This window comes from Mustela lutreola, chromosome 12 (assembly GCF_030435805.1).
Source record: "Mustela lutreola isolate mMusLut2 chromosome 12, mMusLut2.pri, whole genome shotgun sequence".
Taxonomy (NCBI): domain Eukaryota; kingdom Metazoa; phylum Chordata; class Mammalia; order Carnivora; family Mustelidae; genus Mustela; species Mustela lutreola.
In genome coordinates this window covers 1867335-1933614 of record NC_081301.1, presented here as the reverse complement: position 1 = coordinate 1933614, position 66280 = coordinate 1867335, and the positions used below count along the sequence as shown (strand labels likewise).

The 66280-nt window shown below is 60.5% G+C and overlaps 5 protein-coding genes across 11 annotated transcripts; 4 read left to right on the top strand and 1 right to left on the bottom strand.

Annotated features, from left to right (window-relative positions):
• Positions 1-2346: 2346 nt before the first annotated feature.
• Positions 2347-4888, bottom strand: PIERCE1 (piercer of microtubule wall 1). The gene is made up of 4 exons (XM_059143022.1): positions 4876-4888; positions 4689-4803; positions 3803-3881; positions 2347-2760 (listed from the first exon to the last, which is right to left on the bottom strand). The coding sequence occupies exons 1-4, from the start codon at positions 4886-4888 to the stop codon at positions 2560-2562; spliced, it is 408 nt and encodes a 135-aa protein (XP_058999005.1). The 3' UTR covers positions 2347-2559.
• Positions 4889-4988: 100 nt separating this feature from the next.
• Positions 4989-8029, top strand: MRPS2 (mitochondrial ribosomal protein S2). Its single transcript, XM_059142805.1, has 4 exons — positions 4989-5415; positions 5539-5664; positions 6206-6335; positions 6962-8029. Exons 1-4 carry the CDS (start codon positions 5382-5384, stop codon positions 7545-7547), a joined length of 876 nt encoding a protein of 291 aa, XP_058998788.1. The 5' UTR covers positions 4989-5381; the 3' UTR covers positions 7548-8029.
• An 18480-nt stretch (positions 8030-26509) lies between these two features.
• On the top strand, positions 26510-29763 carry LOC131812710 (major allergen Can f 1-like). Of its 2 annotated transcripts, none has more exons than XM_059142569.1 (7): positions 26510-26651; positions 26985-27115; positions 27463-27533; positions 28013-28123; positions 28612-28710; positions 28922-28948; positions 29591-29763. In XM_059142569.1, exons 1-6 carry the CDS (start codon positions 26562-26564, stop codon positions 28945-28947), a joined length of 528 nt encoding a protein of 175 aa, XP_058998552.1. In that variant the 5' UTR covers positions 26510-26561; the 3' UTR covers position 28948; positions 29591-29763. The 2 variants fall into 2 exon arrangements, with proteins under 2 accessions (XP_058998552.1, XP_058998551.1); XM_059142568.1 differs by having other exon boundaries at positions 29586-29763.
• An 8135-nt stretch (positions 29764-37898) lies between these two features.
• LOC131812711 (vomeronasal secretory protein 1-like) lies at positions 37899-40143 on the top strand. 2 transcript variants are annotated; one of them, XM_059142570.1, is made up of 7 exons: positions 37899-38014; positions 38371-38492; positions 38725-38795; positions 39063-39170; positions 39262-39363; positions 39567-39603; positions 40109-40143. In XM_059142570.1, exons 1-6 carry the CDS (start codon positions 37934-37936, stop codon positions 39596-39598), a joined length of 516 nt encoding a protein of 171 aa, XP_058998553.1. In that variant the 5' UTR covers positions 37899-37933; the 3' UTR covers positions 39599-39603; positions 40109-40143. The 2 variants fall into 2 exon arrangements, with proteins under 2 accessions (XP_058998553.1, XP_058998554.1); XM_059142571.1 differs by having other exon boundaries at positions 40104-40143.
• A 5038-nt stretch (positions 40144-45181) lies between these two features.
• Positions 45182-64214, top strand: PAEP (progestagen associated endometrial protein). Of its 5 annotated transcripts, none has more exons than XM_059141827.1 (7): positions 45182-45391; positions 45792-45931; positions 46264-46337; positions 47097-47207; positions 47702-47806; positions 63630-63675; positions 64059-64214. In XM_059141827.1, exons 1-6 carry the CDS (start codon positions 45296-45298, stop codon positions 63644-63646), a joined length of 543 nt encoding a protein of 180 aa, XP_058997810.1. In that variant the 5' UTR covers positions 45182-45295; the 3' UTR covers positions 63647-63675; positions 64059-64214. The 5 variants fall into 5 exon arrangements, with proteins under 5 accessions (XP_058997810.1, XP_058997809.1, XP_058997808.1 ...); XM_059141826.1 differs by having other exon boundaries at positions 45232-45391; positions 64097-64214; XM_059141825.1 differs by lacking the exon at positions 63630-63675 and adding an exon at positions 48060-48104 and having other exon boundaries at positions 45232-45391.
• Positions 64215-66280: the final 2066 nt, after the last annotated feature.

Here is a 66280-nt window from a genome sequence, read left to right as displayed (position 1 = left end):
CAGCGAATTAGCAGAGGCCGGGAGCTGCAGCTCCGGAACCCAGGGGTTCGCCCTCCCACGCAGTCGGAGGGATGCTGCGTTACCAAGTCCAACTGATCGTTAGGAAGCCACCCACTCCCGTCCCTGGGAAGGAGGAGTCTCCGAGTCCAGGGCTACAGGTTCCTTCATTTAATGTAAAGGGGAAAGGCCTGATCTTCCCGTAGGGCATCCTGGGACTCACTGCATCTTTCCAGAATGGGCACGGGTGTCTGGGAGGTGGGAGGGGAGGGGCCCTGGCGGTTAGGGAGGGACGCCCGCGCGCCCGCGCCTGCAGAGGGGGGGTTCTTCCACAGACAAGGTGCCGACTCTGACTTGTCAGCAGGTTTTCCCAAACTGAGACGCACCCGCACTGGGGAGCCAGGCATTTAAGTTGCTAGCCCCGTAGGCGCCCCTGTAAAGACAGGAAAGTCACTGCGCCTCGATTCCCCGTCCCTGTACAGTAACTGAAGGGCCTGCCGAAGGCCCCCACCGTCCACCACTGCAAACCACGGCCGCGGCTGCTCTGGGCGAGGCCGATCTGGAGCGGGGAACAGTTTATTTGCAGGATCTGTGGGGCTTCTGCTTCTCCGTGCTCTCGACAGAGAGGTGCTCCCCGGGGTTGACACATTTCCTATCTGTTTGGAACCGCTCATTCCGAGTGACTTTAACTGAAAGGCGGAAAGCCGCCGGGCACAAGTCCACAGCGTCCGTGCGAACACATGTCCCGTGTCCCGGGTCCCGTTTCCACCCACCCACGGCCGCACCGAGGGACCAGTCAGTGAGGCCTTCGGAAGCCCTGTTTCTCGGGGTTTCATCTCGTGGTGGGAAAAATCGGCCCCACGCGGCCCGGCCTCCTCGGGGGTGAAGACCGCCTCTCCTGGCCGCGCTGTTGGCAGATGCTGTGCGCCCCGCTCTGCTAACTGTTCTGACCGCAGCGAGAACTTCGAGAGACGTCAGGACCCACATCAGAGAGTGGAGGTGTCCCGCCCCCCACAGCACCCCCGCGGGGTCGAGCTGCCTGGGAACCCAGGGCGCCTTCCTGCCACCCTCCATGAGCCTGCCCACCCACACACCCTTCTCCCCACATCAAGATTCCAGGTGGAAAACATGCTAAAATGGCCAGGGTCCAAAGCCCGCAGCCCCACCTCCCTGGGCACATCCCAGGTGGGCTCCAACCCAGGGGCTGCAGAGCTGGGGCTCACCCCAGGGGATGAAGTCAAAATCCTCCAAAACCCTAGTGGGCAGACGGGAGCAGGGCCATTGCCCCGGCCGCAGGACCCAGAGGCCGGGAGTCCGAGCTGGAGACGCTCCTGGTCCTTCGGGAAGACGGGCATTTGTGTTCTATCAAAGGTACTGCTGTTTTCATACCCTTGTTCTATATAGAGGATCCCATTAAGGACACCAGAATCGGGCTTTACCTCCTTAGCAGGGTCCGGGGATTGAGTCCTGCATCGGGCTCCCTGCTCGGCCGGCGGGAAGCCTGCTTCTCCCTCTCCCACTCCCCCTGCTTGTGTTCCCTCTCTCGCTGTGTCGCTGTCAAAAAAAATAGATAAAATGTTTTTTAAAAAAAGAGTGTTTGACTTTCTGTGGACACCATTTCCATCCCAAAGTGGACGTTAAGAGTATTGCCGAAATGTTTACTTTTGCATATTAATAATAAAAAGGTTTTAATGAAAAAATAAGCAGGCATGAGGTTTAATCTCTCCCCACTTTCATGGGACAAAAATTTTCGTGGGATGGGCTGTCATCCATGGTAGGGAACAATGACGTCACAGGAGCCCGTGCTTCCCAGGCTTCCCACGACCCACACACCGTACTCTCGGGCAGGGAGGTGGGGCGCGGGGTCTGCAGAAGACACCAGCCCAGAGAAACCCTCCTCCTGGAGAACCCGCTCGCTACATCCTAGCAAATGTGGGTCAGGAACTACAGAGAGACGTGGGTCATTCCCTGCCTGCTGGTTTTTTAACTTGGTATGAAAAGGGAAAGTGAACCCCCAGAGAGAAGTCCCACGTACGCATCACCGCCTCCACGCATCTGGCCTCCCCCGCCTGCCCCTCAGTGGCTCCTGTGGGTCTTCCCCACACAGCCTCTGGCCTCACCCAAGGCCCCCAAGCAGGGCACCCAACCCTCCCACTGCGGCCTCCCAGAGTTGGTGCGGATTTCCGCCAGGGAGCTCTGGAACCGAAACCCACTCCATCACTTGTGATGAGTGTAAGACGGCTCCCGGGAGAGACACGAGGACGGCTACCCGGACATTCCCGGCTCAGGCCACGACGCGGGGCCCAGGACGCCGACGGTCCTGCTCCCTGATTCCCGGTGAGTCAGGAATTCAGAATGTAGCAACATTTTTAATGAAAAGTCGAGCCATTAGCATCTTTTCCATCTTAGACATAATATAGAACAAACAGGGCCTGACAGCCCCGTCTGCGTGTTTTTCTAATCTAAAGAGTAAAAACGTTTTCAGGGAAAGCAGTGAAGTCTGTCCTACAACTGGGCAGGTGATGAGAGAGCGGGGGTGACGCTTCAGACACCCCGCCGGGGTCAGGAGGCCGGCCAATCACAGATGGACGGCTTGCTGACGTTGTAACTGGGGTGGAAGTTGAACCGGTCGTAGGGGGTGATGTAGTTGTCGGGACCTGTCACAATGCTCTTCTCCATGGAGACGTTGAGGGTATTATTCCGGAACATTCCACCAGCTGCAAGTTGTCTGGAAAATTTACTCGAATTTGGATAAAATACTTTCTGGAAGTGAAAAGGAACACTCGGATTAATGGGGTGTTGGAACACACCTGAGTAGTCAGCCGACGGGCATTTCTGGAAGAAAAGAATCTGCAAGAAAATGTCATCTCTGTTCCTAGGAAGCAGAGAAGCCAGGGTGCGGGGGATGGCCTAGTTCGCCCAGACCATGCTGGTTTATACCCGAGGTCTGGGAATAATCATCGACAGTGCCTGCGTTCCCCGTGGGCGGACAGAAGGATGGCCTGTCCCACGTGACCCCCGGGGTCCTGCTCCTACCAACTGGAGAAGTGACCGGACCTCTCTGAACTTCAGTGTTTTCTTCTGTAAGAGCCATCCGTGAGTCTGAACCCTGACTGCAGGGTCGAATCCCTTTAGGGCTTTAAAACATCTCTGATGCCCCTACCCCGCCAGCCCAGGGGCGTGGGGAGGCACTGCCCTTGTGGAGTGAGGCCCCAAAATGAGAGTCGCTACTGTCTTGGGTATGCAGGGGATGCCCATGCCCGTCCACTGGCCCTCCACCTGGCCCAGGAGGGGCACCAGGAGGATTTTAGAAGGGGGTTCTAGACCGCCAGACTGTGAAGTCGACCTCAAAAAGGGAGGCGGGGAGTCCACAAAGGTGCACAGGTCCCCATGTCCACCTGTGTGCCTTGGGCTTGTGTAACCAGATACATGAGCCAGTACTGCCTCTTAAGGTCACAGGTTAATTAAAATCAAGTATTATTCCAGAAAGAAAGCAGCTGTTCTCTTCTTGACCTCAGAACTCACTGCCCTAAGGTGCCAGAGGTCATGGTGCCTGAGTGTGACGGGGGCCAGTCTCCCGGGATGGCTTCACCAGTCCGCAGGCACCTTTTTGATCCGTAAAAGCTTTCACTGCCGAAGTCGCTCCATCACTTATTTATCCCCTGCCCTGTTTGGGAAGGATCAGATGTGCCCCCTCCCACTCTGGGATGCTGGGACTTGGGGCCCCTCCCCACTACCCCTTCATGGTGTGTTGCCCTCCCCAGGAATGGGGAGAGGCTCCGGGATGCACAGGCTTCCCACCTACCGGCATCTCGTGCACCGTGGGGGCTCTGCTCCCGTAGGCGGCGTTACTGGTCCTGTACACCGAGACGGCCTTCTTGGTCCTGGCGGTAAGAAACAGCCTGTTTGCAGTTCCTCTAAGGACGCCCAGACCGCAGCCTCAGAACGTCTGGTTGCGGAGCTCTGCTGGGAAGGCCACAGGGTGGCCATGCGCCTGTGCACGTGCGCTCCGTGGGGCTCGGCTCAGCCTCCCCTGCTCGAGGCCACCCCAGCTCTTCCCCAAGGGGGACAAAGCCCCAAAGACCTCCCGGAAGGAAAACGCAGCCGCCGACCCTCCGGCCCTTCTCCTTCCGCCCTCCACTTCTGGGCGCCTGGGGGACACGTCCGCGGTCTCTCGTGCCGACAGACTTTAACGGAGCGGCTGCGAGTCCCAGGTCAGCTCTGCCTTAGGCCACCGGACCTTGGGGGAACGCTGTCCGTCCGCGCCCCAGCGGCCTCTCTCGGAACGCAAGGATGACGAGGGGCCCTCGCGCCCAGCGCTGCAGAGGGGACTGGGTGCGGGAGGGCCGGGCCGCTGCGGGTCTGAGGTTTGCAGGGGACAGCGGGGGGCGGGGGGTCGCCGATTCCCATTCCGCAGAGGCTCCCCGCGGCCCGGAGGACTGAGGCTTATCCCCCGCACAAAAGCGGGGGGCGGGGCTTCCCGGCCACCTTGCCCTTGGGAGCCCCCACCCCGACCCCGCTGGGACGCCCGCAGCATCCTCGCTCACTGGGTGCTAACGGCCGACCCCTCCTTGACTTGGGCTCCAGGACCGGCTGCGGACCTGGGGACGCCCGCGTCCGGGCCTGGCGAGCGGAGCCTCCGCCCGAGCCTCTGCGAGGTCAGGCGGCCCCTGACGCGACCCCGTCCTCACCCGTAGCCCCGAAACCACGCCGGGTTGTTGAACCTGGCCGGCAGGTCGTCGTCCACGCGGTAGCAGTCGCTGGTCTTCTGCGGGGGCGCGGGGGCGGGGGGGGCCGGGGCCGGGGGCGCCGGGGGGGTGGGGGGCGCCGGGGGCGCCGGGGCGGGGGGCTCGGCCGCCGCCGTGCACGCTCGCGGGCTCGCCTGGGCCATGCGCCTGCGCTCGGGCTGCGGCGGGAGACCGCGGGAGGCGGCGCGGCGTCCCGTTGCCAGGCGACGGCGGGGTCACGTGACGCTGGCGGCCCGGCCTTAAAGGCGCCGCGCCCGGGGGCGGCGGGCGGTGGGGGCGACGCCCGCGTTCCTCGCCGTCCCGTCCCCCCAGGGGGACCCCAGGCCTCGCGCTTCCCCCGCGGACGGCCCAGCGCCAGCTCCGCGCGGCCGCTCACTGCGTGCCTGGGCGCCGCGGGCCCGGACGTCGTGTCCCCGGCCGGCCGGAGTCTCCCTGCGGCTCCGGGCGCGCCCGTCCCACGGGACGGCCCCTGGGGCAGCGGCGGGCGGTGCCGGCCCGTCGCGCGGTGCGGAGGGCGCGGGGGCGGGCGCGCGGCCCAGCTGCAGCGGCTCCTCCGGGACGGCAGGCGGCGCCGCGCCGAGCAGCCCGGGAGCGGCGGCGGCGGGCGGCGTTCCGGCCCGTCCTGCCGTCCGCGCTATGGCGCCCGCCGTGCCCCGGCTGCTCGGCGCGGGTGAGTGCGCGCGGGCCCCGCGGGCGCGGGCGGGAGGCCGGACGGGCGTCCCCGCGGCAGGGGGGCGGCGGGCCCCGCGGGGACCCCGGCCGGGCGCGCGCCTCCAGCCCGCTCTCTCCGCAGGTGTCTGGTCCCGGCCGCTGCGGCCGCGCCTGCTGCCGAGCGCGACCCCGGGGCGACCCCGGCCGGGCGGCAGGACCCTGGCGAGCGCCGCGACCTCCGCCGTCAGCGCGCCCGAGGGCAGCACCGGTAAGGCCGGCCCCTCCCCGAGCTCGGGGTTGAATCCGTCGGCCAGCGGGAGGCCCGGGGCCCCGGCTTTCGTCCTGACGCCCTGGGCTGGGGTGCGGGCCGGAAGGAAGGGGCGGCCGGCTTCCCTCTCTTGGCCCCGCAGCCCCGCATGGTCCGCGCGGGGTCACCCGCACCGTAGCGGCGCTGCCCTGCCCCCCGCCCGCACCCTGATGGGTGGCACCCCTGGGGTGGGTGGGAGGAGGGAGACATTACCTCGTGGCTTGGCTCCTTGGGAGGTGACTCCTGATGGGGGGACCGTCCTCTGGTGGCTGGGGGGAGCCGGAAGGACCTCGGAAACCAGCCGGGCCCCTCCTTTCTGGGTGAAGACTGGACCGGGATTCCCCAGGAGCAAAGCGGGGGTCAGACCCGGGCCCCAGGCCGGTCTCCCGGAGAGGACCCATCTGCCGGGCTTCACTGCCCCTCTCCACCCCCATGTTGCTCCCCTCCGCCGTTGGGAGCTGCGGGGGGCCACAGGCCATGGCATCCTCTCCCCCCACCCCAGATGTGAGCGACAGGATCCTCAGTGAGCCCCTCAAGCACTCTGACTTCTTCAACCTCAAGGAGTTGTTTTCCGTGAGAAGTCTCTTCGACGCCCGCGTGCACCTGGGCCACAAAGCAGGCTGTCGGCACAGGTAGCGGACTCCCCGGGCGGGGTATGGCGGAGCCAGGGATCTGGGCAGGACAGTGAGCGGCACCGCAGGAGGCCCTCCTGCCTCGGGATCCTTGGGGTCCACAGCCCCTGTTCCGGTGGCATGGAGCGGGCTGAGTGTCATCCCATTGATGGGGCCACTGAGTCCCAGGGAGAAGCATTCATCCTCAGACTCCACTCTGGTCCCGGTGTCAGGCTTCATACCTCTGAGGCTCCCGGCCCTAGCAGGGCAGACCCATTGCTGGCAGCTCCTGGGAGCGGGGGGCAGGGGACGGGGGGCTCCAGGGTTGCAGAGAGGAGTCTCACTGGGATGGCCATGTTGAGGATGTTTTGGAGGGTCAGGGAGGCCAGGGAGGGAGGTGCTCGGAGACATCTAGGGGGACGGTGATGGGACCCAGCTCCCCCGGGGCAGAGGAGCTAGACCCAACCCCCATCCCACCCCCACTGCCTCATGGCGGGCTTGCAGATTGTGCCAGTTCCACGGTTAGCGAACCCCGGAGGGCACGGGCCTCGCGGCCCCAGGGTTGGCCACAGAGGGCCTCTGGGGCCACTGGCCAGGGTTGGCCGTGCACGCGTTGCCCACTCTTGCATGGGTGGGGTCTCCGGCAGGTTTATGGAGCCCTACGTCTTTGGGAGCCGCCTGGGCCAGGACATCATCGACCTGGAACAGACGGCCGTGCACCTGCAGCTGGCCTTGAACTTCACGGCCCACGTGGCCTATCGCAAGGGCATCATCTTGTTCGTGGGCCGCAACCGGCAGTTCTCGCACCTGATTGAGACCACGGCCCGGGACTGCGGTGAGTACGCGCACACGCGCTACTTCAAGGGCGGCCTGCTGACCAACGCCCCACTGCTCTTGGGCCCCGGGGTCCGCCTGCCGGACCTCATCATCTTCCTGCACACGCTCAACAACGTCTTTGAGCCGCACGTCGCTGTGAGAGACGCGGCCAAGATGCACATCCCCACGGTGGGCATCGTGGACACCAACTGTAACCCCTGCCTCATCACCTACCCCGTCCCCGGCAACGACGACTCGCCGCCGGCCGTCCAGCTCTTCTGCAGGCTCTTCCAGACCACGATCCACCGGGCCAAGGAGAAGCGGAGGCAGATGGAGGCCCTGTATCGTCTGCAGGGCCCAGTGGAGCAGGGGGCCGGGGGCCAGGGGCCGGCTGCTCCTCCTTCCCTGGGAGCCTAGGCCGAGCTGGACCTGGGTCCCTCCACACCCGCACGCCTCACCCGAGGGAGAGCGGCAGCCCAGCCTGCCGCTACACTGGGAGCCCCTTCCCTGGCTCTGGTCTCTAGCAGGTTCCCTATGGCTCAGGGCATCGCTTGGGTCCCTGCTGTTGGGAAACATTCCCGGCAGCTGCCCCCCACCCCCACCCCAGGGCCCCGCTGCAGACCTGCGGGGCCTGGCGGAGACACAGAGAGCAGGCAGCTGGTCCCGAGAAGACCCGTCAGGAAACATGCTTGTCCTGGAGTCTGAAAAGCCTCGCTCACACCTTGAATTCGGTCCTCTTCGCTTTCCGTTCCCCGCCAATGAATGCCGGGGCCGGGCTGCTTTGTCACTTTGTCACGTGAGGCCTCAGGGCAAGACCCCCAGAGAATCCCCTCTGGGCTGGGACAGGCCAGGCCCGGCGGGCCACAGAGTCACAGAAATAAAGCTGATGTTTGGACAAACGTGTCTCTGTAGCTTGTGGCTTCCACGGCGTGGCTTACGTGCTTTTGCTCGTGGATGTGGCATTTGTGACACCCCCACAGGTCCCACAAAGCCCACAGAACTCGAGCTTTGTGTGTACAGGCCGCTCAGCACTTGGCGATGCCCAGGGATTTCTGGGGCGTTCGCTGCACCACCTGCTGCTCCTGGAGTGAGGCGCTCGGCCCCGTCCCTCCGAGCTCCCGAGAGGCTGGTTCTAAAGAGCCAATACCCCTTGAAACCCAAACGTGATATGAAACCATCCTGTGAATGGCAGTTCTGGGGCCTGTGCGGGACCCCCGTGAGCCCAAGGGGACAGAGAGCCATGCCAGGCTTCAGAAGCAGGCTATGGAAGGAGGGGTGTCCCAGACTGGCCCCTGAGCAGCTCAGATCTGGGTAGGACAGTGAGCGACACAGAAGGAGGCAAAACACACATGGGACATGGAATCGGCCCCCATCCTGTCCTGGTTTAGAGGCTGGGGTCAGTGCGATGGTCCCTACCCCGTACCACCAGGGGAACATACTAATGGCTGGCCTGGCCGCAACCCTCCACTGTCCTCTGAGGGTCCCCAGAAGCTGCACGCTGAAGGCTGGTGGACACCAGCAGGGGAGACACCGATTGTTACTGGTCACCACTGTGTGCAGCTCCTGGGAGTACTGGGGGCGCAGCCAGGCAGGCAGGGGGGCCTCTGCTGAGTGAAGAGCTAACGGGACAGGGAGACACGAGTGAGCAAGACACCTTCAGGGCGTTGGGGACCCAAAGGCGTGGAGCAGGCTTCTGGGACAGACAGTGCGGCCACTCTAGGAAGATCAGGGAGGCCCCTGGGCCACTTCTAAACTGACCTAGAAGGGTGACCCTGGTGGCAGGGGACCTCCAATCTTGCTACCCTGGAAATGAACCCCAGGAGAGCCCAAAGGAGTCGGTGTGTGTGTGCAAGGCCTGGGCGAGGCAGGGGACTGGCCTCCCGGAAGCGGAGAAAGCGGCCTCCACCCTCCCCATCCCCAGGCTGCTGCAGTGTCTGACCCGCCCCTAGACTGGACGTCCCTGGGCCCCGGCAGGGCACCATCGCGACCAGCGGCTGTCTGGGTGCTGGTGGCAGCCACCAGAGCAAGGGCCTGGGAGAGCCAAGATCACGGATTCGTGACCACAGCGCAGTTGAGTGCCCCCAGTGAGGGTCAGGAGGCATGGGGAGTGTGGGTCCGGGGGGTCTCCAGGACCGGGCGTGGGGAGGCCTGGAGGGGCTCCTGCCCCTAAGCCATCCAGGAGCCTCACCACCTGGGCTTTCACAAGGGCTTTGCCCTGTAAGTGGCCATAATCTCAACCCTAGGAGTCTGGGCTGCTCCCCCACCCCCTGCCCCCGCTGCAGCCCTGGCCTCGGCAGGTGCACGATCATCCTTCACACACGTGTAGGACAACACGGCCGTCCGTCCTTCATACTCTGTGGCCCCTCAGGATGGGGACGGGAATATTCGTGCAATTTCTGTTGTGGGACCATCCCGCCTTTGTCCAAAGCTTAGCCCCGTTGTGAAAACGAGTGTGCCCTGACTGCGGACGGGAGCCCGAGATGCAGACGGCTGCGCTCACACCCCGAGGAAGCCGGTGGAGCCAGGGCGGCGCCCTCTCCTGTGTCCCCTCTCCGGGTGCACCTGCACCTCCCACGGGAGCGACCCCCGCGGCCGGTCCCACACCTGCTGCACCCAAAAGGTGAGCAGGGCCCCCCGCCCGGCACAGCGGCTCCCCCTCACCTGCAGGCTGTGTGTCTCGGGCGGGGCACTTCCCCTCTCTGAGCCTCAGGTGTCCCGTGGGGACCCCGTGTGCCCCGAGGCCCGACCCCGCCCATGAGGTTGCCGTCGGGCCTGTTGGGTCAGGTTCCCGATCCCGTGGCCAGCCTGTGGAGAGGGCTCATCTCCTCCACGAACACGCTCTCTGCCCCAATCCTCGGTATCCTGTGTCTCGGCGAAAGCCGCTTTCCCCGCTGTGAGGGGTTTCACATTCCATCTGGGGGTCCCATCCAGACTGTAGCCAGAGCGGGGGTCCCTGGGGGCTGGCAGAGGGGCCGCGGACCCACTCAGAGACCTGTAGATGCTGTGGGGCTTTGTTTTCTCCGCACATGGACAGGAAGCCCCGTCTAGACAGCCTGCCTAAGTCAGGGAACAGGGCGGACAAGTCTCCCTGCCCCGTGGGCCTCGGTTCCAGGTGGGGGTCCGCCGGGAACCCTGGACTAAAAAGCAGCGGTGGGGACAGGACACTCCGCGGGACGCACAGCTGGCCTTCTCTACATATGGACCTCTGCGCTCTTGACGTCCCAAGGATGAGAGACCCTAGGACGGAGGAGAGCCCCTGTCTCCCCAGTGGTGAGGGAACGCGGACAGGTCGGGTGCACCAGTGTGGGGTGGGTCATGGCGCAGGTGCTGTGCAGGTCCCTTGTGCACACCTGGCCCTCTTGGGAGGGAGGCCTGTGTGCCTGGTGCACCTGTCCTCCACCTCCCCTGGAGGAGCGGCCAAGTTCAAGCATTCCCATGCCCAACCCTCAGGGACAGTTGGGAACCTGGGGTCTAGAGAGGCAGGCACTGGCCCAGGACAAATGAGGGGTACAGAGTCCAAGGAGCGGGGGAGCTCTCCAGTCCTAGGCCAGCTCCAACCCTCCCATGAGGGTCACTTTGGGGGTGAGAGCCCCTCAGATCCTCAGGGTAGCTCCCCACCTTGTCCCATGTGGGGACATGACCTTGGGCATCCCCAGACATGTTCACCTGTGCACGCGTGCATATATGCGCTTACGGGCACACGCACGCGCGTGCACACACACGCACACACACACACACACACACTACTCTGACTGCCCAGCTGGGGGTCAAAAGTAGAGGACACCCTGCAGGGGGAAGGGTGACGAGGGGGAAAGAAGAAAGAGGTCAGAGACAGCTGGGCCATGGGGCAGGGGCATCAGGACCCCTGGCAAGAACCCAGATCCGTAGCGTAGAGGAGCACAGTCAGGCCAGGATGATGAAAGGGGCTCCCCAAGGGGCCCAGGGGGTTTGCCAGGGCACTGGGAGAGGACAGGGTCTGGGGTCTGGGGTCCATCCTGGGCACCTGGAAGTAGCAACAGACACCCCCAGTCCGGATGGGGCTGGCGCACAGAGGGATTCAGCTCACTCATCTGTCAAGTTGGCTGACGAGGTGGGATGTCCCTAGAGACCCACAGGCTTGTAGAAGAGACTGTTGGCCTTGGGTCTCCATCACGGACCCACTTGGTACTCCCTCAAGGTGCTTCTGACCAGAAGGCAGGCTGGGGGCTTGGGGGGCTGAGGACGTGGACTTCTGGAAAGTAGCAAAGCACTTAGCCACTGGTCTGGGAACCAACGTCAGCCCCTCGACGTTGCAGCCTCAGAGGCCCCATTTGGAAGGGGCTCCAGACTCTGCGGTCTGCTCAGGGTGAGGAGGGCTTGGAGGGAAACCAAACACCAGGACAGGAGAGGGAAACAGGGACAAGACAGGGACAAGGCAGGCGTCTGCGGTTTGCCACATCGCCCCAAGAAGTCCCCATTCTGCTCCTGGGAAAGACACAGAGACACACCAGGGGACAAGGTCAGAAAGTAAATGGCAGCCTTCCTACTGGGGCTGGGACACGGGCAGCAGGGGCGTGGCTTCGCCTGGACCCCAGAGCAGACCCGGGCCCCTCTGAGCTGTGTTGCGTGGCCCACCCAGCTCCCACTCCCCCTCGCATTGCCAAGCGTGTGCACCAGCCTCCTGTGACAGCAGGGATGGAGCGTCTGTAGAGTGCTTCCCCGGATGGCGTCCTGAGAAGTAGAAGCCAGAAGATCCCGTGGGGCAAATGGAGAGCCTGGGGAGACCCTGAGAGTCACAGGTCTGTCCGGGGTCACAGGGCTGGGCAGAAGCAGGAACCTGGATCAAACCCAACGCTGTCCTGAAAGCGAGGACAATGGTTGCATCAGGACTCACGGGGGACGTGGGTGGGCTGTGGGGGTGCCACTGTATGGACGGGGCATGGGGTGGAGGGTGAGCACTGGGCAGCTGGGGGAGGGGCCCTCGGGGGCTCTGCTGGAAGGAGGAAGTCGGGAAAGGGGTCCCCAGCAGCGGTGACCTCACTTCCCTGACCACGGAGCCCAACAGAATTGGAACCCCCATCACCAGGCCCCCACATTCCAGGGACGCCCCCCTGCGCAGCTCATTGCCTTGGACATCGTCCAACCAACAACATGTTCGCACGTTGCATCCCCAACGCGGGACACTAGAAGCAGAGGACTGCGCGCTCGGCAAACACTTCCCCTCGCTCTGGAGGTCGTTTCAGGGCTGCCCGACGCCTCTGGCCATTCGGCCGAAAGCAGAGAAAGGTGACACGGGGAGGCCAGAGCCGGTCACACAGCCCCACACGCTCTCATCGACGGGCACAGCCCCGGGTCCCCCATCCCCCTGTGTTTGTGTGTGTGTGCATGCGTGTGCGAGTGTGTCTCCGCCTGTCCCTCCCTGGGCCCCTGTTCCTGCCCCTGCTCCTGCCCCTTCTCCTGCCCCTGCCTGGGTCCCTCGTCCTGCTCCACACGCAGCCCCTGCCCCTTCCCCTGCCTCCGCAGGACCACTGCTCCTCCCTTGGCCCCTGGCAGGGCCACTGGCTCTTCCCCTGCCTCTGCCTGGGCCCCTGTTCCCGCCCCACACGCAGCTCCCGCCCCTGCTCCTGCCCTTTCCCGGCCCTGCCTGCGCTCCTCTTCCTGTGTCCCTGACCCAGCGCCAGCCCTGCGTCCCGCACCGGCCGCTCCTGCTGCCCCTGGCCCTCCCCTGGCTCCCGCTCCTGCCCCTGGCCCTGCTCTTGCATCTGGCCGTGCTCCTGGCCCGGCCCCTGGCCCAACCCCTGCCCCTACACCTGCTCCTGCGGGGCTCCCAGAGCCCCCTCCACAGCCCCCCCCCGCTCTGCAGGGAGAGCTCCCTGGACGGCTCCCCTCAGTCCCATGCCCCGACCCCGATGCCCCGCCACCGCCACCGTGTTTCATCCCCTCCCCCGTGCTCTTTCCCTCTCGTACAGTGTCACGGTCATTGTCGCTTTCCATGTCCTCTACGCTCTCTATTATCTCTTTTAAATAAAACGCGGCGTTTTCCATGGATCTCGTGCTGAGCGCTCAGCCCATCCCCGGCGCCCTCCCCCCACAGCCCAGAACGTCGTCGCTGGGGAACATCTCCTTCCCCAAAGGGGACCCTGAGCCCAAGCCCTCCCTGCCCGTGGCTCTCCCAGCCCGGCCCCTCGCCACGCCTCAGCTGCTTTCTCTCTCGCTTCCTTCACCTGTTCTGGAGGTTTCTGGGAGGGGAACCACCCAGCAGCTGCCCTGGTGTCTGCCCACCTCTGTCCAAAGGGGACTGGGTTTTGTCCTGAGTGTCTTGGACATAGAACTTCGATTCTGCCACACCGAAACCCCGGATGGATTCCCGAGGAGACGGGATCGTGGAGGCCCCTTGAGTGGATAGGGGCCCAATGTCGGGGCCGAGACCCCTGTTCCCGCGGGTACACCCCGGCCTGACCCCAAACACCACACGGCTGCTTCTTCCGGGGGCCCACACACCAGGGCAAGGCAGAGAGCTGGAAGACACACCACACGCGGCCAACACATCGCTCACCACCCAAGGCCAGAGAAAGCTTTCCCCGGCCTCCGGTCCCAACCAGGCTCCACGTCACCGGGTCCCACAACAACACAGACCGAAAACATGCAAGCCGGGGATGGGGGATGGCGGCAGATAGGCATGGGGGGAGCATGCGTCAGTGATGCAGGAGCTCCCGGGGGAGGCTTCTGGCCCAGGAAACCCTCTGGAGGGAGCGCGGGTCCTCCTACCCCCCAGACCGGCAGGTGTCTGGCCCGGGGACCAGCAGCCCTGGGGAGAACGGGAGGACATGGAGGTCCAGGGCAGGTCCCTGGAGAGAAGGGGACGGGCACCCTTGTCTGGGACAACAGTGGGCAGCGCCCTTCCCAGGCCGCAGGGGCACCCAGCACCTAGCAGTGCTCGACCTGGGACTCAGCCCGGAAACTCCGGCGCAGTGGCTCACGCCCGAAGGGAGAGAGCACGGAGAGACAGTGGGGCCAGCTGGGAATGGAACCGCGCTCATGCCCAAGGACATGGACGCCATCCTCGGTCCCATCCTCAGGAGAGCGCGTCCTGGAGCTCCTGCCCCACCGTCGTCTGGGGCACGGGACGTGGGAAGCCCCTCCTGAAACGCCCTCCTGCCCCCCTGCTCCTGGGAACACTCAGAATGGTGGGAGGCGGCGGCGGACAGGATCCAGGATGACAGAGGGCCCAGGAGAAGGAAGGGCAGGACGGGGAGGCACAGATGCACGTGCCCTGAGCCACCGTCCAGGGTCCGGGCTGGGACGCCCTCGGACCTCCCTCCAAGCAGGACTCCTGATGGATGCGCCGCACTTCTGTGCGTTCATGGCCTCCCTCCCAGATTCCGTCCGTCTGTCCGTCCGGCCGTCCGGCCGTCCCGCCCTCCAGACCTTCCTCTTCTTTCCCTCCCTCCTCCCCTCCCCCTCCCCCAGCCTGACTCCCTCCCCCCTCCCTCGTCCAGCAGAGGATCTGGGCCCCCAGCTGGGAACTGAGCACTGCGGCTTCATCCGGGAGCACCCCCCAACCACGTGCTCCCTGTCCCCGTGGCACTCACGGTCACTGTGGGAGCTGACGGGGGACAGTGCTCAGGCTGAGCAGCGGGATGGGCACCAGGAATCCGCTCCGGACCACGGGGCCGGCCGCACCCAGAGTGACAGAACGAGGCTTCGCCCTGCCTCGGGACACATCGAGTCCTGAAAAGGGAGGCAAAGTCAGGATCGCCTCGACCTGACACCCTGGGAGTCCTCCTGGCCCCCGGCCCTGGTTCCTCGATGCAACAAAGAGTGCCTCAGGCAGTGTGGACTGGGGGTTTGGGACACAACTGTTCGGCCCCAGGGACGGCTTCGCAGCCAACATCCCCAGGGCCTCTGAGTTTCCCCACGGGCCTCGGAGGTCCTCTGAGCCTTGCGTCGTCCTCCTTGGGAAGCTCTGTCCTGTCGTCTTCCCTGTCTCCTGCCTCTTCTGGGAACTTTCAGGGGCCTCCCCCGCCACGGCCACCCTCGCCAGGACTCCCCATGCCCCGTGGCCAATTACCTGCATCCCTTCCTCATCCAGGTCCCGGGAAGAGACCAGTGACACCAGTAAGTGAGGTAGTTCTGGAGGTCTTGAGGGTCAGTGAGACCATCCGGTGTTTTTGCCTGGGGAAGCTCCTGTCCCCTGAACCCTCAGTCTAATGTCTCTACTGGGTCAGGGGACATGCCTGAACAACCCGTGGCTCTACTGGCAGAGATCGCCAACCTGATCTGTGCACACCTGCAGAGAACCCGGCCACATCGTGAAGAATCCCTGGAAACAGGAGGCATCTCAGTGACAGCTGTCCTGGGAGGTCCATATTCTAGCTGCCTGAGGGAGGACTGAGCCCCAGAGCAGCATCCTCAAGGAAGACCAGAGAGGGCCCTAGCTCTCTGCATACTCCTGGCTCCGTGTGAGGCCTCACATACATGCAGAGGAGACATGAGAAGGTTGGGAAAGAGGTCCATCCAGGGCAGCTTGGTAAATGGTGACCACTTTGAACATGCTCCCATATCTACACCCAGATCCACTGGCGAGTAACAGATGCCTTCCTGCCTGAAGGTGTTTGAATCCAACATCTACATAAGCTCTCTCCGATCACCAGGAAGCCAGAACCCAAAGTAAAAACAGAATTAATGTAAACCATGTTTAAAGAACTAAAGGAAAGTATGTTGATAAGGACTCACGAATTAAGAAAATAAAGGCACAGGAATTATCCAAAAGAATCTAATGGGAAATTTGACGTTGAAGTGCACTGTAGCGTCTTTGGAAGATTTACTGGGAGAGCGCAAGAGGACGCCTGAGATGGCTGAGAAAGGAATCTGCACATTCAGAGCAAACTGAAGGGGGAGCAAGAGAAATCCTCTGATCTGAAAAGCAGAACAAAATGAAGAAAAAGGAGCAGAGCATCCAGGCTGCAGAATACCGTCCGGCACAGCAACCCTCCCAGCCCGAGAGAGAGGAAGAGAGGAAGCAGAAATTATGGAGCCAACTCTCTCTGTAACACACAAGAAGACAGTAGAGAGGAACGGAAGACTAAAAAGACAGGAGACACATAGTGAACGGATAGCGGAGGGGCAGGCACAAACCCAGCCACTGGGTGTTACATGCAACTGATGAATCACTGAACTCTACCTCGGAAACTAGTAATACGCTATCAGTTAATTAAATAAATTCAAATAAAAGCAAACTGCCAGCTATTTTAGCAGCAAAAAAAAAATTTTTTTTTAATTCATTCCACTAAATGTAAACAGGTTAAATGCTTCAATCAAAAAGCAAACACTATCAGACTGGATGGAAAATACCATCCAGCTCCATGATCTACAAGAGAAATGCTACAGATTCAAGTCACAAGGAGGTTAAAATAACATGATGGAAAAAGAGACACCATGCAAAGAGTGAGCATGAGAGCTGAAGAAGTTTTATTAAAAATCAGAAAAATAGACTTCAAGAGAACAGAAATTTTACTAGAGACAAAGAGAGATATTTCATCACAAATGAATCATGAGTCTTCAGAAAGATAAAATAATTATAGATGTCTATGAATTCAACAACAGGGCCTTCCAAATTCATGCAGGTTCTAGCCAGTACACTATGATAAGAAACAAAAACAAAAGAAAACGACAAAAAACAAGCTGCAAAGCCAAAACCAAAAATGAGAAAAGAAAGAGATCAAAGCTCCCAGTTGGAAAGGAAGGAGTGAAACAGTCTCCTCATAAACAGCATGATTCTGGGTAGAAGATTCCCGGGAATCAACAAGAACCTGTACAAATCAATGAAGGAGTTTGCACGGTCTCAGGATACAAGATCAACACGCAGGCTTCCATTGTGTTTGCACTGACCAGCAATCAACAACCTGCAAATGAAAGCAAGACGACAATTCCAATTGCAACAACCCCCAAAAGAATAACATGCTTAGAAATAACTTCAACAAAAGAAGCCCAAGATTTGTGCACTGACCTATAAAACAGTGCCAAGAGCTCAGATGGGGAGGTGTTCTGGGCTCATGGATCAGAAGACTCAGGATTGTCAGGATGACCAATCTCCCAAAACCAAGAGATAGAGTCGATTCGATCACTGAGAAAATCCAAGTGGGATTTGGGGGTTGTTGTGTGTTTTCTTTTCTTTAACATACAAACTGATCTTGAAATATACATGGGATTGCAAGGGACCTGAGTAGGCAAAACATGCTTGAAAAAGAACAATGTTGGAGATCCTCTACTTCTCATCTTAGAACCTCCTTTGAAACCACAGCAATCAGGGGTGATGGCACACTGCCGTAAGGACAGACATGTAGGTCCATGAAATAAGTTGGAGCACCCAGTAAGAAGTCCAGGTATTTATGGCTCATTGATTTGGACAAGGTGCCAAGACAATTCACCAGTGATAGAGGAACATTTCCTACTAATTCTCCTGGGATAATTGCGTAACCACCGGCAAAAAGATTAATTTAGGTCTGCACCTCACAGCATATGAAAAGTAACCCAAGACAGAACCTAAAGCTGAAGGCAACAGCTAAAGCTATAAAAGCTCGAGAAAAAAGAAAAACCACAGGAGAAAATCTTCATGATCTTAGGTTGGCCAGATTTCTTAGATATACGCCAAAAGCATGACCCATTTAATATATGACAAATTGGACGATCAAAATTTAAAAATGTTGTGTTTCAAAAAACACCATTGTATCCATAATACCTAAGAAGCTTTCTTAAAAGTTTAAACTATTAAAAAATAAAAAACCCTTGAGTAATAATAATAATAATAATAATAATGAAGAAGGAGAAGCCATAAAAATGAACATCTCACCTGAAAAAATGGGTAAAAGATTTGATACGCATTTCATCCAGGAAGATACACGAATGGCCGAAAGCACATGAAAAACGACTTGACGTCATTAGTCATCAGGGAAACAAATCAAAATCGCGGTAAGAACCTCCTCACACCTACAGAATGGCATCAGTCAGAGACTGGGCACTAACAGGTCTTATCGAGGATGGGGCGGGGGGAAGCGGGACCACCGTATGCTGTGAGCAGGAATGTGAAACAGTACAGGCACCACAGAAACACCCCGGAAGTTTTCCCAATAATTGAAGAGTCGCTGGATGAGCCCAGAGCCCGCTCCTCGCTCCACACGAACTCAGGAGAACCGCGGATAGACGTCTATGCAGAGTCCTTTACTGCAACGCTGCCAGCAGTGTCATCACAAGGGAGCACCCCAGATGCCCATCAGCTGGGGGACGCAGAGACAAAATGCGGCCTCTCCACGTGATGGAACAGAACAGTATTCAGCTATAAAGAGGAACAGAGCACCAGCACCCCACGATGGGGGTGAGTCTTGAAGACGTGATGCTGAATGAGAGAGATGGGGCACCCAAGGCACCTGCTGGGAGATTCCCCTTTTATGAAACGTCCAGGAGAGAAAAATGTGTAGTGCTGAGTGCTGGTTTTCCAGGGCTGGGCGGTGGGGGTCGGGTCCTGGAGATTGAGGTGTGAGGGCAGGAGGGACCTTTCTGGAGAGGTAGAAATGTTCTAAAACTAGATTTTGCAGAAGGCTGCACAACCCTGAAATGTAGGAAAAACCATCCAATGGAACCATTAAATCTGGATGAACATCAGCCGTGAGAGGTACGTGTCGACAGAGCTGCCAGAAGGCAGTGTGACCTCCACGCCGTTCTGTCCCTTGACGGAGGCAGAGGAAGGAGAAAGAACCGGGAAACAGATCCCAGACCAACTCGGCAGTCGGATCAGAATGTTGCCGCCACCGGGCCTGGGACGGAGTTCCAGGGGAGACGCGTCCCTGAGAGCCCCAGCTTAGTTACCAAACCCACAGAGTCCTGGCAGCCTCTCCACTGTCACCAGCCACAGCTCCCCCTTCCCCCAAAACAGAACAAAATCAAGACAAAGAGAGAAGTCCCTGCTCTCTTCAGCCTGCAGGAAGGTGCGAGCCACTGCACTGACCCTGGGAAGTCCCCAAGTCACCAGGCCCGTCCCCCTGCGGTCAGAGCTGGGGGCTGCAGGTCCGGCACCGGCCCACTTCCCCATGGCGTGGCCAGGCCCGCTGAAGCCCACATGCACGTGGATGTTGATGTTGGCTTTCCGCACGCGGGGTGGACCACGTAATTGCCTGGTGTTCACTTCCCCGCGGCGTGGCTGAGCCCGCTGAAGCAATGTGGACACGGATATTGATGTTGGCCTTCCGCGTGCACGGTGGACTGCGTAATTGTTTGAGAGCGAGGACTTTGGAGACAGGCACAGGCCGTCTCTGGAGTCTGAAAGGTCAGCTGTTCTAGTTTTAGAATACATCCTGCTGCTTTGTCCGCAAGCCTCCTTCCTTGCCGCTGGAATCCAGGGATGCCAAGCCGTGCAGAGCCCCCATCTCGCCAGAGCCTACCTCTCACAGTCCAGCACCTGCCTGGTCTTGACGCTGGCGCAACCGTCACCCACACCTCCCCACCACCACCTTCGCCATCCGCCACCCACGACTGGATCAACCTGGCCGTGCTTCGGCTCGCGTGGCCGGAGTCTAAGCTGAGGCCACTGAGAGCCTGGGAGCTTTCCATGTCTACTGCAGGGTCCACAGGGTTGTCTCATCCTGGCAGGGCTCCTGCTGTGGCTCTCAGACATCTTCTGCCTGTCTCTGCCCACGTCTCGCCGACTGTTTCCAGAGGATGGGGTCCCTGAGATCAGCCAGACCCACCATGGGGCGGGGAGAGCGGTCGGTGCCCGTGGGAACAGCTGTTGAGCGACCTCGCCAAAGGGCCCCAAGGGCTTCATGGAGCCTCTAATGTCCCACACTCACATTGCTCCTGGGTCCCCACAGCCTGATGACACTGTTAGCGCTTCTCACTGGTCTCTCTGAAACCTCAGAAAACCAGAAAAGATGTGTTCGATACCCATGAAGAAATACCCAGCTGGCCCCCAGGGCCACGGGGTTGCGGACAAGAGGCAGAGCATATGAATAGGGGAGAAATCGTGGTGACAGGATGATTATCCCCAAATTAATGTTGTACCTAACGGCAAACCTGTTTTGGGAGGAGGGTGTGAGTCATAGGCAATTTACCTATCTTCTTAAAAGAATAAAATTACAATACAAATATATTTGCTTCTATTGGGTGCAAATGACCTTTTTTTAAAATTCTGATTCTGCAGTTGGCCCACGATCAACACGGATTTGAAGTACATGGGTTCTCTTACACCCAAATCCTTCTCAGTAAACGCGGCCGGGGCTGTAAATGCATTCCTCTGCCCCGGGATTTTCCTATCAACATTCTCTTTCCTGTGGCTCCCGTATGATAAGCACAGTCTGTGACGCACAGGACACACCACCTGCGAGTCAGTCGACGTTTGATCAGTACGCCTCCCGGAAAACTGCGCACTATTAAGAGTTTGGTTCCGAGGGCCTCCAGAGGTAAATATGGCTATTGGGCAGGGGTGAGGTCAGGGCCCCTTACCCCTGCGTCGTTCAAGAGTCAAAGACACAAAAAGCAGAAAGTGCTAAAAATTCACAAGTGGGAGTTAAAATCTCCCTTGGTCAGCCCCACTCCGAGGCCAGTGTTTCCATTTTCGGTTTATGGTGCGGCCACCCGGCATGTGGTTACATCCAAGGGCTCAAAAGCCAGCACAAGAGAGAACGGAAGAAGAGAATCCAGGGTGTGGGTATTCAAAGCCCCCGTCCCTGGAGCGGTCCCGTGGGAGCCCCAGTCTGCACCAGCCTCTGAGGTCCCCACCCCCGCTCTGGCCCCACCATCCCTTCCATGAAAGGGGACAAGAGTCACGGCTCCTCCAAGGTCAAGGCCAGTGGCCCCCATGTGCCTCCCTGAAAGCTGCCTGGTGCTCTTGGTGTGAGCGAAGCTTTCGTGTTTGCCGGTGAGGGAGGCTATGATTTTTGGTGGGACACATGGAAGTCGTGTTAGTGGTAGAACAGGGACATGCTCTTGGAACATCGCCCGCGTGGGTGGTAAAGAAATTCTGGACGCTGTTGGCTGCCAGGCGCCCTAGGGAGGGACTGCGGGCGGCACGGGTGCCGGGGGACGGCGACGGGACCATCGCTGCCTCGTCAGTGGGCGCTGGCGGCGACAGCAGCTCCCTGCGCTGCTCATGTGTGAACTCTGCCTCCCCCAGGTCTTCAGTAAATTCCAATCTCCAAAAAGCCCGGCAGGACCATGTGTGGTTCCGGACCCTGTGGTCATCTCCTGGTTTCTTTATGGCCCCCATGCCTCCCGTGAGACTTGCCAAACGGCTGTATTGACCAACCTCTCTGAGCTTTCACCGAACAGGACTTCCTGAGCAGAGCTGCGGTGTCCAGCAACTGAGAGGAGCCTCCCGGCGCTCAGCGGGCGTGTGGGCAGAAGAGCAGGTGCTCGGGTCCCAGGACAGAGAATACGGCCTCCCGCACTCGGCGCCTGGCCTCAGGGCCCTCCTGGGTCGTCTCCAGCGACCCCCCAGTAGCTGGGGTGCGGGGCGGGGCGGCAGCGCGGGAGGCCCTCGGGGTAGAGGCCAGGGCCTGGTTCTGCCCAGCTGGGCCCGAGAGCCCTGGGGGCACACAGGGGTGGTCTCCCTCAGGGGCTCCAGCTCGTGGCACCTCCTTCCCGGCTGCTCCCCGGGCCTGACTCCGGGTCGCGAGGGAAAGTGCCCGGACAGTCGTCCTGTAGTTCAGAGGGTGTTTGGGGCACTCATTGGGCTGACCCTCAGGCCCCCAGCTCCGAGCCCTTCCCAGCTGCGGAGGGAGGGGTCCAGGCCCCTAGGAGGAAGCCTGGCTAAGAGGTTAGCGTGTCCATCATGAGCCCCCTGCACTGGCCACGGATGGAGCCCGTGCTGCCCAAGGCCCATCTGGCAGGACCCAAGGGCTGACCGCCTCGGGGAGCCCGCCATGGCTCCAGGACAGAGCCTGTGATCCCCTTCTCGGGCGAGGGGGTGAGGAGCTGTGGGGAGCTCCTTGTGCTGGGGGGGGGGGGGAGAGAGAGGTTGGCGAGGCCGTGTCCGCTGGCATCGACCTAGTTGCCAAGAGAGGAGGACACGGATCTGAGGTGGCCCCAGGCACACACCTGTTCGTGTGACATTCATGGTGACACAGAGCAAACCAGTGGAACAAAGGGGTCCTGTGTTCAGAAAAGCCAGGCACCCAGCAGGAGCTCAAGGAAGAGGAAGAGCTAGATCGCAAACACAGCCGACCTTTCCTGCAGGCGGCCCCCTGGCAAACACAGGGCCCTCGGGCTGCCTGGCTGCTCCCCGGGGCTCTGAGGTCAAGTGCGGCTCAGCTCCAGCGGGCTGCCGCCAGGCCAAGCCCCTTCTGGCCCGGGGCCTGAAGAAGCGCGAGAGCCAGATAATGGAGGAGGCGGAGCGGAGCGAGCCTCGGGGCACGACCGCCAGCTGCGGGGCGCAGCCCCGTGTGGACGCTGCGGCCAGCCCCTTCCTCCCCAAGAGAGGGTGGCCGTCCTGGGCTTCACGGGATGGCAGAGGCCAGAGGGACACCGGGAGGAAGATGGACAGCCCAGAAGGCGGGGCTTGTGGGGTCAATTCGCAGGGCCCCGGGGGCCAGTCAGGTGACTAAGGGGTTCAGCGGAGACAAACGCACCCAGACCGGACGGAGAGCAGAAAGAAGGCAAAGTCTGAACCTCAACCACATATGAAAACAGGTACTTGTGTGGAGCGCGGAAAAGCATTAAAAACGCTAAGTTTGACAAGCCTCTGAGATCTGAGAAATCTGAGAAAAACCGTACAGTCTGATCAGCTCCTGCCTGCACACCCCGTTAAACGGCGGCGTCCGCGGTCTGGTAGCCACTGGCCCCGACGGCCGCTTCCTCAGACACCGACTTCCTCCTGTTTCCCATAAAAGAAAGAGACATCAGCCTCGGCCCCAGCGAGGGGCACCGGACCCCGTCTCACGCCCGCCGGCCGGGGTGCGCAGTGCCTGGTCCCGTCCAGCACCGACGTGCTCTCTGGGGACCTCTGGCCGGCGCGGCACGTCCGCGAGGCCTGACCGGGTCCACCTGCGGCGCTCACCGTCCAAAGAGCGTGGGTGTGGGAAGCGCCCGGCGGTTTCCGACAGCGAGGGCTTGTGTGGAGACGGGCCGTCCGCGGGAAGGGAACGCTATTTCCTGGCATCTCGGCGCAGGGCGCAGACAAAGCCGCCGCACACCCGGGCCAGGCCGCCTGGAGCTGAGCTTGTCCCTCATCCGAGACCCATCTGCTCGCCTCGGCGCGGTGACCCGCAGCCGACGGTCCTAGGGGGACGCCAAGGCACCAACACGGAGGGCAGAAGGAATCCTCCCAAAAGCTGTGACCACCCTGGGAAGCCAGCCACAGCCCTACACACTCAAGTGACCGTCCCGCCATCCCACTGAGCCCCAGACACTGCTGGCCACTGTCCGTGGCCCCACCGTGGGGCGGTGGTGCACGCCAGAGGCCTGGATGATAATTCCCACGCACCACATGCTGGTGATGCGTACCCTGATGGGGCGCTGCGGCCAGATTTACTTTGCTCCACACCCTGCGTCTCCCCGGAGAGCCCCTCATGCCCTCGCAGCCCACGGCGCCCCGACACCCAGCACCCCTCACACCCTTTGCCCAGTGCATGGAGACGGGCCGTCCGAGGGAAGGGCCTAGTCCCTGGTCCCCGTGGGCCAGGCATCATACAGAAGCATCGCATGTGCCCATGCTGTAAGCCTGTTCCTCTGCTCTGGTTGCCTTTAACCCCCATTTGTACTTTTATGGCATTTCTCGTGACCCCAGGACCTACCTCCAGCTCATCACGGTACTAGCTCAACTTTTCTTTTCGGGTTGCCAAAGCCTTGCTTTCCATAATGATGCCTCGCCGTCTGCCTGGAGCGCGTGCGCGCGTGTGAGCGCGTGGTGTGAGGCAGGGACATCGGCCTCCGAACCTTGTCCCCGCGGGTGGACTCCGTCCAGCCCCACCCCCGCACGGACCTTCTCACTGCGCTTCCCACCCCGCTCAGTTCTGGTCCTGGGCTGTCTCCTCGATTTTCAGGGTCCGTCGGGGCAGCCCAGCAACAACACCCCACTCTCCTCGAAGCTGCGGCCCCTCCGGGGGTGCTGAGTCCCGTCCGCACAGGGGCTCCCTCTGCTCACCGCTCGAGCGTCTCCGGAGCCCCAATCTGAGCGCCTGTCGCCGCCTCATCCCGATGCTGTTTAATTGCTTTTCTCATTTTGCTCACCCATCTGGCGGAAAGTTTGTGGTCATGCACTGTTCCCAAACAGCCAGCTTTAACCATTTAAAAAATATTCTCGTTCTGTTCTTTATAACGTCTTGGCTTCTCGTTTCTCTAGGCTGCTGGCATTACTGCTGGATTTAAATACGCAGCTCACACGTTTCTGTCGTTCCGAGGCTGTTTGAGAAAGGCAGGCGGCGCCCGGGGTGGCTTCCGTGGTTGCCCACCGAGGGCACAGGCTGGGGCTCAGCCATCCGGCGATGCCCTCTCAGAGTTCGGAGGCGGGGAGCCCACGATCGCGACGCCTGTGGATTCGGGGTCTCCTCCCTGGCCGAGGTCTTCTCGCCGCGCCCTCTCCTGCTGGAAGGGGTGAGGCGGGGCTCTGGGTCTCTCGGCAAGGTCAGGACAAGGTCAGGAACCCTGTCTGTGGGGGCCCCTTCCTCAGGACCCTAAACCCCACCTCCTCGCCCATCTCGCTGGGACTAGGAGCCCAGCGGAGAAACCCGCGGGGCCGCGCACATCCCGCACACAAGCTCTCGGGACGCCCGGCTGTTGCAGCGCAGCTGCAAGTCCTAGATTTTCCCCGCGATTTCCTCGTCGAAGCATGAGCCGGGGGAGGGCTGGGCTGCGGGTCGCCTTCGCACACCGCCCTGCTCGCCGGCTCCAGAAAGGGGGGCGCCTGGTATTTCCCACGTTACCTGGACATGGGCCACTTTCCTGACTCCTCTGGGCGCATTTTAACGGAAAGGAAGTCTTCAATGGCCGGGGCAGGGTCTTCGGACGCACGGATGACGGATGCTGTCCTTCTGGTCTGGCGTCTTCTGCGTTGCTGTGCGCTTTTAAACCTGGGACCTCTGCGCCTGGTGCTGCCTTATCGTCCCCCACTGGGACCGTGGGTTCGCCAAGAGCCCAGGTTCTTCCCTCTGGTTTCACTGCTTGCATTTCGACACGGCCAGCTTTCGATTTCTTCACTGTTCTGCCTTCTTGCTAGACTGCTCCCTGCGCTGTTTTTCTATTGGTCCCTTTTTGTCCCTACGCAATGCTTCTGACCTTACATTGTGTTTGGTCCGGGCCCATGGTGGGGTCAGTGGGTGAGCCTCTGCCTTCGGTTGAGGTCGTGGTCGCAGGGTCTTGGGATCGAGCCCCTCATCGGGCTCCCTGCTCAGCGGGGAGCCTGCTTCCCCCTCTCCCTCTGCTGCTTCTTCTGTCTGTGCTCTCTCTCTCTCTCTCTCTCTCTCTGAAATAAAATAAATAAAATCTTTTTAAATAATTGTGTTTGGTTTGCCCTGCTCTGCGGTGATGTGTGGGGAATCGAGATGACGTCGTCCGATCGCAGGCGGCTGGTCTCCCTCTCTCTGTAGGCGGGTTCTCTCCCATCCTGATATCATGTGTGCGTGCGCACAGTGTCCTGTGTGCGCGTGTGCGTGTGATGCCATGTGCGTGATGTCCTGTGTGCGTGTGTGCTGTGATGTCATGTGTGCACGTCTGCTTGTGATGCCCTGTGCGCGCATGGTGTCGTGTGTGCGTGTGTACTTGTGGTGTCATGTGTGCATATGTGCACGTGTGTGTGTGCGCATGCTGTCATGTGTGCGTTCCTACACACCTATCTCCGCCCATCGCGGTTCTCCCCTTCTACTGCAGATCGATTCTGCTGTGTACACGCAGCGGACAGGCTAGGTCAAGCTGCCCGCTCAGCCGGAGTGTAGATGAACTCCTTAAATTCATGCAGTAGGTCCCTTCTTGATGCTGAATTTAAGGTTAGGGAGCCTGCCCAGGATGCAGGAGGGTCAGTGAGACCAAGCCCACAGCCCCCTGGTCCGACCTGCACCCTCTCTCGGGCAGCCAGCACGTCGGCCCCGCCGGTGGGGTCGGAGGCGGCGCGCCCTGGCACTTCCTGCGACCCCTGACGACCTCCCTCACAGAGCACCCCTGCCCCCGGCACTCAGACTTGCTTCCCCCCCAGATAAGATCTGCAACTCTGTCCTCTGGCCCGTGGCCCTTCTCTGATGGTCCGTGGCGGTTAACAAGATTTGTTCGGTCCGACAATAATGACATTTTATCCGCTCCACTGCAGAACTGGCCGCCGTTGGTGGCCAGGAGGGGAGTGGCCGGCCGTCTGTGCCAGGTCTCCTGGGGGCCCTGGGCCGAGGGGTATAAAGGCTGCTGTGTGAAGAGTGGGCACAGCCTGTCTGAGCCCCAGCGAGCGACCTGCTGGCAGCCACGAGCCCAGGCCGAGAGATGGCGAACCTGCTGCTGACCGTTGGGCTCAGCCTCATTGCTGTCCTGCGGGCCCAGGACCCCCCAGCCTCAGAAGAGTACCCCGTAGATGTGAGGCTCCGATGGGGCAGGGGGTGCTAGAGGGGGCTCAGGGAAAGGGGAGACGTTGGAGGGTCAGGCACTAACCCCTGTCCCTGAGGGAATGGTCAGAGCCAAAGGGGTCTGTGCCAGATGGTCCCCAGGGGACAGGGGGCCCTGGAGAAGGCTGGCCGCAGGTGGGTCTGGCAAGGGCACGGGGCATTTTCTGGGGAGGGTGGTGGGCTGAGAATCCTCGTGCCTCCAGCCCTGGGGGGGGGGGGGCTGGGGAGAGCCTGGGGCTGCAGAGCAGGAGGGGGACCCCGGATGGGGGCGGCCTGAGCCCTGAGGAAAGGGAACCTTCTCCAGTTGTCAGGGAAATGGTACCTGAAGGCCATGACCGCAGACCAGGACCTGCCCGAGATTACACTCGAGTCAGTGACTCCCATGATCCTCACAGTCCTGGATGGGGGTGACCTGGAAGCCAAGATCACCCTGCTGTAAGTGCAGCCCCGGGGGCCTGTGGCCGCCCCCAGCACCCCCCCCCCCACATACCGGAGAGCCAGCGTCTGAGTGGGACGAGCAGGGCAGGTTGGTGCCCTCGTGATCCTCGTGATCCCGCCTCACACTCAGCACTGGGCAGCGTTGGGGGACCCTGCCATGGGGGCTGCCTCACTGGCGAGGCCACGGATTAAGGGGAAAGCCCCGAAGGGCCAGAGTGGCTGATTGGGGGTGCAATGGCCCCGTCTCCTCCCCTGGGGGAGCCCTGGGGAGTTGCCCCACGTGGCATGTGGGTCCAGCAGGGACTTAGGGTGGGCGGCATCCCCACGTGGACCCTGTGTTCTAGGATAAACGGTCAGTGCCAGGACATGGAAGTGGTCCTGCAGAAAACTTCCGAGCCCGGCAGATATACGACCTGTGAGTCCTGGAGGTCGGCCAGGCTGTGCCCACCCCACCCCCCACGGGCAGAGGGGGCTTCCAGCCTGAGAAGTCTGCTCCTATCTGACCCCTTAAACCTACTGTCTCCTCTCATGAGCCAAACTACCCTACAGACACGGACGGGCCCCAGTGCTAGGGACACATTTGTCTCCAGGAGGGATGGGCCTGTCCAGGGACTTCCGGGGACGGCTGTGCCCATGTCAGGGGCCAAGAGCACAGCCATGTTTGGAGGTCAGGGGGCTGAGCGCCCCGTGCCCCAAGCTCTTCAGACCCCAGAGCCCAAGACTTCTCTGGGACCCACGTGAGGGGTGTGGGGTGTGGGGACTCGGGGCAGGGTGGGGAGCCCAATAGAGCGCGTGGGGGCTGGGCGGTCTGCCCAGCCGAGCCTGGGTGAGCAGCGGGTTCTTCCTGGAGCATCCTGTGGCTCTTCCCGGACGTGTGCTGCTGCCCTCCCACAGACAACAGCAAGCGGGTCGTGTACATCCTGCCGTCGCTGGCGAAGGACCACTACATCCTTTACTGTAGCGGCGACTTCAACGGGAAGCAGGTCCAAATGGCCAAGCTCGTGGGTAAGGGTCCCACATCCCTGCAGACGCTCCCCTTCCCCTCCGTGCCTTCCAGCCTCCCTCCGGCTGCCCTCACTCCCACTCCTGGGCCTCGGGACCTGGGTGCACAGCCCGGGTCCCTGCCGTGGGAGCCCAGCGGGAGCAGAGAGCTGCTGTGGGCACAGGGACTCCCGTGTCAGGATTGGCCTGGTGGGGGGGGGGGCGGGGGGCAGCTCCACCTCCTCCCTGGAGCCCAGACCTCCAAGTGCATGGGGTCCCGCCTGGGAAGGGAACGCCTCTGGGACGGGGCAGGACGGCAGCTGCTCCCCTCCAGGGACCTGCCCAGGCGTGTTCCCCTGGCCCTGCTCGATGCCCACAGCGGCCCGGCTCCCCTCCTGGCCCAGGGCCCTCGGTGCCACCCCCACGCGGGTGCGCGGGCTCCCGCCCAGGCTGCGGTGGAGATGCCTCCCGGGTGTGCCCCTCAGCCTCGTGTCTTCTGGTTCTCCCGACAGGAAGGGACCCCGAGACCAACCAGGAGGCCCTGGAGAATTTTCAGAAGTTCGTAAAAGCTGAAGGACTCAACCAGGACATCTTGGAACCCACACAGAGCGGTAGGAAGGAAGCCTGGCCGGTCCCGCCCAGTTGCCCCCCCTGCCCGCCCCAACAGTGGGACCATCAGCTGATGCTTTCGGAGAACACACGGCATCTGACTGTGGCTTTGCTCTCTCCGGGGCTGGCTGACACGCTGGCCGGTGAGGCCCTGGGGTGCTGACGGGTTCCCCGGGATCTCCTGGATCATGTGCGTCTCCTTTTTTCCCACAGAAATTTGCTCTTCAAGAGGAGACTAGGGTAAGTGGACAGTGGCCGGGGACACGTGCAAAAATGGCCTTGGAGCCCGCGGAATCTCAGGAGGCACGTGGTCTGCCCCTGACCCTGGGTCCCACCTGGGCCAGACAGACACGGCCACCAGCCCAGGGGACATCGCCTGCATCCGCTTCCTAGAGCAGCCCCCCACCCCGGCAGCTGGAAAACCCCTTCTGGGCGGTCGCGCCACGGGGTGATGCACAGCCGGGCGACGAGCCTCCGGACAGGCCCCAGGGTGTGAAATCCCTCCTCATCCCAAAACGGTCATTGTGACTCTGTTCACACGATGAGTTGCTTCAAAGATCCAGAAATACGGTGTCCGTGTGTGGGATGCTGCACATCTCCTGGGTCCTTCCCTGGCTGTGTGTCAGGAGTTTTGGGGACCCCCCCCCAGTTGCTGTCAGAGCCGGAATCGAGAACCGCATCCCGGCTCCTCCTCTGCCCCTCCCCCAGGAGGGCAGTCACCTTGTCGCGGACTCACACCCCGGCTGGGAGTCTCGGGGAAGCCCACGGGAAGCTTCTCCTTCCTCTGCTCAGACGGGCTCTGCAGCCCCCGCGAGCCCACCCCGGCACCCCGTGCGACAGCCCCCGCCCCCGGCCTCACGATACCCCTCCTTCCCAGGGCAGGAGGCACAACCATCCACTCCGGCAGCCCCGGGACAGCAGCCCCAGGACACTCCGTCCTGCAGGACGTGGAAGGAACCACGCCCCAGGGACCCGGGCCCGCTCCACCCCTCCTGCCAGACCTGCTCTCTGCCCCCTGGCCCTCCGCCCCACTCCTGTGTCCACATAAAGGGTTTCTGCAGTCCCTGGTGGCTCTGTCTGTCTGTGGGGTCCCTCGGGTGGGCAAGCCAGGGCGGGAGGAGGCGAGGGCCCACCGATGTCCTGGTTCTCGGTGGCGGGGCCGCGGTCCAGCGGGCAGAGGGGGGCGGCTGTGGCTCTGCCGGGGGGTCCCATGGAGGCTTTCTGCAGGACTGACGCCCACGCAGCTCAGGTTCTGGGTGGTTCTGTGGTCGGGGGAAGGGCCTGATCCACGGAGCTACCCAAGTAAGGCTTGTCAGGCTTAGAACAAAGGGAAGCCTCGGCTCAGGTCTGGGTGTGCAGAGTCCCCTGGGCCCTTGGCATTGGTCCTGTATCCGAGCAGCCTGCACGGGGCAGCAGGGAGGTGGGAGGGGCCAGCAGCTCAGATCAGGGTATGGCTGGGGTCTGGGCCATGTCGAGGCCAGGGAAGCTGGCCCCTGCTTCTCGGGCTGATCCATTGGAGCTCCTGCCCTCCCTGGTGCGGCTCGAAGCTGGTCGCTCGCGTCCGGGCAGGTTTGGGAAGGCGAGTTACGCCCCCCGGGGCAGAAGAACCACAGGGATCTGTTCAGACGCCTTTGCAGGTTCCTGGTGTTTTTTAGACTCGATCTCCAATGGCCCAACACGACACAGTGAGACACAGTGACACTTGGACATGAGAGCAAGAGTGCCCGGCTATGAGGCTCTGAACGCGGAGGGCTGTTGGGCAGGACCAGGCAGGGGCCGCGCCGGGGATGGGGTCCCAGGGGCTGGTGATGTCCACCTAATGCACATGGAGTGGGGTGAGCCGGCGTTCCCGGGCTCCCTGTGTGGACCGGCTGCTGACACAACCTGGGGTGCCTTGGGGTAATTGGGCTGTGCAGCACCCGAGGGCCTCCTTGGAGCGGACACTCCTGACACCCAGTCCGGGTCCAGTCGCCAGGCTCCCAGGTCCCCTGTGGCAGGTGCACGGACACCCAGTCCAGGCTCCGAGGTCCCCTGTGGCGGTGCATGGGTTTCAGGACAATGTTTCCCCTTCATGACTCCTGTGGGGCCACGGGAGATAGCTCAGAGCCTGGAGGGCAGTTGGAGTATGAGGTGTTCGACCTTCCGTCAGTGAGGGCACTGAATGGACACGGATGCCAGTGCACTGTCCCTCCAGGCAAGCATCACTGCACTTCCGTGGTGGCTCACAGAGCGTCTCCGGACCAGCCTGGGGCTCGGTTGTGTCTAAGCCCCCACCCCCGTCTCAGCCTCTCCACTTCCTCCCGCATCGTGGGCAGCACCAGACAGACACCGGGACCCAGTCCGTTGTCCCAGGCCCTCGTCCCAGGGCACCTGGGGAGAACATTAGTTTAGATGTCCCTCGTAAGACCCCATGTGCCTCTGGTAGCCTGGCTGTCCCAGCGGGCGGCGTGAGGACGAAGGGCATGCTGCCGAACACAGCTCCTCGCCAAGGCTCGGGCTTGGAGGGACGTCCACTCACAGAGAGTGACAGGTGTGTCGGGCTCCAGCACGGGGTCCCGAGCCTGCGCCCTCAGACTGGCCAGGCCGACGGAGCCAACTCTGCCCGGATTCAGCCAGGCACCTGGCGTCATCTCCACAGGACCTTCCCCGAGCTGGGGTCCGACAAGAGCCTCCCGCAGCACCGCCAGAGCCTTGCTAAGACCCCCGAGCTCTGTCCCGGGGGCAGCAGGGCTGGGACTGCTTTCTGGGGGTTGAGGGACATTTTGGAAGTGGGGGTGTCCCTCAGGCTGGTGGTGAAAAGAGAAAAAAACACACGGCCAGGTCTCAGGGCATCTGAGAGACCAGGGGATCCACAGGGATCCGCCCCCCCCAGTGCCACCACCCCCCAGTGCCACCACCCATTCCCATCCATCTCTGGCTCACCCAGCATCTCGGCGGAGCTGTCTGGGGCCACAGCACGCGGGCTCTCCCGAAATGCAGAAACCTTACGGCCGCGCGCACCCCTTCTCCCCAACTCCCCGTGGGGGCCCGCTGGCCAAACAGAGGCACCTAGAGGGGCCGAGAGGGGAAAGCAGAGCTTCCTGTTCCCCTACCTGCCTCCCACTCATGGGGCCCCAACCGCCACCCGGACGCGGCCCGGCCCGGAGCCCCCACACCGCCGCGTGCCCCCTTCCCAGCGTTTTCACTTCGGCTTCTCTCCAGGGAGGGTAGCGGCTGTGCGAGTCCGGGCGGGCTCCTGCTTTCTTTCCAGCCTTTACGGACCTCAGCCCACCGGCTTCTGCCCCCGGGGGTCCCTGATGAGCGCCGACACCTACCTGACCTCGTGTCCCCGTGTGCCGCGTACCGCGTCTCTCTGACGGTCTCCGGTTCCTCTGCGCGTTTGGTCCCTCTCTCTAAAAAACGAAATAAATAAAATCTTCAGAAAAGGAGCGTATGGACTTTACCCTTTTAAACAGGCATTTACCGGGGCACCTGGGTGGCTCAGTGGGTTAAGCCGCTGCCTTCGGCTCAGGTCATGATCTCAGGGTCCTGGGATCGAGCCCCGCATCGGGCTCTCTGCTCAGCGGGGAGCCTGCTTCCCCCCACCCCACCCCCGCCTGCCTTTCTGCCTGCTTGTGATCTCTCTCTGTCAGGTAAATAAAATCTTTAAAAATAAATAAATAAATAAACAGGCATTTACCTCGTCTGGATCCCAGCTTCACCCTGAGGTCCCTGCACGGCGGGTTAGCCCTGTCGCCCCTACGGGCGGCTCCACGTCCGCAGGGCTCGTGTTTCAGGGTGAGCCCCAGATTCGAACCTCCCGCCTGCAGTACTTGGGGCTCGGACTCCCTGGCTCCTTTCTTTCCAGGATTTCTCCCTTCCCTTTCTGGCGGCCACGATGGCCCTGTCCCCTGATCCCCTAGTTCTCAAGCCGGGAGAGGCACGGCGTTTCTGTGGGAGACCAGGCCTGTCTTGGGGACAGAAGCAGCGTGACCTTCCTCCCGGTGCGGACCCACCTCCCTCGGAGCGCTGCTTCCACACTTTGTCCAGCGTTAACCCCGCGCCCCCGGGGGACCGGGTGAAGGACCAGCACTTGACAATCCCAACAGAAGAGGGCGTGTGGAGCTGAGAAAGGGCCGCTGTCCCCAAATCCTTGCGGGGCCCTCGGAGTGCTGGGAAATTTGACCCGGCTTTATGAGGCGAAGACAGAATGTGGGCGTCCCAGGCGGGGTTCCCGGGGCGTGCAGTCCGCTCATCCCCCCCAGGTTGGCGGGGGTCGGTGGAGGGCTAGCGCAGGGCACGAGTGGCCGGCAGTCCTGCGGTACCCCGGCTGCTTGGGGTGTGCTCCTGCCCCCAGGAGAGCCCAGCGGGGGCTCAGAGGGACTCGTGGTCGGGCAAGATGCCTGGGGCCCCGCGTCACTGCGTCCCTGCCTCAGACACCCAGATACCCCCCACCCAGGTCGCCGCTCCTCTCTCTCGGCTCCAGGCCGACACTGGTCCTGGCGAGCTGGGGGACTTGCTGCCGCTGGGTAGAGCAGAAGGGACCGCCTGAGGACCTGGGGCTCCCGGGGGCTCCCCTGCTGGCGCCGCCCTACCCGGGACAGCCATGACGAAAGCCTCGGACCCAGGCGCTGGGGACCCCCAGAGACCAGCGTAGGGATGGCCCCTCCGGCAAGTGGCCTAGAGAATGAAGGGAACCCAGAATGAAGCTGGTTCCAGGGAAGCCATGGCCACCGCAAGGCCTGACGCTCGACCCGCTGCCCTCGCACGTGGGATCCAAGTGCAGGCCTGTGGGCAGAGGGCGGGCCGGGAGGGCGCCCAGCCCCAGGTCTGCCTCCTCCCCTGCTCCTCGCTCCTTTCCCGGAGACACCTGGCAGCAAGCAAGACACCCAGCAGCCTTCTGGAGAGTTCCACGGGTACCCCAACCCACCAGCCCCAAGCCCGGCGAATGTCTCTCCCCTCCAGCGGAGTCTGCCTCCCGTGGTGTCTGCTCCTGGACGTGGTCCCGGGCCTCAGCCCCGGGGGACCCGCTGGTCCTCTCTGACGCGCATCCTTTACAGTCGCCCTCCCTACGGCCAGTTACGAATTCTCCGCGTTGAGCCGGGCGTGGGCTCTCTCTCCCGGATCCCGACCCACTGACGTGGGACCCTTCCTTTCATGCTGCAAGCGGTTCTGGAAGGGGCGCCTGGGGGACCCCGTGGGTGAAGCTCCTGCCTCCGGCTCTGGCCATGACCCCGGGTCCTGGGACGCACTCCCACGTGGGGCTCCGGGCTCCGCGCGGAGCCTGCTTCTCCCTCTCCCACTCCCCCTGCTTGTGCTCGCTCTCTCGCTGTGTGTCTCTCTCTCAAATACATAAATAAAATCTTTAAATAAGTAAATAAGCAAGAGTAGCTCTGGGATCGCAGCCTCCCTGGACGGCCCACAGGGCAGGCCTCAGTCCGTGTTGGAGGACGCCCCCGGCGGCCCGAGGCGATGTGACAGTCCAGCCTCTGGAAGCCCAGGCAGACGGGCGACTCGCACACAATTCAACACTGAGGCCGGCCCTCTGAGCCCCTCAGAATCGACACCACACGGCGCCTTGGCCGAGGGTTCCCGGGAGTGGGAAGCCAGGTGCTCCCGCAGGGCAAGAGGAGCTGCTCCTGCTCAGGGAGGGGCCCCCGTCCTCGCCTTCACCTGGACCGGGGCTCCCGTCCGCATCCCAACCATGGATGTCGTGGGCCACTCCTTTGTCATCTCCCCGACTCTCACAGGACAGACCTGGCAAGGTTTGAGTTCCACCCCTGGCGCATTCCCACAGCCCACGGCATTGCGCTGGGGTCCGGAGTCAGGCCCCTGTGTCCCAAGGCTGCTGGAGGTCACAGCGACGCTAAGGCCCTTAGAGAAGATCTCTACTGACCTGAGCCCCGAGGTTCGACGGCGCCTTTCAGAAAGCTGCCGTCAGCCGGTCACCTGTCCCACAGGGTCCCCAAAACCTCGCTTCCAGCAGGGGCTGTGTCCCAGCTGTCACCTCGTGCCCCACGCCGGCAGGGCCCTGTCTGCCACTGACAAAGTGGCTTTCCTTGTGTTCTGGGGAACCACAAGCACACACATGGGGAAACCGCCACCAGAGTCCTCGCAGCCAGAAGGACTGGAGGAATGGCAGCTGGGCGCACCGTGCGCTCGGCACTGGCGGGGAGGGTGTTGAGGAGGCAGGTTCCCCGACGGGGCTAGGGGCGCGTGGTGGTCCTTGTCCGCCTCCACCGGCAGCATTTTCACATACAGGCCTGCAAACGTCCACTCACGCATAGATTTGTGTAGCCACCAGTGTAATCGGGACGTAGAGCCGTGCCATGCCCTGACACTACGGGCAAAACCTCCCTCCTGTGGCCTCCCCCGCCCCCCAGCAACACACTCATCTCTTCTCCAGCGGCTCCGCCTTGTCCAGAAGTCACGTAAACGGAGTCGGGGTGCCCCGTGAGGCTGGCTGCCCTCACTCTGCAGCCCACCAAGCTGTCGGCTTGGTCCACTCCTCACTCCGTTTCCTGTCATTCTGTCACGTGGAGGGGCCGTGGTCTGTCAGACCGGCTCTAGGGGAAGGCCCCGGGGGCATAGCTGGTTCTTAGCCATCGTGACTAGAACTGCCATACACGTTTGCAGACACACAGCTCCGGGTGCTCATTCCTGCTACATACAGAGCTGGGAAAGGTCGCCCCGTTGTATGGGAGAGTCGAACCGGATTTGTCAGAGATCGCCGAGCCGCTCCCCAAAGCAGCTGCGGACGAGGGTCCCGCTCCGTGTCGCACACTCCCGACGTGAAGCGCGTCTCCTGGACGGCGTGGCTGACCCTGTTCATGGCACCGCACCCCAGCTCCAGGGCCCTTTGCCACCTGGATGTTCGCTTCGGGGAAATGTCTGTTCAAGTGTTTTGCTCATTTTTATCGGGTTGTTTGCTTTTTTACTGCTGAGGTTTGAGATTGTTTCAAATGTGTGCTTTTCCAGATTATGAAATTTACAACTGTTTTCCCCAGCATATAGCTTTTTATTTTTTCTTTCATTCTTTTAACAACTGACTTTGTAGAGCAGAAGTTTTGGGTTTTTATGACCTCCAATTCACTGCTCTGTCCTTACGCACAATGCTTTGTGCGCTGCATCTAAGAGTGCTTTGCCTGACACCAGCTCCTGAGAATTTCTCTTGAATTATGTTACACTGAGGCCTGTGATCGATGTAGCCACTTTCGTAAAGGAAGGCATGAGGCTTACGTCAAGGCTCCTTTATTTGCGTGTGTCTGTTCGATCGTTCCAGAACATTTGTCAAACAATAAACTGGCCCAATTACGTGGCCCCAAGTCTGAACTCTCTGTTCTGCTCCACTGATGTGTGTGTCCTTCCCCAACAGCCACATCACACCCACAATTATAAGCGTGTGCGTCAGGTGACGCCCACCTGGAGGGCTGGCCCACCGTCCTCCGTGGCCTGCCAGCGTCCCCCAGGGCCCCGGAGTCCCAGCAAACCTCAGCTGGGCTGTGGATACGCGCTGCCTCTCGGGCCCCTTGGTGCCCTTGTGAGGGTCAGTGCCAAAGTCTCTGCAGAGCTGGGACATCCAGGGGTCCAGGGGACCCCTGTCCTCTCTGTGATGTGGTGGGGCAGGAATCGCACCTGCCCCTGGCAGAAGCTCAGCACACACAGGGAACAGGAGAGCCTTTCTCGAAGCCTGGACCTGCCCCCTGGTCTTGGGCCTAAAAGGGCATTGGGCCCTCCCCTTCCCCACCCTGGGGAGGGCCAGGCTGTGCTCCAGAACAACTTCCGGGGGGCGATTACCAGGGTAATTACAGTGACACGTTCAGTTCCATCACCCAGCAGAGAGCATGTGGGGGAGGGGCTCTGATGCACAAGGACGCCTTCGTGAGGCCCGGAAACACCCGCCTGCGGCCCTGGCCTCCTGCTGCGGTCGGCTCTGGACTGCACGACACACGCTCCAAGCCCGGGACCTGCCCTGGTCCTGGAAGGAGCACAGGGTCCTTACTCAGAGGTCAATGGGCGCTCGACCACAGGGTCCAGGCTTCGGTGTCTGAGCCTCTCAGCTGGCTGCGTGAATCGGGGGCAGTGGGGCTGCCCCCCAGGGCTGTGGGTCAGACCCCATGAGGGAGGGGAGCACTCAGCAGGTGAGCCTGGGGCCGCCGGGGGAAGGACGGGGCTCCTCGGGGCCCAGCTCCTCCCTGCCCTGCGGGGGGGGGCCCGTCCCTGACGGGCAGGCGCAACACGTGAGAAGACAAAGACACGCGCAGGTCCCTGCAGAGAGGGGAGCATGGCGTGCTGGGCTGGAGGGCGACCCCCAAAACATACGCTCGCCTGGAGCCTAGAGCCTGATTCGGAAACAGGGTCTTTGCAGAGGTGATCGACTGTCACAGACCATGAAGTCCAGTCAGCCTGGACCGCGGGCTCTATACCCCAGGGCCGGTGCCCAGAGAAGAGATGTGGGTCACAGGACAGAAGCCGCAGAACTGAGCAGAGAGCTGGGACCTCCAGGAGCTGGGAGAGTCAGCAGGGACCCCCGACCCCACTCTGCCCCACTACCTCCTTGGGGCCTCACTGGGGGGTGAACCTCAGTCCAGTGACACCTTGCTCTCAGACTTCTGCGCACCCAGCCTGGGAGTAACTAAGTTTCCGGGCTCTGAGTACCAAGCCTGGGGTACTTTGTCACAGTAGCCCCAGAGGAAGCACAGAAGTGTCCCACAGACCCAGCAGGAGGGGAGGAAGGCGACATCCCATAGCGCATCCGGGGCCTCTCCCCAGGGAGGCATGGTTGCAGCCGAGCCCTGAATCCCAAAACAGGGCTCTTTAGGGGACGATCCAGGGTGCAACGCAGCAGGTCCGGGAGCTGCAGCTTCGGGGGCCCCCAAGGCGGTGAGGGCAGGCCTGAGCAGACCCTGGGTGGCCCAGGATGAGCTGAGGGGCGACACTGTTGGTTTTCTGCCTGAGGCTCCCATTCCGAGAGCTCTGCCCCCCCCATTCCGTGAGCCTCCTGCTGCAAATCACGCCCCACTGGGAATGTGTGACCCTGGGAACACAGGGGCCTGAGGGCTTAATGAGCTGTTATTCCAAACCCTAGGCCCTCCCTGCCAGCTGGCCATGGATCCCAGGTGGTCTGTGCCAAGTCCCTGGGGACCCGGGGCCAGGGTATAAAGGGCGGCCCTGTGAGGAGCCCAAACAGCCTCTCTGAGCCCCAGAGACAACTCGTTGGGCAGCTGTGACTGCAGAGCCCCGGAGATGAAGACCCTGCTCCTGGCCACGGCCCTCGGCCTGATCACCGCGCAGGCCCAGGACCCCCTGTCCTTCCCGGACCCCGATGTACGGCTCGTGTGGGGTGGGCGGGGGTGGGCTGGGCTGGGGCAGCAGAGGGTCCGTGGTCAGGAGTTAGACCCATTTCCGGGCTCAGCCCTGACCCTCTGCAGGCTATGGTCAGGGAGAGCAGGAAGATTCAGAGCCAAAAGGACCCCCGTCTCGTCGCCAGACACGGGGCTGGGGCTGGGGCAATGTGCTGGAATTAGGAAGGGACCCGGAGAAGTCAGGGGAGCAGGTGTCCCCGAGAGCCTCAGACGTGCTCGTGGTGTCTGGGGGGTTCGGAGGTGGAATTATGGGGGCACCGGGGCCCGGGAGAGCTGTCCCACGTGCGACATTGCCTACTGAGGACGTGTGTCTTTCAGATTTCAGGGAAGTGGTACATCAGTGCTTTCATCTCAGAGACGGGCTCCCCAGTGGCCCAGGCGTCCCCCATACTGTTCACAGTGCTGAGCAGTGGGGACGTGCGCACCTCCACTGTGTATCGGTGAGCACGAGCCGGGCCATGCAGCGGCCTCCCTGTCCCCCGGCCCCAGCTCCCCCCGGCCCCCCGCCGGCCCACCTGTCCGGCCACAGGTGTGGGGTGACAGCAAACACCCACCGAGCCCTGGAGGTAGAAGGGCCCCGGACAGGGTTGGGGTCCCCTGTACTGCTCCAAGGTCGGGACGTGGAAGTGGACACCAAGCCCTCGGCCAGCTGACGTCTGTCCCCTCCTCCAGGATCGACAATCAGTGCCATGAAGTGGAAGTCACCCTGGAGAAAACCGGCACACCCGGCAAATACAGAGCCTGTGTGTCTCCGGTGCTCAGGGGGGCGGCGGGCGGTGCCCCCCAAGAACCAGAGCGTCCCGCTCCCCAGGCAGACTTCCTGCCCTGCTCCCACGGTCCCAGTCAGGTCCTATACCCAGGACTGGGGGCCGTGGTGCTGGGAACCCCAGTCCTGGGGCTCAGGTCAAGAGGGGAAGCTGGGGATGGGCGAGGGGACCCCAGGGGGTGGCCGTCAGGGGGGCCTCTGTCGGGATCAGGATGGTCACGTGCCCCCTCCGTGGCCCCTGCAGTTGGAGGCAGGAGTTACGTGCAGGTAGAGGAGGCTCCCGTGCGGGACTACCTCATGTTTTACTGCGAGGGACAGCATGAGAGAAGATTCAGAACAGCCAAGCTCGTGGGTGAGGTTCCTGCCGCTGCCACGTGCACCTTCCCGTGTCCTCCCCGGGTCCGCGCCGGACACCGCGGGCTCACCTGCTCTCCTCACGGCAGGCAGACATCCCGACGTGAACCCAGAAGCTCTGGAAGCATTTAAGAAATTCACCCAGCGCAAGGGTTTGCCAGAGAAGGACATCCACATGCCTGAGCAGATGGGTGAGAGATGGCTCTGCCGTGTCCCCGGTGCCCCTCTCAGTCCCCTCCTCCCCTGGGGGAGAGACCAGCGCAGCGACATGCCTCAGGGACACCAGGGGCCCCTCTGGGTCTTCATGGCCGAGTGTGAGCCACGACAGCCATGGGGGCTGCCCTTGATGGGGGGGGGGGGTCTCATCATTCGGGCTCTTTCTTCGTTTCTGCAGAAAGATGCGTTCCCACACCTTCCCACACGTGATGAGGGTGAGTGACCCTGGAGGAAAGTCGGGTCCCCGGGGGTGCCCCAGCATGCAGGCAGGAGGGACCCCGCGGGCCCCCAGAGCCTTCCCCAGAGCCGCCGGGCCATCCCGAGTCCAGTGGGCGTGATGTCCCTGCCGGCCCCTCCCCAAGGCCCCAACTGCTCAGGCCACCTCCCGTGCGCTGTGAGCATCTGCCGCCAGGATCTCCGTCATGCGGCTCGTTAACATGGAGCTGGAGGTGTCCTGAGGTGCCCGAGGCCCCCAGATCTGCTGTGAGCCCAGCCCAGATGACAACAAAGTAGGGGTCCTTCTGGGGTCCTACGACGCCCGCCCCACAGTCACACCTCGGGGGCATCTCCCTCACGTGCACAGAGCCGTGGTTGGGGGCAGATGGAGAAGGACCTTCTTCCTCTGCTCAGACAGGCTCTGCAGCCCCCGCGAGCCCACCCCGGCACCCCGTGCGACAGCCCCCGCCCCCGGCCTCACGACACCCCTCCTTCCCAGGGCAGGAGGCACAACCATCCACTCCGGCAGCCCCGGGACACTCCGTCCTGCAGGACGTGGAAGGAACCACGCCCCGGGGACCCGGGCCCGCTCCACCCCTCCTGCCAGACCCGCTGGGGTCTTCCCCACTCCTGTGTCCACATAAAGGGTTTCTGCAGTCCCTGGTGGCTCTGTCTGTCTGTGGGGTCCCTCGGGTGGGCAAGCCAGGGCGGGAGGAGGCGAGGGCCCACCGATGTCCTGGTTCTCGGTGGCGGGGCCGCGGTCCAGCGGGCAGAGGGGGGCGGCTGTGGCTCTGCCGGGGGGTCCCATGGAGGCTTTCTGCAGGACTGACGCCCACGCAGCTCAGGTTCTGCGTGGTTCTGTGGTCGGGGGAGAGGGATGTGAGGAAGACAGGTTCAGACCAGAGGTGGGGACCCACAGAGGTTGGGCTCACCGGGTCCCCCATTTCCCCACGGGCTGGAGGCCGTGGCAGGAGTGAGGGTGCAGGCAGGATGCCAGGCTTCCCGGGGCCCACTGGGATGCAGACAGCAGGACACTGGGACCCCCGCCGGGGCCCCACTCTGCCCCCGCCCCCTCCCTCCAGGCCAGGGGAGGGGGCACAGCAGGAGGAACTTGCTTTCACATTGTGGTGCCAACACAGCAACTTTCCGAAATCACTGACCCCAGCAGCTTTGCAGCGAATAGCTTGACCCACAGCCCGCGGGGTCTCCCCTGGGGTGGCCAGTGCAGGTCGGGCCAGCCCCCCCGTAGGCAGGCGGTGCGCAGAGCCGTTTCCCAGATCACAGGTGTCCCTGGGCCTCTCCTGTGTGCCCCCAAGGGTGATGGCAGGGCCCAGGCGGGAGACACGGGGCAAGGGGTCCCTGCTACAGAGCAAGACCCCTGCCGGTCCAGGGGGCGGAACAAGAGGGCCTGGCCTGGCCGGCTTGGCCTTGGCGCTGCCGGTCCGTCTTTCTGTAGTGACAACACTCCTCAGCCCACTTCCTTGCGAAAGCATGAGGCCACCGGCTGGGCACCCCACAGGGAGACCCCAGGCATGCTGTCCCATCCACGGTCCCCTGTCCTGGGAGCCCAGGGCCTGGTTCCGTTTGTCTACCCGGTGCCTGCAAGTAGCTGGTCCCTCTCGTGGAGCTGCCCCAAGGGCCAGGGAAGGGGCTCCAGGGTCCTTAGTGGTCTGGAGCTGAAACTCAGGCCGTGGGTGCTAGGATCAGGCAAGTGACAGTCCTGGGCAGATTGGCCCCCGGAGGAGGACGAGCGGGCAGAGCTGCGGGGGGTCCTGGGGCCCAGCTCTGGGCTTCTGCAGAGCCTGTTTTGGGGTCATCTCCCCAGTGGAGAGGCAGCAGAAGCTGGGGTACAATCACTTTCCTGCCTGGACAGCCCAGCCCAGCCCAGCTCCTGCCCCGGCACCGTCCTCTCCCAATGACCCCAGTTCTGCCTGAAGGCCGGCCAGATGCCGGCTCTGCGCTGTTCATTGGTTCGCGAGGAGGCCTGGACCCAGGAGGCCCAAGTGTCCTGGGGAGGACAGTCACTGGCCAGGTGGGGCAGGAGCCAGATTCCACCTCCATGGAGGCCCAGGAAGCCCTCCCCTCCGCCCCCTGGCAGGCGCTTTGCCCACAGGGGCTGGTCCGAGCCAAGTCTGCCACGCACGCTCAGCCTGCACCGACGTCCGCACTCTGTTCCGGAAAAGTCTCCATCGCTGCCCGGTGCTCCGAGTCTCCAGGCCAGCCGGGCAGACTCCTCTCTCCCTCCTTCATTGAGGCGAAATTCATGTAACGAAACACGGACCGTCCGCCCAAAGGGAACAATTCAGAGGCACCCGGGCCGGGCCGTTGGCAGCGCTGGGCAGGCCGCACTCTCTCCGGTCACAAAGTGTGTTCATCCCCGCAAAGGAGACCCTCCCCCATCCCCCAGCCCATCAAACCCCAATCTGCGCTGTCTGGGAATCTGCCGGCTTCTGAGTTTTGTAGGCGAGGAGTCACGCCAGGCGCCCCTTGTGTCCGGCCTCTCTCAGCTCACTGTTCTGTTTCCAAGGCCCCCCACGCCACGGCGGGCCCCCCGGCTTCTCCCCACGCCCCCTTGTCTGGAGCACGGCGCCCCCCCCCCCCCCCCCCCCCGCCGCAGGAGCCGAGCTGCTGGCCGTGGCTCCCGCATTACACTCGTGCTGTCACCCTCGGCGGCCTCACACCCGGGGCCTCCCGGTCCCCTGACTGTGGCTTTTCCTCCATCAGCAAGGCTAGGGGAGGCCGGGGGAGCCCTCCACATGTGGCCCCCTCAGCTGTCCCCCCGTCCTCACATCTGCCACTTCCAGGACTGTGCACACACTGGGCCCCCCTGGATGGGGAGGAGCGGCTCCCACTCGGGGGGCCTGACGGGCCCCTCATCCATTCACGTCTCTGCCAGGACCCACAGGGACGGACAGAGGCTGGTCCTCGATGGATGCAAAGGGCACCAAGACAGGGCCATTGGGAGCAGGCTGGACATGCCGCGGGGAGTCCAGGAGGTCCGGGGGGAACATCGGCCCCAGCGTTAGAGTGAGGGGGAGGCAGGGCCTGTCTGGGGCTCCCAGGGCAGGCACTGTGAGGGCCTGGAGGGCACACAGGAGGCTACCCTCTCCTCTCCCAGGCTCCTAACTCGGAGATGTGCTGCTTCCTGCTTTGGTCACACTCTCCCTTCCAGACGGGGCTTCTCAGAAGGAGCCAAACCCAAGGGCTAATTATACATAATTAAGAACATCCATTCGTAGGATCCAAACAAAGCCATTTACCCACCACCTAAACTGCAAAACCCAGGGGCCTTTGTGAAGGGGACAGAGGCAGGACCGTGTCTCTTGGTCGGCCCATGGCCAGGGATGCATTGGCAGCCAGGAGCAGAAGGGAGGGTCCCCGAGCACGCTGCTGGCCCCGTTGGCATGGGGCTCAGCCTGCTCGCCAAGGCCTCCAGGACCCAGCTGCCCGCAGACCCCACATGCCTCCTCCCTGTGTCCTCTGGGGGCACCAGCGGGAAGAGAGGCCGGGCAGGAGGACCTGGGGCCCACGCCCTTCTCTTCCTGGCCCATCAAGGAGCTGGGGCAGGCCCTGCAGAGGTGGGGTCTCGGGGGCTGGGAACAGGGCTGAGCAGGACAGAGTCCAGTGTGGGACAGTGACGACAATGATGATGACCACGTCCTGGGGACGGGCGGAGGGGACGGCGGTGCCCAGCAGTGGGAGCGCGCTGACGCCCCTGGACGGTGCACTTAGAAACAGTGAAGACGGCCACGTTACATCGTGTGTATGTTCCCACAATAAACAAATTTCCAAAACTATCCACTGATAATTTTTTAATGGGGAAACCTTATTACGGGCTTTCTTATACAAAATCGAACACCCTCATTTATGCGAGTTGTCGGTGGGTCCCCCGCGTGTGTGTTTGCAACTTCCCTGAGGAAGTTCCTGGACTTGTTTTGTTTTCTTGCTGTTTTATCATCTTGTTACTCTTCCCAGCAAAGCCTCGGCTTTCCTGGAGACTTGTAACCGTCTGATGCCGGAGCGGGGCTGGACGGGAAGGATTTTGCCTCTGCCCCCGCAGCTGGCTGCGTGTCCGGGCTCCTCGGGCTTTCTGCACCCACGGTCGGGCCCTCTGCCTGCCGCGGTCACCCTGCTTCCCGGCCGCCAGCCTGTAAGCTGCTGTTCTATTCTCTCGTCTGATCGTAGGAAGCAGCGTGACTGGCTCGGTGGCAACGGTTTTAGTGGGCGAGCTTGCGCGGTGTCTGGGACTTGGGCCTCCGTCCACGGAAGCCGCTGGCCGCGCCTCCCCTGCCCTCCCCAGCTCCTCCCTGCCGCACCGGACGCTCCCCTGCCTGCAGCTTCTGCTCTTTTCCTAGAGGGACGACTAGGCCATGCCTGCAGCTGATGCCAAAAGAGCCTTCGGTGAATAGCTGCGCGGCCCCGCACCCGCAGGCCTGCGCCTCTTAGGGAACTACAAGTAGGAAGTTTCCTTAACCTTGCAGGACAGACACAGCGGTGGGGAACGGGGACACGCAGCCAGGGCGGGATTCGCGGCTGTGCGGGCGGCCGGAACGAGGGAGCAGGGAAAGGGTTTGGAGCTGCCAGAGCTTGGGAACCCCGGAGTAAGACGTGACGACCCTGGGGGCTTGAAGCCATTTTGATCTGGGGACCCCACTCTCCCGGTGCACATTCGCCAGGCTGTCCCCTTTGAGAGTGATCATGGGTTGGTTTTGTTTCTGTTTTTGTTTTAATGCGGAAACACACGTGTGCAGAGACGAGGGGACGTGTGCTGATGACCCCCCTTGGACTGCGCCCTCCACGGACCTGTCACTTCCCTTCTGTCCTTGGTGGAACTTTCTGGAGCCTCACCCGTCCCTGGCCTCTGTAACGAGAACAGCTCCACTGCTGGGCTGGCATTTTCAACGAGGCCATGGGCCACAAGCACACCTCTCACAGCTCTGGGGACCATCTCCCAGCCGGGCCTGATGGGTCCGTCCCTGCGGGTCTGAGAAGTTCTCCAGGAGATTGCAGTGAACCTCTAGGTTCCTAAGTAACAGGGACTGTCGAGGTTCGTCCCTTCTGGTTCCTGGAGAAGGTGAACGGGAGCACGTCAGCATTTGAGTCCCCTCTCCTGCAGCCGAGTGGGGCAGGGGCGGCAGCCGGAAATGGAGGCCCTCGCAGTCGTGCTGTCCACTAACAGAGTCCCTGTGGTCCGCACGTCCAGAGACACTGCTGAGAACGCCCGAGAGAAGGCGATTTAAGAGGTCATTCCTGGGTGACATCACCAAGGTCATTTGAGCGCCCCCGATGAGCCCGGCTTCCCAGTGGGGTGCTGCAGGGGTCCACGGGGGGGGAGGTGCTGCGGGGAGACAAGCAGGTTCAGCTTCCTCAGAGGAAGTGTTCCTGCCGCCGGCGCCCACCCGCACCCACCCGGCCCTGGCCCCGGAGCCTCCCTCTGGGGCTGCCAGGAACTGTCCAGGCTCCGGGCACACGGGGACCTTCCTGTTCCCACTGAGAGGGAAAAGGCCTCCTATTGTCCTGGGGGAGGAAGCCCTGGGGCTCTGGGGAGGGGCCCCGGGGGATTCGGGGAACCGCGTGCCCGGGGGGCCTGGACGGGGCTGGCTTGCAGGCCCCCGGCCCCCATATAAGGGCCCGAGCCCGCGGCCCGGCCTTCCTCACTCCCGGGAGCTTCAGCGTGTCACAGCCGCAGCCATGAGGTGTCTCCAGCTCGCCCTGGGCCTGGCCCTGGTGTGTGGCCTCCAGGCCATCGACATCCCCCAGGCCACGAGGAACCTGGACCTGCAGAAGGTGGGAGGACGGCGGGGGCGGGGCGGGCGGGGCCGGGGGAGCCGCGGGCCGGGCAGGGCAGTGGGGGCGCGGGGGCCACACGGGCACGAGCCGGACCCTTGAGGTCGGGAAGCCCCCCTGCCTCTCTGTCTTCGGGGCAGCTTGTCCCTTGGTTTCCCAAGATCCAGAAGGTTCTAGAGAACGTGTCTGATGTGTATCCGGACCCATCTGGGGAACGCTGGGGTATTCTTTCCAGCGAGGAAATCGTGGAGCCCCGTGTCTGGTGGACGGCCCAGGGTCCTCCAGAGCCCACTGACGGCCGCCCCAGTTAGACTGGGCCTCTGCCCGGGTGGGAGGGAGAACCCTGGGGGGGCCGGGCCCCTTCCCGCTCCCTCCATGGCACTCAAGGCCCCGTCCCCAGGTGGCCGGGATGTGGCACTCCATGGCCATGGCGGCCAGCGACATCTCCCTCCTGGACTCCGAGACCGCCCCCCTGAGAGTGTACGTCCAGGAGCTGAGACCCACCCCCGAGAACAATCTGGAGCTCATTCTGCGCAAACGGTGGGTGTGCCCCCGCCCGGGGTTGGGGCCAGCAGGGAGAGGGGTGGTGGATAGGCCAGGGGGCGGGCAGGGCAGGGTCCTGACGACAGCCGGCTCCCTCTGGCTGGTTCCCAGTGCCCTTGTGACCTCACCCCGGGCTCCAGGCCAGCAGGCCGACCACACAGGGTGGCCTCAGGTCCGTGGGCAGAGAGGACCTTGTGGAGGCCCCTGGGCATCCGTGGGGCCGGGGCCCTGGGGGCCTGGGCTGGTCCTGCCATGAGCCCTGTCTGCTATGAGGGACCATAGCGAGAACAAGTTCAGCGTCACCCCCTAATGCTGTCACCACCTTTCAGGGAAGACAACAAGTGTGTTGAGAAGAAGGTCTTTGCAGAGAAAACTGAGTGCGCAGCCAAGTTCAACATCAAAGGTAGGCGTCCCCAGCACCGTCCCCGGGAGGCGACTGTCCTGGAGCCGGGAGGGTGCGGTGGGCCCGTGCGCGTGCCCCGCTCTCACACGGGCCGTGCTCTGCCCAAGCTCTGGGCCTCCGGCCTCCGGCCTCTCGGGTGTGGAGTGCAGCCCCCGCCGCGAGAGTTTCCTCCCCCACGACTGTCTTCTGGATCAGCGTCTTCTGGCTCACACGGAGCAGCGCTGCCTCCCGCTCGCTCCGGACGGCTGGGACGGCGCAGCTCCGGCCGAGCCCCTGGACTCCGGCTGCATGAGGGGACGCGGCGCCACCGTCGGGGGCGGCGGGACGGACGCGAGCACCTCCTTCTCCGCATTCTCTGCCGCGGATTGCAACGTTCGCGGGGGGTGGGGGGTGAATTATAAAACACACAAATGGAGAACTTAGTGGTAAAATAGAAACAAAGGAGGCACCGAAACGTCTTGTGGGGATTGCCCCGAAAATTCTACTTGTTTCTCTACTTCAGAGTTGCTCCAGGCCACCCTGACCCTCCCTGTCCCCTCCAGAACCCCACACACACAGGCCCGCCTCTCGCCCGCCCCAGGGGCTTCGTGCTCCGGGGCTCCGCCTCTCCTCTCCTGCCGCCTCTCCTGCCGCCTCTGGCCATGCCCGCGCTGGTGCCGCCCGGGGTGGGTGGCCCTCTGGGTGCCCGCCAGCCCGCGGGAGGGGTGCTCCTGCTGGACAGGACTCCATCTCCACTTTGGCCCTTCTCTTCGCCCCCAGATCTGGAGGAGAACCAGCTCTTCGTGCTCGACACCGACTATGACAACTACCTTTTCTTCTGCGTGGAGAGCACGGGCACCGCCCCGCCGACTCTGATGTGCCAGTACCTGGGTAGGCGCTGGCGATGCACGAGGTCACCCTGAGTGGGACGGTGGCTGAGGACCCCCTGCCGGCACCTGGGGCACCCAGAAAGCGGACAGCGCAGCGCCCTATGGGCCGGCGGGCCTGGGGGTCCCCGGTTTTCCCCAGGGGTGGCCCAGTGCACTCACTGCATCAGAAATCAAAAGGGCCCAGGAGGGTGGCTGCTGGGTCAAGGGGCTGGGCTCAGTGATACTGGCTTGGTCAAAAGATTAATACTCATTAGAAGCTTTTGTTGGCGCTAATGTTCTTAATGAAATGCAAGCCAGGAGAAGCCATAGCACAAGGCAGAGACATTCCAGGTTTGCCCGAATGAAGCACTTTCTGGGGGCTCAGCTATGCTGCTGAGACCCTAGCCTAGGGGGCTGGGCCCTTTCCTCCTGTTCCTCCTGTCCACAAGCCATCCCGGCAGGAAGGGGAGGGGACAGGGACCCTGGAGCCCAGGCCTGACCCGCCGCCCCCCACAGCCAGGACCCTGAAGGTCGACAACGAGGTCGTGCAGAAATTCGACAAAACCCTCAAGACCCTGCCCGTGCACGTCCGGCTCTTCCTCAACCCGACGCAGGTGGAAGGTGATTCCCTCCACAGCCCTCGTCCCCGCTCTCCCCCGCGTGGGCTCGCCCATCGCACAGCCGCCAGCGCTGCGCCCCACTGCCTCCCATGGTGGCCCCCTGCTTCCCAGACCGCCCAGGATGGGGGAGTGGGAAGTGCAGAGCCCCCGCGGCGGGGTCCTCCCGCCCCAGCCCCTCTGCCGCACCCCTCTGGGCCCAGGGCTGTCCTGGCGACCTGTGACCCCCCCACGGCTCTCCCCTCCCCCACCGACAGAGCAGTGCCGCGTCTAGGGGAGCTCCTGCCTGACCTGCTCCTGCGGTAACGTACCAGCCCTGCCCCCGCATCCTGGGCACACGCACGGTGGGGGGGCGTCCCAGGGGACCCCCAGCTCCCCTCCATTGGGCCCTGGTCCCTCTGCGGGAATGGCTGGAACCTGGTGTCCCTCCTTGAGACCGCAGAGACCAGGCTGGCCATGCCGGCCAAGTGCCTGGCTCTGTCCCAGAAACACTTGGGTCCAAGCACGTGCTTTGATGAGGACCCCGTGATTTCTTTGGGGGTCCATGCAGTTGTTTGAAGAAAGTGGAGGAGAAGCAGGACGGGGAGGGGGTTGGGAATGGCTGGGTGCAAGAGAGAGCTGAGAATGTGGGGCCGGGGCCCCATCCCTAAGGGTCGACGCCATCCCCGCCCCTGTCCCCTCCCCCGACAGCATGCTCTCTGCCTTCATCTGACTTAGTGACCAGCAAAATCGCATTCGCCTCCCCCACAGGAGAGACCAGACCAGCCCCCCACCCCACCCCAGAAGGCAGAAGTTTCCTTGTCCTTTCGAAGAAGCCGGCCACCCGGTCCCGCCCCTTCCTCCCTCCTGGGTCCGTGTGCTCAGGCTGGAGCCTGCGCTCTGAGGGTTCCAAATAAAGCCGCAAGATCTCCCTTCTGTGAAGTGTTGTTGGGGGCCTCTGGGGTTCGGGCCTGGGGCTCTGCTGGCGTTCTCGGGGGGCTCCGGGCGACATCAGCTCCTGGGGGCAATTTCCTCTGGTTTCTCATCCACAAAACAAGAGAATCCACTTGTGCAAAATTTGTAAAATATCTAGGAAATACCAGCATCAATGAGCTAGGAAGAAAGCTCAAAGCCCTTAATCTTTAAACTAGTTAGCAAAAGGAAACTAAAATAAATGAATCTGCGATCAATTTAGGTTAGAAAAAAAGCATTAAAATAAGGAAAATAAGGTGCCTGTACCCCCAAGGTGAGGGCAGGGGGGAGGCTGGACGGACTTAGCTCAAAAACAGCTGGGAAAAACCACAGATACAACATTTCTGGAACGACCAGTGAGCACAGACGGAGAGAGATGTGATTAAAAGCATCGTAAGGGATTCAGCTGTTTGGCTGTAACCTAAGAGACTTAAAAACTCCCAAATGGAAGATTTCACAGCAAATGTCTTCATCCCAAACAAACCCAAGAAGACTAGAGAAAAAGTCGACAGGTCCCACACCAAGGCAGACGGGCGCACAGGCGCAGCAGAGCACCCCACCCCCGCCCCGGCCCCCACGCCGCTCCCTCCCCAGCCCTGCCACCGGCATCAGGAGGGTTAGACAGGTTCTTCAGGAACAGGAGCGAGCAGCTCCGGGTCTGGGAGGCAGGCGATGCATTCACACACCTTTACATCCAACAGCCAGCACAGCGGAAGGAGGCCACCACGAGAACAGGGTCCCCTGTACTGTCCCAGGCGGTCCCTTCATTCCCGTGGCCACGCGGGAAGTGCCTGCAGGAGGCCGGCACCCGGTGCTGTTCTCAGGCAGCACAGCGAGCTCTACCTGCCCGATCAGGGGGGCCATGGTGGGGGATAGCAGCCTGGCAACAGTGCACACAGCCACCCACCTCCCGCCCTTCCTGCCAGGAGGGCCACGCAAAAGCCCGTGAGAGGCATAGTCACCCCTGCGTTCCGGCAGGGGAGCATCTGTGTGTATCTCCAACGAGTTTCCAGCGGACCCTGTTCAGAGAGTAAAGGAGGAAGAATGACTTCTCTGTAGTGGTGACGTCGCTCAGCCTCCTTCCTCTAAGTTCTCTAGACTGACGCGGGAAGACGGGCAGGAAGGATGAGCGGACCTGCGCGAGCGAGTCTACGGGCAGGGAGCTGGGGACGTGGGCGCGGAAACTCGTGGGCACAGATTTTCAGGCGACTTTAAGTTTTGAACCAGTTCGAATCCTATATATTTTAGATGTAAACTAAAATAAAAAGCCGAGGGATGCCTGGTGGGCTCAGGGAAGCGTCTGCCTTTGGCTCAGGTCATGACCCCAAGGTCCTGAGATCGAACCCCACCTCGGCTCCCTGCTCAGCTGGAAGCCTGCTTCTCCCCCTCCTTCTGCCTCTCCCCAACTCGGGGCTTCTCTCTCGTGCTCTCTCTCTCTCAAATAAATAAATAGGTAGATAAAACTTTAAAAAATGTAAATAAAATACAAACTGAAAGGCAACAAGCCATAAAACGATGAACACGCAGAAACAAAGAAATCTAACTTCTGCAAAATTGCCCATTTCAGAGAAGAAAGTGTCGATTTTTAAATTTTTATTCTTATTTTTGCCAGTGACAGGCTTTGACGCCCCACGGCAATCCAGCCGTCACAAAGCGGGTCATTCCCAGCATGAGGGGGCGTAGACGGGGGGAGAGCTCATCCAGATCTCGCTCAGATGCCGCACCCTCTCTGGTCACCCCCGGTTCACTGTGGGGCCTGCGCCCACCCTGGGGTCTGGCCCCCCGCGACAGTGTCCTACCTACTTGCACTCTGATCTTTCACAGACTTTATTCCAGGGAAAAAGAAAGCTTAAGGTCAACCTAGTAGTAACACTCGTGTTGGTGACAATATTGGTGTTCTCATCAGTCAGAGTCCAAATCGAAACAGATGGGACTTGAGAAATGGCTTTGAAGGAGGCTCTGTCTGCAGGCAAGGAGGGAGGGGGCTGGGGCTAGTGGTGCCAACCTCTTCCGCGCACAGTAGCAAGAAGGGACAGGGAAGGGTTCACGTTGTCATCGGAATAAACCCGAAGATCAGGGGAGCAAAATAGGGTGATGAGAAATTTGTGTAGGAATTTGGTGGACAATGCAGGTGGGGTTTCAATTCAAAGGAGAAGTAAGTCTCATTTAATTAATAACACATAGGCAGCCTGTAGTAGTGTATGTCTCACAGCACGAGTGGGGAGTCACTTCTCGGCTTGCGATTTCTGGAAGAGTTTATGCAGGATTCGTGTTCCTGCTTTCTTAAATGGTGGATAGAATTTAACAGTGAGGCCAACTGCGCTTTAAGATTTTAGCAAGGGAGGGAGAGATTTTCATCCACAAAATCAATGTCTGCAATAGATCTGTGTCGAATCGGGCTATCCATTGCTTCTGTATTAGGCTTTGATAATCTGCATCTTTCCAGGAATTTATACATTTTGTCCAAGTTATTAGAATTATTTCAATAAAGTCATACAAATTTTCCCTTAATAGGAAGAGGGAGAGAAAGAGAGAGAGAGAGCGTGCACGCAAGCACATGTGAGTGGGGAGGGGGCAGCAGGAGAGGGAGACAGAGAATCTCAAACTCGGGCTCAGTCTCACAACCCTGAGATCATGACCTGAGCCAAAAATCAAGAGATGGACACTTAACCGACTGAGCCACCCGGCACCCTTTTTAGTTAGCTAGTTTAGTACTGGTTTTAGCAACCTCTAATATCATTTTTGTTTCCATAAGATCTGTACTGATGTCTCATTCTTCATCCCTAATAGTGATACATGTCCACTAATCAGGATTTTCCAGTTTTGTCTGCCTAGAGGTTTATCCATTTTCTTGATCTTTTCAAAGATCAAAACTTTTTTTTAAAAAAGATTTTATTGGGACACCTGGGTGGCTCAGTTGGTTAAGCGGCTGCCTTCGGCTCAGGTCATGATCCCCGCGTCCTGGGATCGAGTCCCACATCGGGCTCCTTGCTTGGCAGGGAGCCTGTTTCTCCCTCTGCCTCTGCTGCCACTCTGCCTGCCTGTGCTTGCTCTCTCTCTCTCTCTCTCTCTGGCAAATAAATAAATAAAATCTTTTCAAAAAAAGATTTTTTTTTCAAAAAAAGATTGTATTTATTTATATGACAGAGAGAGAGCGTACAGTATGTAGAGCAGCAGACAGAGGGAGAGGGAGAAGCAGGGAGCAATTTGGGGCTCCATCTCAGGACCCTGGGATCATGACCTGAGCCGAAAGCAGATACTTAACCAACTGAGCCACGCAGGCATTCTGCAAATCTGTTTTTGATTTGATCTTTTCTATAAGTTTTCTGTTTTCTATGTCATCGATTTTTGCTATTACATTATCTCTTTCCTCTTGCTTGCATTAGTTTCAAGTTGTTCTCCTAGTTGCTTAAGCTGCAGGCTTAGATTTTACAACTAAGTGTGTTTATGTGGCCTAATATAAGCATCCGTGGCACAAATTCCCTTCAAAGTGTGCACCCACATATTTTAATATATTTTGTTCTCATTTTTAGTTAATTGAAAATACTTTTCTGAGAAGGATCAAGTCTTATCTTTGTCTATTGAATTCTTGGTGCTTATCGATTTGCAGGAGCTCTTTATATATTAAGGAAATTAGATATTATTTGTGCTATCAATTAAAAATATTTTTCCTCAGTTCATTATTTTTCTTCTTACTTGGTTTGTGGTGTCATTTCAGTGTGTTTCCTCTATGTGGTAAAACTCACCAGTGTTTCCTTTTGTTGCTTCTGACCACTGTTTCAGGGTTTTGATCATCTTGAGAGAGGCCTCTTATATTCTCATACTGAATTCCTGAATTTTCATTGTTTCAATGTTTTCATTGTCCAGTCTTTTGCTCCATTAGGAATTTGTTTGTTTTAATTCATGAGTTAGGACTCAAGCTGTATTTTCCAAATGTCCATGATGTTCTCCCAAAAGCATTTATTAACTACTGAGTTTCCCCACATTCCTGATTCTCATGTGCATCTGAGTCTGTTCAGAGACTTTTCATCCATTCTATTGGGCTGTGTGCAGGAACCCCAGTGGTTTGGTTTTGTTTGCTTTATCTTTGAAGCACAGTTGACCCACAATGTTCCATTAGGTTCAGGTGTACAACATAGTGATTCAGGGTCTCTACATGTTCGTGTGCTCACCATATGCCCCCATTCTTGCTACTGCGATATCACTATGTTCCCTGGGCTGCACCTGTCATCCCCATGACTTACTCATTCCATAGCTGGAAGCCTGGATCTCCCACTCCCCTTCACCTATCTTGTGTATCCTGCCTCTTTTGGCAACCATTAGTTTGTTCTCTGTGTTTATGGGTCTATCTCTGCTTTTTGTTTGTTTGTTTTGTTTTGTTTTTTTAGATTCCACATGTGAATGAAATCATATGGTATTTGTCTTTCTCTGTTTGACTTACTTCACTTAACATAATACCGTCTAGATCCACCCATGTCATTGCAGATGGCAAGAGCTCATTCTTTTTCATGGCTAAGTAATATTCCATGATATATATCACATCTTCTTTATCCATTCATCTATCAATGCCACTTGGGCTGCATCCATATCTTGGCTATTGTAAACAATGCTGAAACAAACAGGGATGTGTATATCTTTTTGGATTAGTATTTTCATTTTCTTTGGGTAAATACCAAGCAGTGGAACTACTGGATCATATGACCTTTCTATTTTTAATTACTCCATACTGTTTTCCACAGTGGCTACACCAGTTTGCATTCCCACCAACAGTGCATGAGGGCTCCTTCTTCTCTGCATCCTCACCAACACTTGTTATTTCCTGTGCTTTTGCTTTTAGCCAATCTCACAAGGGTGAAGTGATGTCTCGTTGTGCTTTTGATTTTCATTTCCCTGATGATGAGGGTTGTTGAGCATCTTTTCATTTACCTGTTGGCCATCTGTATATGCCTTCTTTGGCAAAGTGTCTATTTGGGACCTCTGCCCATTTTTAAATGGGGTTTGTTGTTGTTGTTTTGTTTTGTTTTGCTGTTGAGTTGTTAAGTTCATTTTGGATATCAACTCCTTACCAGGTCTATCATTTACAAATATCTTCTCCCACTCAGTAGGCTGCCTTTTTATTTTGTTGATGGTTTTGTTCACTGTGCAGAAGGTTTTTGCTTTGGTGTGGTCCAGAACCCCAATGTTTTAATTATTTTATCTTAACATCTGATGTGGATAATTCATCCCTATTAGTCTTCTTTAACAGAATTTTGTTAGTTATTCTTACTTATTTAAATCTTCAAGTATACTTTAGGATCAAATGGTCTGGTAAAAAATATGGCTGATATTTTTATGGACTTGCATTACATTTATGGTTGACTTGGGGAACAACTGACATATTTATGAAATGTTCCATAATTGTGACATGCATTCCCTTTGTTTGTGTCTTCTATTGGGTCCTCAAAGTGTAATTCCTTTTCACATGGAGTTTGTATAATTTTTGTTAAATTTATTATTAAAAATAATTTTGAATTTTATTAGAGCCTTGATAGTATCACCAGAAATGATCACACAATTTTTCTCCTGTGATCTATTACTATGAGGAATTTTATCAATAAGTTTACTAATATGAATTATGCTCACAATGCTGAAATGAAGCTCTTATGTATTACCCTCTGATAGCATTACTGTGCTCTATTTGATAATATTTTAATAATTTTATATTGATATTCAAAACTGAGATCAATCTGTACATTTCTTGACAGGTTTTGGAAACAAAGTCTGAAATTCATAAAAATGATTTGGAAAGTTTCCTTATGTTTTTAGCCTTCAAATTAACTGTCCCTTAAAGGTATGTTAGATTTTCCCTGTAAAAGAATTTTTGAAACTGGTATTTCGGGGGGAAATACCTCCTTAATAACTTGTTTTTCCTTTTTCTAGTTTTTTTCTAGGAGATTAGTCCATTAATACTCTATAACTCTCTCACTGTCACGTTGGGTAACTTATATTTTTCTAAAAACTCCCTATATTAATCCAACTTTTTATTTATTCCATGAGGTAAAGTAAACATTTCCCTCCTAATGGTTCTATACTTTCTTCTCCTTTTATGGTTATTTTCCCAATAGCATTTATTACTTGATGTATACTCTTCCCTTTTTTCCTTGATTAGGGCACAGAAGGCTCTGTATTTACTGGTATTTCTCAAGAACCATCACTTGACCAAATATACCATTTTTCTATTTTCTGATTCAATAATTTCTCTTTTATATTTGCAGTTCCTTCCTTATCCTTTCTTATGGTTATGTGGTTTCTCCCCCTAACATTTGAGTGATATTGCTAATTAATTCGCTTTCATTCTTTTTATTTATTAAAATTATCTTTAGGACCCCAGAGCTGCTTTACTTGGGTCTCTCAGAATCTGAGGCACTATGTGTTCATTTCCATTTTCTAAATAATCTGCAATTTTCTCTTTCATTCAAATGTTGTCCCGCAATCTCCATATTCTTGTGGTAAAAAGAACCATAGACGGGTCTAGCTCATAAAGAGGGTAAAACCCAACTTTGATCATCCTAAAACATGAGTTGAAGTGTCAGCAAGTGTCTGTCCTGGTTTGTCCTCAGGATCAGGTGTTTCTGGGTGGGTGGAGAAAGCCTGAGGGATAACAGGGCCACGTTCAGGATTCTGAATCCAAATTTTCCTTGTAAATATTTATCAGCACCACCTTAGTACCCTAATTACCAATTGCAGCCCTAACACTGAATGGTGTTCACCTCTTTCCTGCCTCACTCAGTTAATTATCAGACCCAGCTGTCACTTGGGTTATTGGGAAGTCCCAGATGGAGCCAAGAATGGAGCCTGTGAGACACAAAGATCCATTGTGAGCCAGGGCCCCGGGACCCTACACAGTCTGGCAGGTGTTGGGCTCACCCTGGGTTCAGGAAGGTGGCCCAACACCACCAGGTCAAGGAGGGCCCTGGGAGCTGGATGTGACGTTCTGTTCCAGAACCAGCTTCTGGCTGACTTCAACAGCCCTGGACACAAGGCCAGCCTTGGTTACTAACTTCGTGAGTATAGGTCAGGGACTTGGCACATTCCAGCTCATTCTTGACATCTACACAGGAAGCTGATTGGGAGGGGTCAAAAGTGACAATGGACATGAAAGCACCTTGGAAAGTTGCAGAGCTTGAGAGAATGAGAAATTAAATGGCCTGTGAGTTAAGGAAGCCATGCATCCATCCATCCATGCATGCATCTAGCCAACCTTCCATCCAGCCATCGGCTACCCACCACCCGGCCATCCAGCCACCCGTCTATCCATCCATCATCCACCATCCCTTCTTCCTTTTCTCGAACACCCTTTGTGGTTCTGTGTGCCCTGTTTTTACAATCTTTGCTATCTCAACACTGCCTCAGTAGAGCCCCTTGGACAGTCAACTCTGAGATAAAGTCTGCGGAGATTTACTACATGGAATACGGGTAACTTTCAAAATGCAAAAACAGTTGTTTCTGCTACACAAACATGGATCAGATGGCATTACCGGTGCTGCCGCAGATGCATGTGTCAAGCAAGGCTGGCAGGTACAGCTGGTAAGAACCAACGAGCCCTTCTTAGGTTCAGAAACCGTATTATGCACATTGACAGCAAGAGCAAGATAAGCAAGGGTGCCAACCCCCACGTCCCCTGTCTTACGGGATGACAGCAGGTCCAGAAGGATCTGGATACGGCAGTGCAACCATGGTGGTGGGGTGTCCTGTTGTTGAGAAGCCCCTTCCCAACAAAGCTGAGTAGCTTCTCCCTGGGAGGCAGAAGCCTCAGACTGCATCGGAACCCGGCAGGAGAAGCACTCTCCCGTGGCAGCCTCCTAGGAAGGTGTGGGGCAAGAAGCGCTCTCAGAGCAGCCTCTCCCAGGCCTCCCCGGGTCTATGTTCCAGAAGGGTCACAGGGCATCTGTCAAGGCTCCTGTTCTGAAGGGTGTAAATCTCCACCCACCTATGGGTTGCGTGCAAGGCGGCGAGCGTGCTGCAGGGAAGCCTGGCCGTGACGGCATGGGCCCCCAGTACGTGGGACCTTCAGGAATGCCCTTCTCAGAAAGCGGTCCCCAAGCCTGGCCTTGCACAGGGAGGGTGGGTTTGGCAGCCGGCGTGTGGCGGAAAGGCATTCGGTAGGAAGGTTGTCGCTCTGTGGGGGTACCTGGGTGGGCTCCCGAGCTGCAGGTATGGGCTTGGGGCAAAATTCAAAGGTGAGGCAAGGAATGCAGGAGGGTAGGCCGTAGTCAGGGGGGCTAGGGAGTCAGCATCTACAAATCTCGAGAGCCGGAGACCCCGGACAACCCCACAAACTGTGAGCCCTGCTGGGAAAGCTTTAACCTGCTTGAATCCGAATCAGAGATGGGGAGAGGCAGCCAGTAAAAGGACCTTCTCAATCCCCAAACCCAGAAGTTCTGCCCTCAGGTCTGGAAGGAAGGCCAGATACACACCGTCCTGTGATCCTGATGCGCGTTCTGCCCAGAATGCTTCCCAGCACGGGAGCGCCCGCCTCCGCTCGTCTGTGTTTCAGGATCAGCAACACAATCCCACTGGCACGTGGGGCTTTTCCCTCTGCGGTGCCTGGAGCGAGGCGAGGGCAGGGAACTGGCCCTGAGAGCAGAGCAGGGGACGGGGACGATTTACAGGGAGACACGAAGGTCAGTTGGAGGAGGGTGGAAGATTCGGGGAGGACTCCCCGGCCCCCCGCGGAGACGTGGGGAGAGTCAGGTCTCTGGGAAAGGAGCCGGGTCAGAGGTGCTTTGGTGGGAGCTGGGGGATGTCCGGGCACGGGTGCCCACTAGGGTGCTGACCTGGGATTCAGGAGACTCACAACCGAGATGAAAGCGAGAGGTCCAGCAGCCCAGACGCTGGGGAGCGGGTGAGACGCGCAGCAGCTGAGCACGAAGGGCGAGCGCTCTGGGCGTGGGGAGCGAAGGGGGCGGAGAAGGGACCCCAGGGTCGGGAGAGGTGTTCCCACGGGAGCCAGGACTGGTCAGCAGGCCGCCCTGGTGGAGGGGTCACCAGGGACAACACCGGAGACCACCTGTGCAACCGCGGGGCCGAAACCAGACTGCGTGGCGGAGAGGGTGGGGGGCAGGTCGCCGTCGCCACCCAGACCCTTGGCCCGGCAGCGCGGGGCAGAGAGAGCCAGCGAGGGAGAGGGCGGGCGGACTGGAGGGCGGGTCACGTCCTTTGTTCTAGGGAACGTTTCGCCCTCGTAGTGACCCCGGTCGCCCTTTGCAGGGAGGCCGTGGAACAGGCTCCAAGACGGACACACAGAACGCTCCAGCTGACAGGCTGGCACCACTGCCTGGCGCGCTCCTGTGGCCATCGCGGCAGGGGGGAAGCGGGCCCCACTCCAGGCTGGCCCAGAGCTGGGGACAAACGGGAGGCCGGCGGAGTGGGGGGCGGCAGAGAGCCGGCCTCCTGAGAGCGGCCTGCGCCTCCCGTCTGTGCTGGGCACGAGGGGCCCCTCACGTCCTGTGTCCCCGCAGAGGCGCGAGCCTGGGGGCGGCCACGGGGACAACCTTCAACCGCCTGGGACCAGTTTGCACAGCTGGACAGCATCGACTGCCTCACGCCCACCACTGCAGCTTGGAGCCCCAGGAGGACACTATCCAGAGCTCCCCCCTCGCACCTGTGTGGGGTCTGCCACGGGGGGTCCCCAGAAGTGTGAGGTCTCCCGCAGAGGAGGCCCTGGAGGTGTGGGGTCCACTGCAGGGGGTACCCAGCAGTGCCAGGCAAGCTCCCCGCAGGCAGAGCGGCCATCGTCCCGCCTGCTCCTGCTCCGTGAGGCGGGACAGAGAGCACGGTGTGGGTTCCGTCGCGGCCTGTGTCCCTCGGACACGCCGTTTCCCCCACTGGGCTCGTGTGTGATCCGAGTGTGGAAGGAATCCCTCCTTTTCTGGGTTTTCACTTGGCAAGGGCAATGCATGGGGGTAATAGAAAACCACATTCTTGTCAAGAATTTGTGACTTTTAGAAATCCATGGAATTCGGGGCCCCTGGAGGGATCAGGCGGTGAATCATCCGCCTTCGGCTCCCGTCATGATCTCGGGGTCCTGGGATCGAGCCCCACATCGGGCTCCCTGCTCGGCGGGGAGCCTGCTTCCCCCTCTCCCTCTGCCGCTCTGCCTACTCGTGCTACTCTCTCTGTCTAATAAATAAATAAAGTCTTTGAGGGGGAAAAAGAAAAGAAAGAAAGAAATTCATGGAATTCTCAGAACAAGACATAAGGTCTGCAAATGCCTTCGTCCACCCAGGCCCCGGTCACCATTCTCTGCGGGGACCGTCACACCTCACCTCCCCAAGCCCTCCGTCCCCTCGTCGGGGTCCCCGGCATCCCCAGCACCTGGGCCTATGGGACTGTCTGACACTCCTGGACATGAGGACTCTCGTGGTCCCTTCTGGCTGACCGGCTCCCACACTGCGCCAGAGGCAGAAACGGCTTTGTAATCAGGGGCTCATAAAATGTCACTGGAGCAACCGGCAAGTCGACCAACGCAGAGTTCGTGAGCCCCGATGAAGTCATCGGGAGGAAACTACCAGAAGGGCCCTCGCCAGTCAGCCCCAGACCAGCGGGTGTTTCCTCTTCTTCTCTTCCCTGAATCATGGAATTAGTCCTTCCCTCGCTCCCAGCACCACCCCTTCCTCTGCCTTCTGGTCCCCCCGGAGCCTGCGCTCCCTGAGCTGCCATCCGAGACCCCCAAATAAAGGCCTGTGTTTTTTCCAGTTTGGACTCCTGATCGACAGGCCCACTGCTGCGTCCCGGGTCCCCTGGGCCCCTCCCCGCCCACTGCGTCCCCACGTCTGCCTCCCTCTCTGGAGCCAGTCAGCTCGCCAGCCATGCGCGCGTCCGCCTGGACCCAGGGGCCCGCTCTCCGCCTTCCCGCCGCTGCTGCCACCCGGCCCCTGCCCCCAGACCTGCGAGCAAGGGAAGGAAGCTGGTGCCCGTGCTTTGGGGCATTGTGATCCCACTGAGGGTAGCTCCGGACAGGAGGCGAGGGCCGTGGGCGTCCCGTCGGCATCCTCTGGACACTCCGCATGCGAAACAGCTGGGAGCCAGCCTTTGCCACGAGACGATGACGTGTGGGCCCGGGCGGCCGTGCAGGGGCAAGGAAGGGTCCCCATGGGGCAGAGCAGAGTGCACGGCCACGTCCAGCTCCAGGGCAAGCATGCTCAGGACAGCTGTGTGAACTGGGTGGCCGCAGGAAGGGACCGGGAGGGTGACAAAGTGTGCCCCTTGCGCAGGACAGATGGCCACCCACGGGCACGTCGTCCACAGACCCTGGGGCTGGCATGGGGCTCTCCCACCCTCCGGAGCACAGCTGTCCTCGGGGCTGATTCTGACCTGCTGTAACCCACGTTCATGACCCGGGAAGTGCTCCTGTCGCCGGCGCCAGCCCGCACCCACCCGGCCCCAGAGCCTCCCTCTGGGGCTGCCAGGAACTGTTCAGGCTCAGGGCACACGGGGACCTTCCTGTTCCCACTGAGAGGGAAAAGGCCTCCTATTGTCCTGGGGGAGGAAGCCCTGGGGGTCTGGGGATGAGCCCCCGGGGATTCGGGGAACCGCGTGCGTGCCCGGGGGCCTGGACAAGGCTGGCTTGCAGGCCCCCGGCCCCCATATAAGGGCCTGAGCCCGCTGCCCGGCCTTCCTCACTCCCGGGAGCTCAGCGTGTCACAGCCGCAGCCATGAGGTGTCTCCAGCTCGCCCTGGGCCTGGCCCTTGTGTGTGGCCTCCAGGCCATCATCATCCCCCAGACCACGAGGAACCTGGATATAAGAAAGGTAGGAGCCTGTGGGGTGGGTGCTGGGGGCCGGGGCCAGGGCCGGGCCCAGGGTGACTGACAGAGGGCAGGAGGGCCTGGCTGCAGACATCTAAGGGCAGACACTGAGGCAAAGAGCTCGGGCACGTCTCTGTCCCCTCGAATGCTGGCTCCATCCGCCTCCCTGTCCCGCTCTCGCCCCCGGAGTGGAGTCACGTACGACAGGGCCATGCCTTGAGTGGGAGCTTACTCAGGACAGAGCTGGGGTGGAGACGGTGGGAATTATGAATATGCAAGAACCCCGCCTGGGCTTCGGCACGAGGCAGGGATCCTCAGATGTGCCGAGTCCTAGCATACTTGCAGGGCTGCTGGGAAATGCGTGCAGGAGACCACCCAGCAGGGGGGTGGGAGGGGGAGCCCTGGGGGGGCCGGGCCCCTTCTCGTCCCCCATGGCACTCAAGGCCCCGTCCCCAGGTGGCTGGGAAGTGGCACTCCATGGCCATGGCGGCCAGCGACATCTCCCTCCTGGACTCCGAGACCGCCCCCCTGAGAGTGTACATCCAGGAGCTGAGACCCACCCCCGAGAACAATCTGGAGATCATTCTGCGCAAACGGTGGGTGTGCCCCCGCCCGGGGTTGGGGGCAGCGAGGGCCTAGCTCCGCCGGGTGGGGCAGGGGGGCGGGCAGGGAGGCGTGGAGGGGTGTGGGAGGGCAGGGTCCTGATGGAAGCCGACTCCGTCTGGGTGATTCCGGGTGCCGTGGGGACCCTCCGGGCTCTGGGCCAGCAGGCCGACCCCACAGGGCGGCCCCAGCTCCGCAGGCAGAGCGGGGGCCGGCGCTCGAGGAACTCTGAGTGTCCCCATGACGAGGTCCCTGGAAGTGCTGTAACCCAGCCCCTCCCAGACAGGGTCAGAACGGCTCTCGGCCACCAGCAGGTGTCCCGGCCGGCTTGGTCTGCCCCATTGCCCACTTGACCACGTCACCTGATCGGGGCCAGGGCGCTCACATTCGGCCACGCCCTCACGGCACTGCCCTCAGCCGGCCGGGGCCAGACGAGGCTGGGCGTGCACAGGGCTTGTGGACGCTTCCTGGAGCTGCTCCTGTCCCCACACTGGGGTTCATGGACGACCCCCACACTCTTTGGCTTTTCAGGGAAAACAGCGCCTGTGTTGAGGAGAACATCATGGCCCAGAAGACTGAGGACCCCGCCGTGTTCACCATCAACGGTAAGTGCACCGACTCCACGCCTGAGGGCCCCCCGCGCCCCCAGGCCTCTCCCCTCGGGCAGCTCTGGACGAGCAGTGTCCCCTCCCACGCTGGGCACTGGGGGCTCCTCGGAAGCCCCGCATCCCGGCGGCAGGAAGGAGTCGGGCCCTGCTTCTCCTGTGCCCACGCCACGAGGGCCATGAAGGGCACTCCCGGGGGGTATGAGGCCTGGGGACCCCACTCCGTCCGGGACTCAGCCTCCTCCCGGCCCCTGAGCTCCCTGCTGGGCGTGGGAAGACAGCAGAGCCGCATCTGGCTCGCTGTGGCGTCTGTACGGCCGTGCAGGTGGGGGTCCGTGGGGGGACGCGTCTGAGGGCGGGTGTGAGGGGACCTCCCTGCTCAGGGACAGGCAGCCTGTGGCTCCTTGGACGTGTCCCCCAGGCCAGACCTCTGGCTAAACACACTGTGCATTTGCCTCTTGGTCCTGGAACCTGCTTCTGGAACGTTCTGGACCTCACCAGCCTCGGTCCCTCCTTTCCATACCGCACTGTCCCCTGGGTCCAGCAGCCCCCCGCCCCACCCTCGGCCTCCTCTGGGACAGACCCCGGGCCCTCCCCATGGCTGCCAGCCCTCCCCTGCCACCACAGCCCACCGGCTCTCTGCCGATTCCGTGGGGGTCTCGGTAGCAGCTGTGGAACTGAACGGAGGGGAGACGAGGCCTGGGAAAGAGCGGGCGGGCCCTCGGCTTTGGGGAAGTGGCCGTGCCAGCGCGGGAGGCCCCAGGGGCACACAGACAGACGTCGGGCCTCTGTTCCGGCCTCTGTTCCAGACCAAGGGGAGAGAAGGATTTCCGTGCTGGACACAGACGACACCCACTACCTGTTCTTCTGCATGGAGGCGCCCGTGCCCCGCGCTGCGAACGGCATCATGTGCCAGTACCTGGGTGCGTAACGGAGCCCTGCAGGGGTTGGGGGGGGGCCCGAGAGGGGGAGGGGCCGCCCCAGCCCCTGGGGCTCCCGTCAGCACCGGTGTGGGGGACTCAGGGACGAGCGACAGGCCGAGGGTGTGTCCACGAGCAGAGGGGCTGCACGGGGCAGTGGGTAGAACGCGTCAGCAAGAATCCGAAACCAGCCAGGAAGGAGATTCCTAGTGGTCTCAGAACTGTTCCGACCTGAACGCAACTCTGGAGGGCGACATTCGGGCGCACCCCCGGAAGCTCAGTACCAGGCTTGCTGCTGTGCTCGGGCGTCTCTCCCCGGTCCCCGAGGGGCCCACGGCGCTGGGGCAGCTGAGGCTCCCGGGTCCATAAGTCAGTGGCTGCCGGTGCGGAGAGCCCTCTGTTCCCAGCGCCCTCGCAGGAGGAAGGGGAGGGGACAGGGACCCCGCAGGCGGGTGGGCTGAGCCCCAGATGCCACCCTGGGAGCTGACCGCAGGACGCTTCCCAGCACTTCCTTCAGCAGTCACTCCCTGGCCGGGGCCCCTGCAGCTCCCCGAGGTCGTCAAAGCCCCGCGGCCCGGGGACTGACCCGCCGCCCTCCACAGCCAGGACCCTGAAGGTCGACAACGAGGTCATGGAGAAATTCGACAGAGCCCTCCAGACCCTGCCAGTGCCCATGCGGATCATCCTGGACCTGAGCCAGGGGAAGGGTGAGCTCCAGCCTGCCGCAGGCCCTCCCAACCTGCGGTCCCAGCTCAGGGTGCCTGTCAGGGGTTCCCGAGACATCGGGACAATGTTTTCCTTCCCTGTGGCCCTCATTCCCCGGGATCGGGAGGGTGAGAGGTGCAGAGCCCCCGAGGCGGGGTCCTCCCGCCCCAGCCCCTCTGCCGCACCCCTCTGGGCCCAGGGCTGTCCTGGCGACATGTGACCCCCCCCCACGGCTCTCCCCTCCCCCACCAACAGAGCAGTGCCGTGTCTAGGGGAGCTCCTGCCTGACCTGCCTCCTGCGGTAACGTACCAGCTCTGCCCCCACGTCCTGGGCACACGCACTGTGGGGGGCATCCCAGGAGACCCCTAGTTCCCCTCTATCAGGCCTTGGTCCCTCTGCGGGAATGGCTGGAACCTGCAGTCCCTCCTGGTGACCGCAGGGGCCAGGCTGGCCACAGACACCCTCTCTCCCGTGGCCTTCCTGGGATGTCCTCCCCATGTCCCAGTCAAGCTCTCGCACAGATGTCCCCGCGGCCTCTTCTGGGCAAGGGTGTGGGGCCTGGCGTGGGCTGCCCACCACTCAGCCGGAGGCGGAGAGGCCGTCCCTCACCCCCAGGCCGGGAGGGGCTGGCGAGGGCCCAGCAGGCTCCCCGGGAGTCACAGGGGAGCCCGCGTCCGTTTCAGGTCCCAGAGATGACATCGTCCCCTTCCTGCCCCATCAGAGGAATCAGGAGGGACCGAGCCCACCCGGGGCTCCCGGACCTGCTCCTGCTCAGGCCGCGGGGTCCTCGGGGCCCCTGCCTTGAGCCTCCTCCTCCAGCAATAAAGGGATGAAGCAGCCCGCAGTCTGCCTGGGTCTTTCTTGGTCGTCGGGCGCGGGAGGCAGGGTTCGGGCTTCGGCACCACGGCCCGCAACATCTGGGGATCAGCACTCATCACGGGGTCTCTCTTAAACCTGACAAACGCGATAAAAGGGTCTCAGGGGACAGCGGGCCCGATAGGCTGTGGGCTGCACGACCTTCACAAAGGCCGGGCCAGGAACATGTGGGCCCTGATGTAGTAAACACCGATGGAGAACCGTACGTGCGCTACTTGCCCATCAATCCGTTCTCTCCCGAAAGCGCAGCCCTGGGACCCTCACGGTCGCGTCCAGAAACAGGAGGGTGATTGCGACCAGGAAGCCTGGGCACGAGCTCCACGTGCCGATGCCCTGACCTGCCCTGGGCTGGGACGAAATAGAGGGGTCCCCAGTCAGTGGGTCCCAGGACAGCAGTCAAAGGTGGAAAGGAGACCTGTTTCCACACATTCAGCGTCCCTGATGTAGGGTACCGAGAGACGCAGGGCCTCTTAAATACCAAGAACAACTGAGGGACACCTGGGGGGCTCAGTGGGTTAAAGCCTCTGCCTTCGGCTCAGGTCATAGTCTCAGGGTTCTGGGATCGAGCCCCCGCGTCGGGCTCTCTGCTCAGCGGGGAGCCTGCTTCCTCCTCTCTCTGCCTGCCTCTCTGCTTGTTTGTGATCTCTGTCAAATAAATAAATAAAATCTTTAAAAAGGAACAACTTAGATACAATATATACACCTATTTTTATATGTGTAAAATTAGATACATGTGTTATAGATACACTTCTGGAAAAACACTAATCACCATTTGAGCTAAAAGGAAAATTTTAAAAATTAATTTAAAATATATATATTTTTTTAATTTTTGAACGGAGGCATAGATGAGCCGCGATGGAATATCAGCCTCAGGGGTCCGGCCCAGCGGCCTCGAGAACCGAGTACCCAGCACAGCGCTCCACCCTGGAAGCTGGCGCGGTGGTCGTGTCGGCACGTCTGACGGTGCCCCCCGCGCGGCACGTCTCGTCCGCACGGCTCCTCCTGCCATAGCTAGAGGCCGTACCCCTCCTCCCCTCCCCCAGGTTGGCCCCCACGCTAGCAACCACCAGTGCGTTCTCTGTATTTGTGAGTCTGTGTTCTGTGTTTTTGTTCGTGATTTATTTTTCCATGTGTTTCTCAGATTCCACATTCACGTGCGATCAAATAGTGTTTCTTCTCCTCTGTCCTGCTCAGCGTCCTCTGGGTCAGCGCGTGTCGTCACAAATGGCGAGACTCCGTCTGCGTTCGGGACGGGCAGGGCTCCGTGCTGTCTGCGTACCGCGTCTCCCTCACCCGCTCATGCCCAGCAGGACGCAGGCTGCCGCCCGTCTCGGCTCCTGGGAACGTGGTGCCGTGACTCGGAGAACGGGCGCGCACCGGGCACCGGCAGGAGGGGCCGAGGGAGAGAGAGACCCAAGCAGGCTCCGCGCTGAGTGTGGGGCCCAATGCCGGGCTCGACCTCACGACCCTGAGATCATGACCCGAGCCGCCCAGGGTCCCCTATTTTTTTAATTTTTTAAAGAACAGCTACAGAAAATAAAGAGCAGCCCCAGACCTCAGCCGGCTGCGATCAGGCGACTCCTGGCTCATCCGGTCGTCCGGGCGTGTAGACATAGATGGGAACTTGCTGCACTGGCCTACGGCCAACCCGGAGAAGGAGGACCCAGGAGAAGGGAGAGAAGGATGGCCCTCCCCTCTGGGGATAAAGACCCAAACCTCTAAATAATTTATTAGCAGGTTGACTCTAACAATGAATTCAACACATCATGATTCAACCCAGAGAGTCAAGGACATTTCCGTGTTAGGAAACATCAAAACTTCAATAGCTAGGAGACCGGTGAAATGCTCATACAGGCAGTTGGTTTTTTGTTTTTTTTTAATTTTATTTATTTGACAGACAGAGATCACAAGTAGGCAGAGAGACAGGCAGAGAGAGAGGGGGAAGCAGGCTCCCTGCCGAGCAAGGAGCCCAATGCGGGGCTCGATCCCAGGACCCTGAGATCATGACCGGAGCCAAAGGCAGAGGCTT

Excerpts from the sequence above, each read along its gene's own strand:
- PIERCE1 (XM_059143022.1), bottom strand. Across the intron at positions 3,882-4,688 it reads GCGTGGTTTCGGGGCTACGG|GACCAAGAAGGCCGTCTCGG; the intron begins GTGAGGACGGGG and ends TCTTACCGCCAG. Across the intron at positions 2,761-3,802 it reads CCACGGTGCACGAGATGCCG|AAAGTATTTTATCCAAATTC; the intron begins GTAGGTGGGAAG and ends TTTCACTTCCAG.
- MRPS2 (XM_059142805.1), top strand. The coding sequence starts at position 5,382 with ATGGCGCCCGCCGTGCCCCGGCTGCTCGGCGCGG. Across the intron at positions 5,416-5,538 it reads GCCCCGGCTGCTCGGCGCGG|GTGTCTGGTCCCGGCCGCTG; the intron begins GTGAGTGCGCGC and ends CTCTCTCCGCAG. Across the intron at positions 6,336-6,961 it reads AAAGCAGGCTGTCGGCACAG|GTTTATGGAGCCCTACGTCT; the intron begins GTAGCGGACTCC and ends GGTCTCCGGCAG.
- LOC131812710 (XM_059142569.1), top strand. The coding sequence starts at position 26,562 with ATGGCGAACCTGCTGCTGACCGTTGGGCTCAGCCTCATTGCTGTCCTG. Across the intron at positions 26,652-26,984 it reads CAGAAGAGTACCCCGTAGAT|TTGTCAGGGAAATGGTACCT; the intron begins GTGAGGCTCCGA and ends AACCTTCTCCAG. Across the intron at positions 28,711-28,921 it reads CTTGGAACCCACACAGAGCG|AAATTTGCTCTTCAAGAGGA; the intron begins GTAGGAAGGAAG and ends TTTTTCCCACAG.
- LOC131812711 (XM_059142570.1), top strand. The coding sequence starts at position 37,934 with ATGAAGACCCTGCTCCTGGCCACGGCCCTCGGCCTGATCACCGCGCAG. Across the intron at positions 38,015-38,370 it reads TGTCCTTCCCGGACCCCGAT|ATTTCAGGGAAGTGGTACAT; the intron begins GTACGGCTCGTG and ends TGTGTCTTTCAG. Across the intron at positions 38,796-39,062 it reads ACCCGGCAAATACAGAGCCT|TTGGAGGCAGGAGTTACGTG; the intron begins GTGTGTCTCCGG and ends TGGCCCCTGCAG.
- PAEP (XM_059141823.1), top strand. The coding sequence starts at position 60,450 with ATGAGGTGTCTCCAGCTCGCCCTGGGCCTGGCCCTTGTGTGTGGCCTC. Across the intron at positions 61,138-61,675 it reads GAGATCATTCTGCGCAAACG|GGAAAACAGCGCCTGTGTTG; the intron begins GTGGGTGTGCCC and ends TTGGCTTTTCAG. Across the intron at positions 62,673-63,271 it reads CATCATGTGCCAGTACCTGG|CCAGGACCCTGAAGGTCGAC; the intron begins GTGCGTAACGGA and ends CGCCCTCCACAG.